Source organism: Zosterops lateralis, assembly GCF_965231275.1.
Source record: "Zosterops lateralis genome assembly, chromosome: 2".
Lineage (NCBI taxonomy): Eukaryota > Metazoa > Chordata > Aves > Passeriformes > Zosteropidae > Zosterops > Zosterops lateralis.
The window spans coordinates 70,333,818-70,405,329 of NC_139763.1; the positions used below are offsets into that span (position 1 = coordinate 70,333,818).

The 71,512-nt window shown below is 44.6% G+C and overlaps 2 protein-coding genes across 2 annotated transcripts; both read left to right on the forward strand.

The window, feature by feature from the left end:
* The first annotated feature begins 5,869 nt into the window (after positions 1-5,869).
* Positions 5,870-49,750, forward strand: FLT3 (fms related receptor tyrosine kinase 3). Its single transcript, XM_083884747.1, has 24 exons — positions 5,870-5,943; positions 19,079-19,197; positions 20,735-20,937; positions 21,717-21,832; positions 24,037-24,154; positions 26,624-26,760; positions 27,329-27,468; positions 27,550-27,703; positions 31,154-31,319; positions 35,269-35,375; positions 36,582-36,693; positions 38,171-38,349; positions 39,605-39,717; positions 39,816-39,948; positions 40,038-40,142; positions 41,805-41,915; positions 43,790-43,943; positions 44,289-44,419; positions 44,802-44,926; positions 45,262-45,384; positions 46,038-46,149; positions 46,233-46,332; positions 47,647-47,752; positions 48,424-49,750. Exons 1-24 carry the CDS (start codon positions 5,889-5,891, stop codon positions 48,550-48,552), a joined length of 3,048 nt encoding a protein of 1,015 aa, XP_083740873.1. The 5' UTR covers positions 5,870-5,888; the 3' UTR covers positions 48,553-49,750.
* Positions 49,751-57,818: 8,068 nt separating this feature from the next.
* CDX2 (caudal type homeobox 2) lies at positions 57,819-60,934 on the forward strand (the record flags this gene model as incomplete). The annotated part of the gene is made up of 3 exons (XM_083855819.1): positions 57,819-58,299; positions 60,281-60,426; positions 60,770-60,934. 3 exons carry the CDS (start codon positions 57,819-57,821, stop codon positions 60,932-60,934), a joined length of 792 nt encoding a protein of 263 aa, XP_083711945.1.
* Positions 60,935-71,512: the final 10,578 nt, after the last annotated feature.

The following is a 71,512-nucleotide window of genomic DNA, read 5'->3' on the forward strand; positions in this document are numbered from 1 at the left end:
TCAGTAGTCTATTTATCACCTCGTATTCCAGGAATCATGTCCCTTGGAAAACATCCCTTCCATCCCCAGAGGTCAGACCGAGTAGAAAAGTTGTATGTACATGTGAGGCGGTTTGAAAGGGAGGCACAAAAATGTTAGTAAGGGAGAAGAAAAATCTCAGCTTTCACCCAGAGTTTTCCCAAGATCTGTGGGTCTTTTGTCTGGAGCCTTTAGTATTGTGGATTTAATGGTATCAAATTATATTACAAGAGATGTGATGATATTCATAGGGTAATACCTTTTCTGGGTAAACTGGTTGAGCATGAAGCTTATTCTTCCAAGCAAGGACTTGAGATGCATAGCCACTCCCATCACTGAAGTGTATTCTCACCTGTGTGTTCAGCCTTGTGAATCTGCTTTTCCCACAGCTCTTTTGCTGATCTCTGCATATGTCTAATATTACATGTACACGGTGAGGAACAGCGACACAAATGGGCTTGTGTACGCACGACCCACATTTCTTTAATCTGCATGCTGTAGCTCAGGTTCAAAACATTCCCACTGGAGGTGGGAAGAGCTGAGGTAGTGGACTGGGCAGTAGTGGATGATCCTGCCAGCCTGAGTGTCCGGCTAGCAGTGAGGTGTGCAGTATGGCGTCAAGAATGTTGGCGTTCTTCCTCACCAAAGTCAGCCTAAGTTCTGTACCTGAGCCACTAAACAGCAAACCTGCTTGGAAATGTCCCTCATCTTTTCTACATTGTGTTGGCCAGCAGAGCAGAACCAATAATGGGAAGAGGCTCAAGGTGGCATGAGCCTCTTTTTGTGATTCTGGCAAGTTTTCACCTCTCCTGTCTCTTCATTTCTGTTCTATACGTACAAGAATGTGGGCTGAAAACTGACCAGCAGGAAGTGAGTGTCCGTATGGGAGCCTGACGTCTTCTCGTTGATCATGTGTTCCCTTCCAGATTCTGATTTTTGTTGCCTGTTCTTGCTGGTCAGCCAGAGTGCTGAGTGTCTGCTTCAGCTTGCTCCCCTGCTTCATGTAGTGCATGGAGATGTACTATGCATTCCTGCAAAGGAGTGATTGATGATTTTTTTTTTTTTTTTCCACAAAACTAGGTCTCTTGATCATTGCAGCTGGCACCTCTGTGGAGAATGTTGCTGTACTTTGCATGAAATTCAGGAAGCAAGAGGAAGGAGAAACAGATAGATACCCCTGGGTCTTGTCCCACTTTGTAGTTAAGTGATAACTGTGGTGAGCTTTTCAACCCAGAAAGGGGGAAATACTGCTGTATGCACACATGCAGCCATGGCTAAGTGACAGAGTTCTTATGAGCTGTGCCAGAAAGGCAGAACCAAACATTATGAGATGAAAAATCGAGGGGGGTGGGGGCATGGGGAAGTGGGGGGAGGGAATCCTTGGAAGGGAAACATCTGCCAAGAGCTCTTTTTTCCAGCCAAATCAGCTTGAAGGGCCAAGCAGCTCCCCCCTAACGTTTGAACCAATCTTGAGAAAGCCATGTTTGCTATTGAGAGTGACAGTTTCTCTTTGTGCCAACCCAGAATTAACATGTTTATTAAATCATGTGGAAACAAATCCTTAAGTGCAGGCTGGCATCAGATAATGCAAATGAATAACAATACTTTTTAAGGGAAAGAGTTACTGTAGCTGACTTTGTTTTTTAAGGTATAGGCAAGACAAGTTTTGTAGGTAGGAATCTTGTTTAACCAACCAAGTAGTTGAAAAAAGTAATGTGTGAACACTGGGTTTTTTTCCAACAGTACCGGTTGGGTCTATTAGAAGATACTATCTCTACTTACAGAACTGGCCTTAGTATTATTGAAACAGATCAAAGTAAATACTTCTAAAAAAAAGTTTTCACGTAATCTGAATTTAACTTCTAAAGTCTATCATTATAGTACTTAATCAAGGAAAAAAACAGGTATGATCAGGGTCCACAGTAATATTAGACAAGAATTTAGCATTTATGAATTTTTCATAATTGCTAATAATTCTTTTTTTTTTTTTCAAATACAGCCTGATACTTCAGCATATATACACCAGCTGCTGTCTGAAGTCAGAGGGAGATGGCCACTCTTGAGGACTTATTCCATAAAATTAGGAAGTTTTTTATCTGCCTTTGAAATATTTGAGAATTACTAATATGGCAGTCAGGATATTGGACTGCATGCACTGATCTGTTGTGGCAATACTCATGGTTCCCTAACTGAGCAGTTGTCTTTACTAACAGTATCTGGGAGAAACCAGGAGTTGCTCCCAGTCAGACTCCCATTCATGTGCAAAAAGTTCATTTCAACTCAGTTGAAGTTTTGAATTCAAATCAAGTTGCAAATCAGGAGTTGACCCTGAAGTGCTCTTCCTAACACCTACATCAATAATGTATGCTAACACTTATATTAATAATGTATGGGGGGGAGGTCTAGCCCTAAGCTAGAATTAGTATTAGTACGAGCACTAAAATGTAAGTCTAGTTTCACTGTGCTGGTAATCTGATCGTACAGTTTAGCTAGAGAATTTCTTACCATGTGGCTGTTCCCACTGGCATAGGTTTTATTTACTCGTTGCAGTGAAGGCCAACCAGGATGTCACATAAGCTGGATAAAATACTTGATAACAGAAACCACTTTCTCATGGTGGAAAAAAGCCCTGCTCACTCAAAGAATGCTTTACCATCATGTATATATGTGCATGATACGTTCATTGAACACTTTCTGACCCCCGTCCAGCATCTTTAGGAATAAGTTAATATGGCAGAATTTGTATTTTGGCTTAGTCCAGTAGATGTGAACTGTCCTACCTGGTGCCATCTTACACAGAAGCTTTTACACTTGAAACCTGACATATATATTGATATTTCTGATACAAGATCAGCTGAATCACCAACAACAGATTTTCATTATTAAACGGTAGTTTCTCCTTGTCTGAACCACAAAAAAGTAAAATATCTTCAATGGAATCCTAGCAGTTACCAGTGCTGAATGCATCAGGTGGAAGAGAAAACAAAGCATTAGGGTCACTTGCCAATTTTAAATCAAGGGACAAGTATCCACTTGCCTGGTAGATATGTAAGTATTTAGACAGGTCTTCGTCAGGCCACCCTACAGACAGTGAGCACTCAGTGGCTGGGATAGATGTCTGTTATTTTCAGAACAGAAATACAAACTGTCTACCCCTGTTTTCTGAGGGCGAAACCCTCATATATGTGTAGAGTTAAAAGGGGTACAGGAAAGTACAAAACATATCATCAATAAAGATGTTGAACCAATTTGGTCCCAAAACTGACCCCTCAGGAATGCCACTTGTCACTGCTCTCCACTTGGACATCAAGCCATTGACCACAATTCCTTGAGTGTAAACATCCAGCCAATTCCTTGTCCACCCATTGGTGCCTCTGTCAAATGCATGTCTCCCCAGTTTAGACACAAAGTTTTATGCAGGACAGTAGCAAATTCTTCGCATAAGTCCAGGTAAATGATGTCAGGGTCTCTTCCCTCACACACCAAAGCTGTAACCCCATCATAGAAGGCCGCCAGATTTGCCAGGTGCCATTTGCCCTTAGTGAAGTCATGTTGGCTGTCACCAGTCACCTCCGTATTTTCCATGTGCCTCCTCATAGTTTCTGGGGGATCTGCTCCATGATCTCAGCAGATACCAAGGCTGACTACACTGGTCTGTAGTTCCTTAGGTCTTCCTTTCTTACTAAAGATGATAAAGGATTGGGGTATCTGGTAAGGGATTGGAGGTGAAATGGCTGGGGCTGTTTAGCCTGTAGAAGAGAAGGCTTGGGGGGAATCTTACCAATGTGTATAAATATCTGGTGGGGGAGCCAGACTCATTTCTGTGGTATCCAGTGACAGGACCAGATGCAATGTGCACAAACTGAAACAGAGGAAGTTCACTCTGAATATCAGGAAACATTTTTGTTCTGTGAGATGGTTTAAGTGCTGAATAGATTGCCAGAAAAAGTTGTGAACTCTCCATCCCTGTTGGTATTTAAAACTTTACTGGATGTGCTCTGGGGCAGCCTGTGCTAGCTGATCATATTTTGAGTATAGCACTGGACCAAGAGATCTTCCAAGGTATCATTCCAAGGTATCATTCCAAGATATCATTCATGCTGGGGGACTGTGTACCAGTGCGGGCTGTGGAAAAAAAAAAAGGGGCAACCTGCCAGCCAAGAAAGCTTGTTGCCCAGCATGGTATTTTCCTGTTTGCATCAATTTCTTTAATGCCTGTGGAATCCTATGCTTCCCTTTCTCATTTTTGCATCCTTGCAAATATGTACCTCTAGTTTTCATATCATTTCAGCTCCTTCCTTTGCACTGCAAAACACACAAACTTGCGTTCAGCACCACAGTACAATGCTATTGACTCACTCAGTGTGTCTAAGGCAGTCTTGTGAGAGATCATGCATTCATATCCATGAACAATGCTGGCCTCTGTGCCCCATTGCCCCTGCAGTCACCTTCAGGATGTTTTCTGTGTCTTCTTTTAGCTGTGGTATGTCTGTCTAGTTCTGATTCATCTACATTTTTATTTTGACTTCCCTAATGCAGAAGATGTTTTATTATTGATACCAGGTATCAATTAAAAAAAAAAATCTGAATATCATCTATGAGATGTTTCTGAGAACACTTTACCAACACTGAGTTTATTTGCTTAGGGATTCTTTTTATCCGTGTTCTGAACAATTGCAGAATGAATGCTTAGCACTTGGCAAGTAAAAATAACAACTGAATGAATAATAAAATGTCATTTTATATATAAAATATAACAGCTGAGCAAATAATAGAAATTCCCCTGGTCTATCCTGGGGCATCATAGGGGAGATGCTCCAGCTTAATCCTTAGAACTGGATCCGCTTTCTGCCTGGTGGCTGTGATGCACAGCTGTGCAAGGTAGGGAGATCTGTCTGGCCCTCTGCAATGTCCTGTTCTGGACAAATCAGTGGGGCTTGCTCACACCAGCAAGTTCAGCTACACCTGGGCCAGTTCTGTCTCTTACACAGCAGTGACCTGGAGCCAATGAGGAGGCAGATCCTGAAGCACTATGCTCCAAGGAAGGTGGCAAGCAGGGACAGGCTGAGGGCCGAGGGACTCTGCCCCTACAGGCTCACGTCTGAGCCTGGAGGCCTTTATTTTTATTGCCTAGATAAGTAATCTGTAACAACTTCAGAACAGCTGTAGCTCACTTTGAACCTTCCTGCAAACAGTGCTGGTTCCCTGTTCCCTCTGGTATAAGCACAGCCCCATGCTGCAAGCTCACTCCCTGCCTGGGTGACAGCCCCCAGAATCTCAGAGATGACCTCAGAGGGTCCTCTCGTCACCAGCAGAGCAAGTGCTCAACAAGCATGGGAAACCTCCCTCAGCCCGCCACAACAGATGTGGCAGGGTATTCCCATGGTGTTGCACAAACTTCATTTGGAATTTTTTTTTTTTTTTTTTTGAGCTCTTCAGCTTGGCAAAACACTTGCTCTTCCCCTAATCAGGACTTGTAGAAATTATGCTTACTGCCAGTGCGTGAAAACAGAAATTGTAACTGCTTCAAAAATAAGAGTTGAAGTGAGACAGCAAAAAGTCTTCTGCACCAAATTTACATGATAATATATGTCTTTGTAAGTGTGAGCAAAGGACTGGATACTGAGCAGCTGAAGTGGAGGCAGCTGCTCAGCTTGGTGGAGGCATCCTCTGACAGAAGGAAGATGCTCCCCAACCCTCAGAGGCCCCCTCTTCTCCATGTCCCACAGCTGTTTCCTTGTGGCTCAGGTCTTGAGCCCTCTCTTTTAAAGAAGTGGTTTCACTGTGGGCAGTGACATGCACCCTTAAGGCAACCACCTGCAGGCTCAGTTTCACTTGTGGGGCCAGGGGACTGCAGGGCACCACCAGCCATGACAGCAAGCTGGCCCCACGGCTGCTCTGCTGGAAGGCCATTTCATCTCACAGGTGAGATCTTCTCATCACATTCCTCAGGCCCTTTTGTCTCCATTTCCCACTCGCTCACTGCATCCCTTCCCACCTTTCTTTTCTTTCTCCTTTGATTTCTTTTTCTCTTGAATCTTTTATTTTCTGTCTCACCTGTCTTGTCTCTTCTGGAGATGCTCTTCTTCCTCCCATCACTCTAATCTCTCCCAGCCCAGCCTGGCTTTTGCTCTTACTGCATCTGACACATTTTATGCTCAAGGCAAAAAGTGTTTAAATTACTGATCTTTCTTTTTTTTTTTTTTTTTTTTTTTTTTTTTTTTTTTGTTCTCTTTCTTCTAATGTAAATGTATTTCCTGCTGTTAATGCTAGCTTGACCTGAACACTTTAAATAATATACCTCAAATTTCCCACATAAATGAGCTGTGAATCAGATACCTTAGTAAAGTGAAATATAATGATGCATCATTGTCTTATCAGGTTTTGTTGCTGTTGTTTAATGATCTAAATAGAAGAAGGCATGATATTAATATATAGAAAGTATCTTTGTTTACTGTTAGAGTGAAGAGTTTTAGAATTTAAAGCTTGATTTCCTCTACTGAAAATCAGCCCAGCAATTAACTGTTTAGTAAAAAGGAAATAGCATTTGCTTCCATCTCAAATGCCTGAAACTGTTTTTCTCTAAAATTAATGGCTTGTTCCTATCAAAAATGATCTTGCTGATTCAAAATCCAGGACTAAGTGCATGTTTTTCTCCTGATTGATATAGTTCTGATGAATACCTGAGAAATTTTTTTCACAACCTGTGGTCCATTTTCAGCTCCATATACAGAGATAATAATATTTACTTCAAAGAGCAATTGTTAGATATTATTCATTCATGGTTGAAAGTCTACGTGAGCTATTTGAAGAGAAGGTGGAGTAAAAATGAAAATTAATATTTTATGATCTCATGCTGTGCATGACTGCTGATACTACTAAGCAAACTCTGTCAAAGAGGGATTTCTGTGTTTTCTTCTTGACTGAGCTTTGCTGCTTTTGCAGGCTGCATAACAAATTAAATAAAAATATTAGCATCTGGGATGTGATGGTGCCCAAAGGCCCCTGTCAGCACGGCTAAGAGACAGTTCTGCAGAGAGCAAAAGGTGTGAGAGCCCCAGGATGTGATTATCCTCTAGGAGGACTGGTGTTCTTTCTGTTGAGATATTATTTAGTCGAGGCAAGGTGTACAGGGAGGCAGAGTTTCTTCTCATAAGGCTGGCTATTATAGGGGGAAAAATGCAAATGATTTTGTACATACAAAACAGCTAGGATCTGAAGCAACGGAGTTGACAGCAAAAGTCCTGAGAACTGCTAGTTCCATATGTGTCTCTAACAGGTGACTCTTAAAAACAATTTTGATGTAAATAATGTTAAGCATTTAATGAATTATATATGCTTTCTTTAAAATGCCTGCGTTCCCTTTAAGAATCTGTTGTCTAGAGATAAGACTGAGTAATAAATTGTGCAGACAACAGATGGTATCTGTACAATGAACCAGTATCATCAGAAATGGCAACACTTAGCCAGCAAAGGAAAGCTAAAGTATAATAACACCTGGTGGAAAATCTCCACAATATCTTTAGACTTAAGAGCAGGTCAGTCTTAAAATTACAGGCTCAGGACTGCAGAAGTTTCAAGAAAGAACGAACATCTTGCCTCTGTTATTTGCTGGAATTAAAGTCTCCCCAGCAGCAAGAAATTTAATCCCAAGAACTTCAGGAAACAATATATACAATACAATATATATGTAAATACAGCTATATACATTAAAAGCACTATTCCAGTTTCTCACCTTATATTCTTCTGGTCATCCTAAACAAGAGTTTGTGGCTAAAGGGAATTTTATCTAGCATAAAATTAGCTTTCATTAGTGGATGAGGCAGGAGCATGGATGGCTTGGGAACAGAAGCAGTAGTAGTTTCATGTTTTACAAATTGGAGAATTTTGTGAAAAGAAACTTTCAGTGAGTGACCTTTCTCATCAGAGAAAGTTTTCAAATCACTCAGCAGGAGTGACAATCACTCCCGCTCCCTTTTTTTTTAATTGCACCCATTTCTTACTGAGAGATGTTCATGAAATCCAGTTTCAGGGCACCTGAGAGAAATGAAAATGTGAGAAACTGCCTAAGATCTCCTGATGGCTGGCAAATGAGAGTAAATTGTATATGAGCAAGGACTGCAAACTCAGATCCCAACAAGATCCAGATTAGATTATAGTATGTCTCACTGCACAAAAATTACAGGGCAATACCCTGTATTCCTTCATATTGAAAATTCCCTCACAGAGCATACAAGTGTCCATTACATTCCTATGGCAGAGATCCTGGGAAATATGAGATGAGCCAGCACACTTCTTTTGGAGGAGAACTCAGAAATGTGTGGGACCCAGCCACCTGCAGAATCTGTTCAACTCCCAGCAATACACTGTTTTCTCCCCAACAAAACAGCTGACAAACATTCCAGAGCAAGTTCAGGCACTGAGCCCTGCCACTGGCAGGAAGGTGAAATCAATGAGCACCCCAGGGGGAAGCAAGTTCGATCTTGTCTCTTTCCCAAAACATGCAAAAACTTGGGTGCAAGCTGGTTGTGAATGTTGGATAAGGCCAGTACATGGTCTGCTCATTCAGGGAAATTATTGGCCCCAGCAGACCATATATTCATGGTCATCCATCACCATATGTTTCATGGATCAGAAGATAAGATATCACTTCTGAAGATTCCTGAAAGTGAAATGACTGTGCAGGAAAACCGTTTTTTCCCAATGGAAGTAAAAGCAACTTAAAACTATGGCTGTTTTGTTTCTTTTGAGGTTTGGAGCCATTTGCTTTTCCCCTTCTTTTCTTCAGAAAATCCCTCTGGTTACCCATATTCCAAGCTACTGAGAAGCAGGAAGATGCCCAGAGTTCCAGGGCTGCCCCCACATCTGTGCCCAGTGTTGGGTGGGCGCTGCTGCTGTGGCTGCTCAGCAGAGGCAGCTTTGTCAGCAGAGCAGAGCTGTGGGCATCCTGTCCTGCATCAGCATCTGCTTCAGGAACCCCTCCTATAATGACCCCCAAAATAATATAGCATGGAGCACCTCTTCTTCACAGGCTTCTGAAAATGTATCTCTCAAAATATCAGAAACTTCATGAAACTCACGCTTCAGTTGAGAAGCTGGTTTAGATCCCTGGGTTGATTTAGGTTTTCTGAAAGTCTTCCTTTAAAACTGCTGAAAAAAATTAGCAGAGCAAATAGACAGAAAAGCTAGCTTATTGCCTGGATATTTAGGTCTGTTACTGTAGTAAGACAGTATTTACTCCTTTGGTGGTAGATAAAATACAAAGAGTTACAAAAAGTGATTTATTGTTACAACATGCTCTATAAGGAATATGCTGCATTTTACATTTATACTGCTGCTTTGGAATTGCAATTATTTTTAACCCTAACTTCATAATGAGACAAATAAGAACAACTAGTATTTATTTTGGTAATTTTTACCATATTTAGTTCCAAATAGCAGCTATGATTTTTTTCAAATACCTTAGGTATATTTTTGTCTTTTTTTATTTTGCAGCAAAATAAATTCTCACACACTCTTCTTCCTTCTGTCCATTCTTCCTCTATACATATCTCGGGCCTTCTGTGCTCCCTCCTCATTTCCTCTTCCAGAAAAATAAGGACAATATCTTCTAGTCGGTTATAGAAACCTGTTTTCATTTAAAAGGGAAGTTTTACCATACTAGGATGACAAGGAGTATCAGTTCTTTATCTACCATCTTCTGTTTTCATTTCTGTTTCAGGCAGATCTTTTTCTCCCTCTTGAATATGTGTGAGGACTCATAACTTTACCTTCAGATACTTAAGTTAAAGTAGGCTTTGCTTGCAAGAAGTTAATAATTTCACTAATGTCAGTAGAAGTGCTAGAGTGTGTTAGGTAATGAGACTGGAGTATTTAAACACAGAGCAGCTTAAAAAAAAAAAAAAAAAAAAAAAAGAAAAGAGTTAAAGCAAACTTACTTATGTCATTAGATGAGACGGATCTGTTTACCCTACTTCAGGGTTGTCTATCCAGCTTCTTAATAGCACAAACATGCCATTCCCATGAGCAAACATCCTCTAGAGAACAGTCAAGGATAAGGACAGCCCAATGCCACTTTCTGATTCATGGGAAGCCTTTGTGGTGGCATCACATCAGTGCTTCTTTGCCCACAAAATTATGCGGTTGTTCACACAATCACAGCAGGGTTGAGGAAGGAGGTCATTTGGTCCAACCCCACTGCTCAAGCAGAGCTGCCTAAAGCCAGCTGCTTAGGATCCTGTCCAGGTAGCATTTCTATACCTCTGAGGGTAGAGACCACCACCTCTCTGGGCAATGTGTGCCCATGTTTGGTCACCCCCATGGTGGGAAAGCCTGTGCTCCTTTCCTCTGTGCCACTGGGCACAACCAAGAAGAGACTGGCTCCATCCTCTTTGTGCTCCCTTCAGGTGTTTGTACCTCTGAGCCCTCTCTTCCCTGCACTGAACAGTCCCAGTTCTCTCAGCTTTCCTCATAGGAGAGATGTTCCTGTCCCATAATCATCTTTGTGGCACTCCACTGCACTTTCTCCGGTATGCCCATGTCTCTCTTACACTGAGGAACCCACAGCTTGGCACAAAACTCCAGGTGTGTCCTTGACAGTGCTGAGTAGAGGCAAAGGATCTCTGTCTGCTGGCAAAACACCTCCTAATGTGGCTGATTGTTCACCATGCTTAGTAGGGTGGAAAGGTAATGTGGGAGCTGAGAAGAAGCTCCCTTCCCTTGAGAGGACAGAAGATGTAGGCAAGAAGCAGAAGAAGAACCAGCCACAACATAGTCTCTTCCTCAGAGAGGTTGCCATGGTAGCTGAGGTTCACTGTATTTTCAGCCACTTTTTAGCCACTTCCCAAAAAAGGGTGTCCTCAGCAGCCCCAGTTATTCTTTGCCAACTGGATCACAAGTGGCTGGAATGGCCCAAAACGTGGCTAAAGCAGCAGGGATTTCAGTGAGCTCCCTGTGAGCACCATCCTGAGCAGTCAAACTAGGTTGTTACTCTTCCTGACTTAATGAATGCTGAAATCACAATGCTTATCACAAGGCGTGGTTTGGATATCAATCTGCAATAAATAATGTTAAGCATTATTTATTATTAAAGTCAATGGCAAAATTAATCAATAACATTGGCTATGTGATAGTATCATGTGAAAAATACACCTGCACTTCCTCTCGTGGTTAGCTAATTTTTGCTAAATAATGCACTGAATCTAACCTACCTGTAAGTAATCAGTAAAGAACGTGAGTATCTGCTGACTCAAAGCTACCTGTTTTTTGGGGTAAGTTTTGGTCTGGTTTTCCAACAGAGGAGTGTAAAATACATGTGATACCTTATTAGAAAACTTCAGCCATCTCAATTTTTCTTTGATAAAATCTCTATGTAATTTATAAGTTGTCTGCAATGAGCCATAGGCTGGGCTGCAGGCTGTCCTCCTCTAAGAAGGCAGGTATTAGCACTGAAAAGCATAATTTTATTCAAAAGATGAAGCTTGCTGAAATCTGTACTAAAATTTCTTAGGACATAACAAGACAGAGGAAAACTTGAAAGCAGGGACCAATTTGTTAGGTATTTATTTTTTTAAAAAAAAAGAAAAGCAAATTTCTTGCAGCTGTTTTCATCTGGGACCTGAAAATGGAGGGTTCATGAAAAGGTGAGGAAATTTTAAAACACAGAAAATGAATTTATGGAAAGAGTTTTCCCCATTGCTTCTGTCAGACTGTTGGAGTAGGTGGGTCTTGGTAGTAGTTTTCTGAGGCAGATTGAGGGAACATCTCAGTTTCTCATATGCTGAAGATCTTTTAGATTAAGGCATAGATTAAACTTGGGAGGACTAGGGAAGCAAACTTCTTAGGAGAGGCAGTGTGGTTTCACTACAGAAACTGATATAAAATGGATGTTATCAAACAGCAGAACCCTTTGCTGAGGCTTGCTGGATGCATAGGAATGGTTTACTCACTGTGACAACAAGTTCTAGTTTAATCTCTTCCGAAGAAACACTTTTGAGACCATTACAATAAAAAGGGGCACAACCTACATGAAAGTGTTCTTCTAAGAAAGAAGCTTTTACTGTATGAATTGTTCTTAGGAAAAGAAACCCCAAACTTTTTTCTATTTTTTTTTTTTCTGAAATCAGAAAATCATAGAATCACTTACATTGGAAAATACCTTAAGATCATCAAGTCCAAGCACTAATCCAGCACTGCCAAGTCCACCACTAAATCATGTCCCAGTGTGCCATATCTCCACATCTTTTTAAATACCACCAAGGACAGTGATGTGACCACTTCCCTGGGCAGCCTGTTCCAACACATGGCCAAACTTTCTTGAAGAAATTTTTCCTGATATCCAATCTAAACTTCCATTGGCGTAATTTGAGTCCCTTTCCTCTCGTCCTCTGATGTGTTACCCAGGAGAAGCGGCTGATCCCCTCTCTTTAAGAGAGAGCAATAAGGTCCTCCTTGAGCTTCTTTTCCTCCAGGCTAAACTCCCTCAGCCGCTCCCCATCACACCCGTGCTACAGACTGTTCCCGAACTTTTTGAAGTATTTTTATATTTTATACGAAGTATTCAATTTAAAAAAAAAAAAAAAAAACCCAAAAAAAAAAACAAACACACAAAAAAACAACCACAGAAAATGTTTGCTGGAGAATCCATGGGGAGAAAAAAAAAATTAATTTTTTTTTTTAAATCAGTCATCAGCGATTTAACTAACGCACAAAAGCATTTACAAGGAACTTCTGTGTCACGTTTCGTTCCCTAAGAATATAAAAAAGCAGGGCATCTCCTCTGCAATCACGCAGGAGCCAGAATTGGGCAAGTTAGGGGTCGACACTGCGCCTGTATCCCGACGGCGGTCCCGCAGGAGCGCCGGGATGTGCGGGGCCGTGAGGGGCCGTGAGGGGCCGTGTGGGGCCGTGAGGGGCCATGAGGGGCCGTGTGGGGTCATGAGGGGCCGTGAGGGGCCATGAGGGGCCGTATGAAGCCGTCCGGGGACGTGCGGGACTGTGTGGAGCCGTGTGGGGCCGTGCGGGGCTGTGCAGAGCCGTGCGGAACCATGAGGGGCTGTGCGGGGCCATGAGGGGCCGTATGAAGCCGCGCTGGGCTGTGCGAAGCCGTGCGGGGCTGTGCGGGGCCATGAGGGGCCATGAGGGGCCCTATGAAGCCGTGCGGGGCTGTGCGGGGCTGTGCGGGGCCACGAGGGGCCATGAGGGGCCCTATGAAGCCGTGCTGGGCCATGAGGGGCCGTGCAGGACCATGAGGGGCCATATGAAGCTGCGCTGAGCTGTGCGGGGCCATTACGGGGCCGTATGAAGCCGCGAGGGGCTGTGCGGGGCCATGAGAGGCCGTATGAAGCCGCGCTGGGCTGTGCGGGGCCGTGCGGGGCCATGAGGGGCTGTGCGGGGCCGTGCGGGGCCGTGAGGGGCCGTGCGGGGCCGTGAGGGGCCGTGCGGGGCCATGAGGGGCCGTCCGGGGCCGTGAGGGGCCGCAGCGCCCCCTGCTGTCCGCCCGTGTCCCGGTGGCGGTCGGCGCGGCCGCTGTGCCGGCACAAAGAGCGGCGGGTGCCAGCCCTGCACGGGCGGCAGGAATCCGAGAGGAGCCGGGGCGGCGGGGGAGGAGGCGGTGGTGGATTAAAGTGGAAAAGTATTCCTGGCGAAGGGCTGCGGGCCGTGGCAAACAAGACTGGCGGGTGACGGTGACATTCCAGAATGTTGTATGGTATCGGTGTTGGGCCCCATTATTAGTTTTTGTCTCGGTGCACAGACCCGAATTGAGCACTTCCTGAAACCACACCACCTCCCTTGCTCCACTCCTCTCGCTGCTGTCCTGCTCAGTGATTCAAGTCTAGAGATTCCTGTCCCCTCCCTCTAAACACTCCACATAAACCTATCACACTCTATAGGCTCCTCTTTCCATCCCAAATCTCAATGATGCTTGAAGAGGACTGTGAAAAATTAAATCATGTGACATTTATTGTAATTAAGTGGTAAGACCAGATAAATGACTGCTCCTGACCCAGACGTGCCCCAGCCAGTGTTACAACAGCTGGTCACAATTAGCATGAGCTGCAGCAGAGGCATCTTGTCACCCACCTTGCTTGTTCAACCTTGTTCTAACATGGTTATTATTCCAAAACATGGAACAACACCTCTGGCCCCATCCGTATGAGAACAAACTCCCAAGGTGCATGTTTTTCTGAGATGGAAGTTATTTAAACTGAAAGGATGGAGGTGCTGAGGAAGGAAGCTAATGAGGAAGGACAAAAGTTAAATTCGATGTGAGAGAAATGAGATGTGGTTAAAAGGTAGGAATTAAATAAAGATCAGGGTTTTTTACCTATCCTGGCTCCCTCTGATTTTTAGCATATTTTATTGAGTACAATTCTCACATCAGGATCCACCACTCTGGGGATCAAGAAAAAGGCTACCACATGCAAAAGTGGGGGTTTTAAAGAGTTAATGAATGAATATTAAGCTCATCCATGCCACTACTTTGAGGATTTTTTTTTCTGGCAAGTCATGACGGACATAACAAAAATTTTCCTGAAAGAAAGGGTCCATCTACCTCCCCTGATCACAAAGAAAATTTTGGAAAGTTGATCCAAAGAGTCACACCCAGAGGACGTAGTCAGAAGTCAAATAAGACCAAAATCACAGTTTGCTTTATGTAAATCTTCTGAGCTGTAGAGTGGAAGATTGTTGTGTGTCTGACTGCTGTGTAAAATATTAAGCACCCTCAGCTGAACACAAATACAAAATGCCTCCCACGGTATGAAGAGAAAGGTTTTAATCTTTCACAGTTCTCCAGTTCCCAAGCTATTGTTTTTCTGGTTAACTCAGACTTTCAGTACATCTTGGAGTGGTTTTCCCAGTCTTCCATAAGCTACTTTTGCCACCACCACCCCCCCCCTCCCCATTTGAGAATAAAATTTCTGAAGCAAGTTGCATTCATCTGATAGCTGAACTAGCTTAAACAGAGCTTCTTGTATTGGTGTGTCTCCAGTAGATTCAGGCCTTTCTTGGCAGCACCATAACATGTAATCTCCCTTTTTGCCTTTTACAGGCATTTCCCCAAGTATGTGCCAACACATCTTGATGTAGCCTTGGCTCTGTCTATGGCAACTAGATGTTTGTCTGACTGCAGTGAGAACAAGATTTCTCCTACTGCCTTTATTTTTGTATAACCCATAAAAAGATAATGAAGATGGAAAGCAGGCATAAACAAACATTGTTCAGAGGCAGCAATTTACTTTCATTTCAGCTTCACTCTAGTTCAGCAATAGACAATATGATTACACATGCTACATATTTGATATTCTTTACTCAGTGCTTTCAGTCTCTGCAGTTTTTAATTTGGGTTTTCAGGAGGATTACAGAAGCCTTGAACAGCCAGGTAGAAGCTGAAAGATCAAGACAGCAAATCAGAGAATTACCATTTTCCCAGTGTTTCTTTTCTTGATTTTACTTTTTCTGAAGGGTTCATTCATGCTCTGATTTTCTATTTTGTCCTACACAAGTCTTCAAGACCTACACAAATTTAGGCCACTCAATATCATGTAAATACTTCTTACTATCATATTACTCATTTGTTTCTCAGTGTAAAGCATCTGGAATCGTGTCAGCTTCAAAACATTCTTCCTTCCCTAAAAACCTTCACAGGAATAAAGGTACACCACAGCAGTGGCAAGCTGTTGCAGTTTACATGAAAAGGAGTCCCATTTCCACTCGCACATGAGGGTGTCAGGGTGCTCACTACTTCCAGCATAGTCCCACATACCATCCTTTACAGATGCAGTTCCAGCTCATCAGACACTTTGTTTGCATGTCTCACTCACAGTCTGGTTGCTACAGCTTGTCTAACTGTTAGTTGCAAATCTGCTCCCTGTTGGTGTTTAAATACACCCTTCCCTTTTCTGCTGTGGCCTTAGGAATCCCTCTAAGGAGGCAACATGAGCCAAGTGGAGTAATGCCATGTTGGTATACACTGGCTTACCTTGTACAATCAGAAGTTAAAATTATTCACAAATCAGAAAAAGCAAGGGAATGCTCAGCAAGACAACTGAGTTGAGCTTTTAAGATCATATTTTCAGGTGGTTTCTTCTGATGTGTTTTAGAGATCAGAGGACATAGGTGGTTTCCATCAGCTAAATCCCTGGCTGTGAGGCAGGTGAATGATCTCTGCTTTGAAAAGAGTGAAAGCAGAATCAGCCAACAAAACCAACAGGACTGAAGAAAGCTGAACAGAGAAGGACTTCATTAAAGGCTAGGGAGGAGGGAGGAAGCTAGAAACCTGAGTTGCACTGATGGACAGAACTTAGCATGCTCAGTGTAGATATCTAATGCATACATCCTTTCAGCTGGCACTCCCTGTCTCAAGAAGTGCTATTATTATTTTTATAGTCAATGGGTGGAGAAACATGTCTCCACAAAGAAATCGCGTTCATCTTTTTTGAGGATGAGATGTAGGGCTTTACTCAGACATCTGAAAATGCAGACCATTGCCTGTGCATGCTGTGGAAAGGTGGCAACCAAAATGAAGTGTATGTTGGGTGGCTGAAAGAGAAAGACTCATCCTCAATACACTTTGGCAAGGAGAAGAGGTTGTCAGAGTGCTGCCAGCTCAGAGCTCAGACAGTTTCAGAAGACACAAAAGGCAAGGAGGAGATGGCAACAATTCTTACTCGTTTCTTCCTACTTCCAGTTTTGCTTCTTCATTGTCTGCAGAAAGAGACTCATCACATTCATCCTTTAAGTACTTTGTGATATATTTATCTTTTTTTTCCTTCTTTCAACTCTGTGCCTAGCTTTATGTGCAACCGTCCCAGGAGCTGAGGGAAGAAAAAAAAAATAAAACAAAGCAAAAAAGCCAAGGCCTGAGGGCAGAAATATTTCAGGTTGCCAGGAGAAAAAATGTTATTTTATGATTCACTGCTTATTTGTACTGTTGACGGCTGGCTTTAGGGAATTAATGGAACTCAGACACGTTTCACCCAGCCAGTTGTACAGTCTTACTTCTGTTTGGTGTAGTGGTGGGTACATGGTTATTGTAGCTCCTCTAAGGCTAAAAGGTAACCTTTCAAGCTGCAGTCCCTGCAGAAAGGCTTTAGGAAGCATTCTGGAGAGATTATGCCTTTGAGGAATCAGAAACTTTCCCACTGTGCTCTTTACACAAAAGGATAAAGGACTTCTGCTACTTGGCGCATCCACTGGACGACCTCATCCAGTGCCTCAACATCCTCCCAGTGAGGAATTTCTTCCTAATATTTAGTCTAAACCTGTCCTCTTTCAGTTTAAACATTCCCCCTTGTGCTATCACTACATGCGCTTGTAAATCATTCCCCTTCAGCTCTCTTCAAGCCCCCTTCCCTTCAGGTGCCTGCAAGATGCTAAAAGGCCTCCCCAGAGCCTTCTCTTCTCCAGGCTAAACAGCCCCAAATCTCTCAGCTTGTCTCCATAGGAGAGGTCATCCTGACCTTTGATAGTCTTTGTGGCCCTCCTCTGGACATGTTCCAATGACTCCATGTCCTTCTGTACCCCAGAGCTGAACACAGCACTCCAGGTGGGGTCTCACAAGAGGAGAGTAGAGGAGCAGAATCCCCTTCCTTGACCTGCTGCCCAAACTGCTTTTGATGCAGCCCAGGATGAAGTTGGCTCTCTGTGTTGCAAGTGTACACTACCAGCTCATGCTGAGCTTCTCATCCACCAACACTCCTGAGTCCTTCTGCCCAGGACTGCTCTCAATCCACATTCCACTCAGCCTGTGTTGGTGCTTGAGATTGCCCTGACCCAGGTGCAGCACCCTGCACTTGGCCGAATTGAATATCATGAGGCTCCCACAGGCTCATCTCTCAAGCCAACCCAGATCCCTCTGAATGGCATCCCTTCTCTCCAGTGTATTGAGTGCAGCACACAGCTTGCTGTCGTCAGCAAACTTGCTGAGGGTGCACTTGATCCCACTGTCCATGTCATTGATAAAGATGTTAAACTGATTTGGTCCCAATTTCCACCCCTCAGGAATGCCACTCATCACTGCTCTCTGCTTGGACATCAAGCCATTGGCCATCCAGCCAATTCCTTATCCACCGATTGGTGCCTCTGTCAAGTGCATGTCTCTCCAGTTTAGACACAAAGTTTCATGCAAGACAGTGGCCAGTTATATGCACAAATCCAGGTAAATGATGTCAGTGTTTCTTCCCTCACACACCAAAGCTGTAACTCCATCATAGAAGGCCACCAGATTTGCCAGGTGCCATTTGCCCTTTAGTCATGTTGGCTGTCACCAGTCACCTCCTTATTTTCCATGTGCCTTCTCATAGTTTCCAGGAGGATCTGCTCCATAATCTTTACAGGTGCTGAGACTGCGTGTCCTGTAGTTCCCCAGGTCTTGTTTTTTCTTTCTCCCTTTGAAAAGAGGACTTATGTTTCCCCTTTTCAGTGGGAATTTCACAGGACTGACACAGCTTCTCAAATAAGATAGATAAGGGTTTACTCCCTTCCTCTGCCAGCTCCCTCAGGATTCTCAGATGCATCTTACCAGGTCCATTGGACTTGTTGACCTTCAGGTTCCTTAGGTGTTTCCAAACTTGACCTCCTACAGCAGATGGTTCTCCATTTTCTCAGTTCTTGATTTTGCCTTCTATGGGGAGGAAGGTGCATAATCATCCTCCATCTCACAGTGGGCAAACACCGACCTGTGCTGCAGGGTTTGGTGCTTTCCAACATAAGGATGCAAAAGAGAAGTGCAAGAGAGCATCTGTGTTTGATAATGTTATTTCTAAAGGAGCCTCTACAACATATAGTGGCTTTTGTCTTTAGACTTTCTCTGTGGTATTATGGGACATACAAAGTGTGATGTGCCTGTGCCTTTGAAAGATTCTCCAAAAAGAGTTTCCACTCAGCTTCAATACACGAATGCAGAGTTGGCAAATTCATACAGTATGTCTGCATATTCAGTTTGAATTTTTTTTTAAGATGTAATCTTTCTACAGCTTTGTTGTATTTTAACTAAAATTACTATCCCGTGGCAGAGATCTAGACTTTATTGCATATGATTTCTATTTCTGTTTTGCAGTTTTTGTTATGACAGCAGTTGCTTTCACTTCTACAATGACTCAAAATACATCTGAGATCACGTGTGGGTTTATCAGCCAGAAGGATGAAGGAGCACCAGAGACATCAGTATCTCCTAAGGTGATATAATAGAGAACAAGTTTTTATAAAATGTTCCTGCCCATTCCAGAAATACCTTCCCAGGATCTTACAACACCCTAAATCTTTAGAATGTGAGGACATCACAGTCAAAATCATCAGGGTTATGCCAAATATGGCTACAGAAGGTTAGACAGATATATCTCTGAAAATTCGTACTTTGAAACTGTGAATAGTTAAGTACCAGTTTTCTCTAAAACTGGCTTTTAAATCAACATTTTGATGTTGTCTTATGTTGCTTGAATACATCAGCATTTGAATATTGATGAATACATCAGCAGTTGAACATTGCTGGATGTGGCTGGCAACATATCAGTGTAAATATATATATGAAAATATGTGCCCTTAAGAGGAGACTGCCAAGGCCATGGTGTGTGTGCATAGCTGCTGGGACTGACAGGGAAGCTGTACTGCCCTCTATTTCCACCACCAAAGCCCATAAATCCCTGCCAGGTCCAAAGCTAGACAATGAATCAAATAGAATTTTATTTTCTTCTGAGTCAAAATGGTAGAAAGCCAGGTGGAACTGACATGTAACCAAATTATAAATCAGCAGAGACCTGCGGTTAAAATATTTCCTGAGAATTCTTGTTTCTAGGGAGTCTTATGACATCTTTTTCATTCCTGAACAAATAAATCAATAATTCAAGTAACAAATGAAGGTATAGCAGCCAAAGCTGTGCTGTCCTTGTATCTGACAAGGCAGAATATGGCTGTTATTTCTAGATACTTCTCAGGTCAAGAGAAAGGAAAATTAAGAGAGGTGTGAGAAGAATCAAACAAACAAGCAAAATGGGGATGCAATGAATTCTGTCCTTTCATAAACTTACATTGGATAAAATTCATCCAACAAAGCAATGGAGACATTTAGGGCTCCTCTTTAGATAGAGCTACTTACTTGCCACCTTTTGCTGCAGCTAATCTTAGAGACTCATCTCTTGGTGGCTTTCAGAATGACTGTGGAAGATTCTGTTTCTGCTTGCAATTCCCCTTTGGCTGTACACAGGGGTGAGGAAATGAAAAATATGACAGCATCCAGCCCAAATATTCCTTACCCAGTAAAGCCCCCAAGGAGTTGAGGAGCAGTCTAGCCAGATGATGAAGTGATAAGCAGTGAGGTGCTAAAATAAACCCAACATTCCGACCCTGCCCTTGCATCCAAGTTGCGAACAGAGAGGTTTTATTATAGTTCTGTAACTATAGGACTGTTCAGCTCTATAGTTCTTCTCCCTGTGGTTCTAAACAAAATGAAACAAAATGAAGAATAACCTGTATCACTAACTGAAATTATCATGGCTCTGGCTAAGATTGTTCTGTCTGTCTAGAAAACAGAATTGACTGATTCAACAGGAACCCTATAGAGTTTCCTCATGCAATAGAATTTAGCATATTTATTAATAGGTTGGATGGTAGAAATGAAAAAACAAGCATTCTTTAAGAATATTTGAATGCAAAAAAAAAAAAGCATAAAAAGCTAACTGCTAATAAGTACCTAACAGTCTGTCCTCCTGCATTGCAGGTTTCTAATATTTTTGAAGATCTGGGGTGTTACTTGAATTCTCAGGAAACAGAGAACATCTACCAAACAATTAAGAATGTGGAAGTCAATGTATTTGAAAATATTGAATTAAGAATAACAATGAACATTTCAAATATCATTTCATGCTTTTGGTTCTTTAAAAAGAGCAAAGCCTGTAAACTTTCTGTGGACTCAAGGAATAGGTAAGTCAGGGGATGTATTGGATCAAAGATTGTTTAAGAGATCTTTTCTTTTAGAATGCAAATTGAATGTTTTCTGTGACTGTGACTGTGTTTGATTTCATGTTATGCATTATGTTTTTCAATCTCTTAATCCTTAACTGTTGTCACCCAGCAGCTCATTACTGATTGTAATTTAGATCAACGTACATATATGAGTCTTAAAACCAAAACATTTTTTAAAAAATCTTGTTTTTTGAATTTGTATAGCATCATGCATAGGGGTCTCCAGGCCCTCTGATGTTGATGGATTTGAGCTTTGCAATGTTCATGAGGAAAAATTATGATTTTATAGTAAAAGAAACAGAGTCAGGAAGAATTGTGTGACTTTTAGGATCACAGTGCAGATCAAGAACAGCAACAGCATTCTAACTCTCACAGCCAAACCTGGGCTGGAACCCGAGACTGCATGATTGCCTCCTCATGCAAAACTTTTATAATGAGACTTTAGGTAAAGCATTTGGCTGTGGAGCTCCTGACCTGCATCAAGCTCAGGAAGGCCATCCTTCCCAATGCTCAGCATTAAGCATGTGGTACTGTGGCTGTAAGTTCCTGTGTGCTCTTTGTGTAGAAAGACACACAAAGGAAGTATTTCAGGTTGAAGGGCACTATCTAAATAATGAATACCAGTGTCTTTGAAGGGTTTTTGTAAGCACTAAAGACCTAACATTTAATTGTGTGTGCTGCATATTACCTTCTTCATATTAGCGTGACAATTACAAACTTTACTTTCTGTTTTACAGATATATTACATCTTTGGCTTTTTCCCAAATAAAAGAAGGAGAAGCTGGAAAATACACCCTCTTGGTCATGAGTAAAACTGGCAATTACACAGTGGTTGTGCCTGTTCTCATCCGAAGTAAGTATATCTACATGAAAGGGGTCATTCCATCAATAGTTCAAGGGCGGAGGCTCAAGTTCAGTCAAAGCAATGAAGCTTTCATGTGCTGCACTTCAAGCACCTTCCTAGATTAGCATAGCACTTTGAGCCGTCTTCGGAGGCTGAAGTCAAAACCACAAGCTGTGTGAGAGTCAGCTTTCTCCAGTCAATAAACCATGCAAATGAGCAAATAAAGATGTAAATGTGCAGAAGCTTTCTTCTCCCCTGTGAAAAATTCCCCTCTGTGTCAAGGACAAATTGATGGTGGCTTTTTTTTTGCGCTTTCAAGGTTCATGGGCTAGATTTGTTTGCTTTCATTTTAACCTGTTTATTGTTGGTGTTGCTAGCTGAGTTGTAATCTGGACCAGATCGGGATGTCCCTTTTATACTCTGGTCACACTTTGACCTGCTGCCACTTTTCCACTTGTGCTGCTGCTGGGTCTCTCACTTCTCTCACTGCTTTTCCTTTTACAGTTCTGTGGGTAGGAGGAAGTACACTGAGGAAAGGGGAAAGAAAAGGTCCCTGTTCTAAGTGCCAGCTTTGACTTGTTCATTGTCTTTTAAAGCAAAACTTACCACTTGTGCAGCTGCTCAACACAAGCATGCCCAAGAAGCTGAGGTTTTAGCTGCTGTTAAATGCTCATGACAGCACCTGTGAGGTAAACTTTTTGAAAGGCTCCCAGTGGGAGTGGATTTGATTTTCTCAAGGCTCACACAAGAGACATCTCTGATGCAAAGGCAACAGCTGCAACAGAGAGCCAGCTTCTGTTTGTAACTAGAGGTGTCCAAAAACATCTCCAAAAAACTCATAAAGACACATGGTGACAGGATTTTTTAACAGAAAAGAAAGATTATATTATTTTGTTTTGAAAGGGACAAACTTAAAGATAAAATTTAAAACTGCATAAAGGAATTTCAAAGGCAAAACCTCAATCCAAACAGTTAAAAGACTACCGAACCTTTCCAAGTTTAACAAGCACTATTACTTACCTTGATTTTATTAAACTGTGACTAATCAACATTTGGTTTTCCCTCTTTATTTGTTTTTAAAGTATTTATTCTGTTTAACTTTTTTTTCCTCCCTCTGGTGTCAGAAAAGTCATCTCCAATCTCTCCTTGTTTAATTTGAAAGCTTACTGCATGCCTCAATTATAATTTTAACAGCTTCATTGAGGGAACAAGGTATTAAACTTTTCATTAAGAATTGCCATCTCTATATCAATTAGGCTTTAGAGGTAAAAACTGTTACTACATGTGCAAGCAAGAATCGTTTGAAACAATGTCGGTAAAGGACTTTTCCATATCAATTGCTTGGATTGCTTTCTCTTTGCTCCTGTGAATTTAATGTCATAATTATATCTCTTACAAAATCCTTCAGGCTAGGTGTGAATCCTTCAATTTGGATGTGAATCTCTGTAGGTAAAAAAATGCCTCTTAGGCCTATCCTATAAGATATAAATGAGGAGAGAAATTACAAAGCCATGAGTATTACTTTCACCTTAGTGCATCACCTTGCCCACAATAGAAGAAGGACTGAGGAAAATGTCAGTTTTACATGTGGCAGCTGCAATTTCATTGCAAGATGGCTTAAAACTGGACTCAGTGCTTTTCATTTTGAGTCAAACCTTTAGCAGTTTTAATACCTTAAATTTTTTGTTCCTAGTCCAGGTCTGTGCGTGGGAATTGTCTAGGGATCATTTCCCTCTGGGTTACAGATGCAAGGTAGAGAAGTTTGCTGGTTATCAGAAGTCATTATCACCCCTTCTGTCTCCATCATGTGAGATCTGACTGAGCAAACCCCATTTTCAGTACAGATTTTGTAGTTTTAACAGATACTCCACCAAAGGACGGGCTTAGGATGTGATTTCAAAATCACAGGTGCTCCTGCCCAGTGAAAGGAATAGCAACCACAGCAAATTAACACCTTTTAGTATCAGTCTCAGGACTATCCCCTGGCGTATAGAGGCAGGCCTTTGGTACAGGGAAGCTGTGTATTTAGCAATCAAAGCTGAAAAGCTCATGAGACTAACCCACAACATATCTAGGGCTTAATCATTTTCTGCTCCCTCAGTGTTGAAACTCCTGAAACAAATCACAGCTCTGTATCTTTATGTACTACAAAATGAGCAAAACAGTTTCAAAATTATTTCAGCTTTCTTAAACATTTGCATGATTTTTATCAGAAAAACCAGCCAAACCCTATTTCAGGAAAGGGGAAAAATCAGATTCTATCAAGTGCATATCTGAGAGCTACCCCCAGGCCTCTGTGGAATGGATATTCTGCAAAACACCCGAAAAGAGGTATGTGTATGTTTATATGCATGTTGAAACTAAGTTTGCCATCTTCTGAAGAAAAAGAGACAAGGTGAGGAGAAATGACCTCAAGATATGCTGGGGGACGATTAGATTGTATATCAGGAAAAGTTTATTCAGTTATAGGGTTACTAAGCACTGTAACAGGCTGCCAAAGGAAGTAATTGAATCACCATCCCTGGAAGTGTTCAAAAAACATGTAATGTGGCACTTGGAGACCTGGTTTAGCTGTGAACATGGCAGAGTTCAGTTGATGGTTGGACTCAATAATCTTAGAGGTCTTCTCCAGCCTTAATGATTCTATGATTCTACACTGCTTGGTGGGCCTACTGAGCTGGGGAGATAACTGAAGAAGAGCTTTTGATTCAGAATTTTTGGAGATGGGCTCTGCTGGTTGGCACACCCACATGCTTGTTGAAAACCTACATCCACATGATCCACTTTTGGAGTGCTGCAACACATTTTTCCTAGAAATTTTGACTATTGTGCTCTTTTGGAAATTGTCAGCTCTTGGCTTTAGAAATATTATTCCAGATTCACAGTTTGATGCCACAAGAGCAAATCAAAGGCATCTTGTTTCCATCTAGCTTTTCAAATTGTTTTTAAATTTGAATCTTACAATCATAGAACACTTTGGATTGGAAAGGACCTTTAAAGCTCATCTTTAAAGTCTAAGTGCACGGCAATACACAGGTATATCTTCAATGAGATCAGGTTCCTCAGAGCCTTGACCTTGAATGTTTCCAAGCATGCCACCTCTCTGGCAACCTGTGTCAGTGTTTCTCCATCCTCATGATAAAAAATCCCATATTCCTTATGTCTAGTCTAGATTTACTTTCTTTTAGTTTGGAACTATCACCCCTTGTCCTATTGTAACAGGCCCTGCTAAAAAATTTATCCTGATCTCACTGATAAACCCTCTTTAACTACTGGGAGACAGCTGAAGGTCTTCCCAGAGCCTTCACTTCTCCAGGCAGACCAAACCCAGCTGTCTCCATCAGAGAGGTGCTCCAGCCCTCTGAACTTCTTTTGGCCTCCTCTGGACTCTCTGCAATATGGTCACATCCTTCTTACGTTGAAGGCCCCAGAACTGGATGCAATCCTCTAGGTGGGGGTCTCATGAGAGTGTAGCAGGGGGCAGAATCATCTCCCTTCACATGCTGGCCACTCTTCTATTGATGCAGCTCAGAACACAATTGTTTTTTGGGCTGCAAGTGCACATAGCTGAACCATGCCCAACTTTTCATCTGCCAGTTCTTCCAAGTCCTTCTCAACTGGGCTGCCCAAGTTCTGTTCATTCCCCAACCTGGACTGACACCAGGGATTGCCCTGACACAGGTGCAGCACCTTGTGCCTGGCTTTGTTGCACTTCATGAGTTTCCCATAGGCCCACCTCTTGGGTTTTTCCAGGTCCCCCTGGATGCCATCCCATCCCCCATGTGTGGCAAGTGTACCACACAGCTTGGTGCCATCTCTAAGCTTCCCACTGTCTATGTCATTGATGAAGATATTAGTACTGGTCCCAGTACAGAGCCCTGAGGGACATTCCTTGTCTCTGAGGGCCAGCTGGACACCAAGACATTGGCCACTACTCTCTGAATGCAACCATCCAACCAGTCTTATTCACCACACAGTCCACCCATCAAATCTGTATCTCTCCAATTTAGAGAGAAGGATCCTGGGGGGGAGCATGTCCACAGCTTTACAGAAATCCAGACAGATGGCATCTGTTGCCATTCCCTTGTCTACTGACATTGTCACTCCATCACAGAAGACCACTAGGCTGATCAGGCAGGATTGCCCTTGGTGAAGCCATGCCGACTGTTTCAAATCACATCCCTGTGCCTTAGCAGAACTTCTAGGAAGCTCTGTTCTGTGACCTTCCCAGAGGTAAGGCTGACAGGTTGGCAGTCCCCATGGTCTTCCTTTCCTTCTTTAAAATTATGAAGTGTTTCCTTTTTTCCAGTCACTGGGAGCTTCACTAGGTGCATTAGAGCCAAGAAGACAAGGGATCATGATTTTCTGAGCTAAATAATATTTCCCATTCTATTAATATATGAAGTTTATTAACAGGGCAACAATGCCATTCTCTACAGCATGGAAGTTCAGGGTCTGGATCTCATAATGGCTGCTGGATTTGCAGCACCTCCCACAACAAGGAAATCAGAGATGTGGTGTGAAAGCTCAACCTCTGATTTTGCTCTTGTCTGGGTTTGATCACGTCATTACCTGTCTAAGAACCAGTCTGAGCATATTCAGGTCATTTCAGCCCACATTTCTGCCTAGACTGTGACTTTTTTTTTCTTATCTTCACCTTTCCTAGTTCCTTTTTATTCAATGTATGAGATCCAGTTTTCCCACTATTGTTTGCATATTCTCATGGTTTGGAGATTTATCAGATTTATTTTCTTGAGGTTAACCAAATGAGTCAATGAATAATTATGCTTGTAATTGCAGTTGCCCTTATAAAAAGCATGAAGAAACTGGAGAAATAGATGGCATACAGATGGTGCAACATGAATTATTTCAAACTTACATATGGTGCTGTGCGGTTAATATCCTGGGCAGAGAATGCACCAGCCTCTTTACAATAGGTAACTTCCCTCTAAGGTTTACTTGCATGTAAGCTCAATCCTGCTGCTGAAGTTAGTTGCACTACCCATCTGAGTATGATTCCTGGTCTAAGCTACTTGTTTGTAACCACTGGAATAAAGCTAACAGTGAATATGATTGCTCTATCACATGTTTAAAACCTAATTCCAATAGCTCTTTGTGGTCTCTGTAAAAAGCTTCTTGCCTTTCTGCTTTGGCTATAGTTGTATTGACTTTTTGTTCATGCTTTTAGGACTGTGTGCATGGAAAAGCTCTCCAAAGTGTTCTCAAACATATATATTTGTATATAATTATTAACTAATATATGCACTCAGGTACCTGAGCTAAGATCTATGCTGCACTGTGCCCTAAAGGTGTCTTGTGAATCATGACAAAATTTGTTTTGACACATCTAAATCCATGAAGGTTACTAATTTCGTGATTATGGTAATTATCGTTACAATGTAAAAATTAGTATCTATACAGCATTAGCAGAAAAAATGTTGATCTAACTGAGCATTTTCCAGGCAAAGTGATGGTTGTTTCAATGTCTATGTTTTGGTTTTGTAGATTTAAATGAAAGACAAGCAGCACCTTTACCTGAACTACTCCTTAAGGTGGGGGAACCATTGCTGATCAGATGCAGAGCTGTTCACCGTAATTATAAATTCAGAATACAACTATCTTTTGAAAACAGAGAAGTTGAGCAGGTAAAAAGACAGGGCATATTTTAAAATTGGTTGTATTGGGCATTGTCAACTGATTAACTCTGAATCTCTGTTGAAAACCAGGGTAACTACTTTGAAGGATTAGAATATCAAGAAGACTCCTCAGCAATTCGGATCCAGAATGTGTTTGCTTTAGCAGCAGAAAGAAAAAACAGTGGACATTACACCTGTTCTTCTACTGCTCATCCGAATCAAACTGCCTTGATCACAGTTCTAGGTAATTCCCAGGTGTTAATTTTGTCTCTCAGTTGTTTTGTTTTGTTTTCAATGTGTCTGTTCTTGCAGGTATGCAGTGTGTGTTTATAGTTACCTTGCTAAGGAAAAAGTCTGTTTGCACTTACAAGCAATCCAGGAGAGCCAAGAGATTAATCTGAACTGAGTCATTCTGGTACCTGAATACAATTAACCTTTTCTTTATATTGTTTTACAAATAATTCCCTTTAAAAGACAGTGCTTTTAGAAGGGAAATGAAATGGTACTGTTTAGAGATGCAGTCTGTGTGATTGTTTCAATGGGTTCTCCTAGAAACACCGGCTGGGATTCATCTCATACGTTGGGGACTCTCAGCCAGCATGCCACAGAGCTGAAATTTTTAAAATGAAATTTCATTCTACTTAAGCAACATGCTGACTTGAAAGCCAGAGGTGTTGAATTAAGTTGAGGGCAACCTCAATTGCGAACTTTGTTTCTCAGATGGAAAAAATATACAAATAGGCCTAGAAATAAGGCATAAAAAGGAAATCTGTAGGTAGGACCACACTGCTGGAGTAGGTACGGGGTATAATTTAATGACTGTGTGCCTGGAGTTGGAGCCTCTAGCCCTGAAAACAAGGCTCTCTGAAGCAGTCACCATATGTTTGACCTTAGATGTAGTTGCTCTCAGGGTTTATGAGACTTAGGCTAGGAATGTTAGGAAGTGAAAATACTTACCCCAGTCTCTTCAGAAATTACTTTCCGAGTGTGATATCCTCTTTTCAGCTTCTGCCTACCAGCAGGAAGTTCTCTTGTCACTTACAATAACTGAGTACGATACCTGTGCATTTGTTCTACGCACATCTCCTTGGTAAACAGGAACATGGGGGTGAGGGTGTACTGTAGAGGTAGGGCAAGATCCTCTTTTTTATCAGTAGCTGAGCATAGGTCAGAAACAGTGTCTTCTTGATCTAGATCTGTGAACTATCAGGTGTGTGAGCATTGATGACAGTTAGAGAGAATATTTAAGTCAATACAACCTGGAAGGCTGTATTTCTGAGCAGGGTATTTTTTTCACTGCAATGCACCAACCTATATTGATTGTCTGTGCACTCCTTAGTACCCCTTTATGCCAACAAAACTTCTGAGGGTTCATTGTTTTTGCTGATGAAAAAATCTATTTGTTTAATTCCATGGTGGATTAAAGTGCATGATGTTGTCATACCAAGCCAACAGCTGTGCTTCTCTCTCCAAGGTCCTATAGGAATATCCTGTGCTTCTGATCCATCCCAGCGTTTAGCCTAATGTGTTAATGACAATCACTGTGGGTGTGAAATTATGCTAACAATGCAGATACCATTTCAACAGTGTTACAGATTTCACTCAGTTGCCCATGTCTTAGGGTAGCAGTTTCTGAAACCATCAGTGTCCCACCTTTAAACCATTACTGTGCAAGATTCACCACCTGTAGCTTCACTGGGAGTCTTCATGATGTAACTCATCCAAGAGAAAACTGATTTGGTTATCGCACAATCCATTGCCTGAGGAGCCTGGCCACCATAGCTATATGGATGGGTGTTCTTCAAATCTCTAATAATGCCTTGCAGCCAGACAGCTTTGATTTGCTCTTTGGTAATTGATACCTCACCAATTTATCCCATCTTATGTTACCATCAGGTCAGGCAGGCTGGTTAGGCCACTTCAAACCACAGCAGAGATCGTGCCAACAACTGCAGCTTGCAAGGCTCTTTGTTATTGCAGGCCTTATTGTAGTTTCCACCAGTTTTAAATAAAGAATTTTTAGCACTACACAATCTTAAGAAATATGTAAGTTATTTTACAGCACATTATATTAAAAGCAAAAAATAAAGAAATATGAGGAACACAGAGCCTTGTTCAATCTCAAGAGTTTCATCTCACCTCTTTGGCATTGCTAAGTCTAAATAGTCAAAAATACACTTAAGCCTGCCAAAATTTATAAACCAAGCAATAGTTTGCCATTTTCTTTCTCCTCCAATAAAGGAACTACATTTTTTTTCTCAATTGTTTTCCAGAGAAATGGCATACACTTCTCCAAGGTCCTTACATGCTCTCTGTAGAAAGCCTTTATTCTTGACTGGTTGTGTTATTAACAGTACATTCAGATGATATTCTGTCTGGAAGGATGAGGACCAAAAGACAAAGGCTCCATGCATAAAATTAATAAACTTTTAATATCAAAAAATAGGAATAGTTTCTTGTTTTGAAATATTGAAACGTTTGTGGTTTTTATGGGATTTTCCAGGTATTAAGTAGGCTAAGACAGATAAAGCATGCCAAGTAGAATATAGGGTTACAATCAGAAGAAAAACACTCAAACAAAGAAAACAGGTCCAGCAATATTTTTATGGCATGATTTTTCACCATGTAGCTGATTAAACCCCACCACAAGCTTTCCAGAGGTTGTACAGTCCTTGGTGATATCCAAACCAAACAGGACATGGCTCTGAGAAACCTCATCTAGCTGGACTTGCTCTGGGCAGGAGTTTGACTACATATCGCTTCCAATTTAAATGGTTCTGTGATCTTTCCAAAGCTGATCCTAACACCACTGGTGTCTTTAGGACAGCCTCCCTCTACACATGTCTGCTGTTCAGTCCCTTTGGGTAGGATTAATTTCAAGCCATGAGACATCTAGCCCTAACAATGACTTTGGTTCCTTCATCAGTCAGTGCCAAGAAACAGTACTTCCAGAAGCAGTTCAGTACATCTTTGTTATCTTCTGCTTAGGAAGGGATACATCTGAATATGCCTTTTTCATTCCACTGAGTTTATGAGAGGTCCAAACAAGTAACTTAGGTGAATCACAGAACTTTTGACATCTCCACTAGGTGAAACAAATCCCACCCTAGCAGGGCAAATACCAGCAGCACATGGTTCATGGACCTCTTCAAAACACTTTTCCATGTTGATATCGTCTTGCATTAAATAAGTTTAATTTTAATAGAGAAACACAGGAGTAGCTACAGGACTCATTTGCAAAATCTTCAGCTTATTTCAGGAAAGGAGAAAGAATATTGTCAGCATCTAATTATGATAGTAGTGCCACCTGGTTCTGTTCCTATGAAGGAAAGCCAGGAATTGCAGCTGTTAACAACTGAAATACACACCTAAACCAAACCAAATAAATAATGGCATCATTGGCCCTGTGACTCTCTAGGGTAGATTGAAGAGAAATGTCAGACTATTTTGGAAGTACTCTGGTCTGACCAAATATGCAACTTCATTAGACTCAAATCATCTGTCTGCAACTGAACACAGTAACAATATTTAATATTATTTTGAAGCATTATCGTATTTTGATTAAGAGGATGTCTTTTGTGATGTGACAGGATTTTTGCTTGTGATAACCCAAATGAAAAATATAGAGATGTTAAAATGACTTCCCTAAAGTCCAGCCTTTCTAATACATCTTTTCTTCCATTTTTTATTCCAGAAAAGGGATTTATAAATATAACTGATTCTAAAGAAGATTTTGAAATTGGTGAGGAAGAGTTTTGCTTTGAAGTTAACTTTACGGCATATCCTCCAGTTAGATGCATGTGGCTATTTTCCAAAAAAACATTTCCATGTATACAAAGTTACAATGTGGATGGACACAGGTATTTGTATATTTTGTAATAATTAAATATAATAATGCTTCCTCTTTATATCTCATTTGGATGGTTTACTGTCAATGTTTTATACTCTCTTTGTGTTTTTAAAATATGAATGGGCCACATGGTGAGACTGGGTTAACAAAGGGTGCTCAAACATAATTTTGGCTTTCAACAACAGTTCACAGATAACTTGTTGAATCACTTTATTCTCTGTTTATAATAAACTCTTTGCTAAGTTATGCATCCAGCAACCCTTTGGTTTATAAGCATTTTTCCATTCCCCTTCTCTCTAACGTAATTTCTGAGCTAGAGATCTGTTGCTGTTTTCATTCTGTATCACAAGTTCTGCATGTTCCCATTTTGTCATCCTGTTGTTGATGATGTTCCCAGTGTCTTTCAAACAGCTCAGACCAAGTCCAGGGTGCTGTAGTTCCCAGGCCTCTGCTGGGTCTGCTGGCCTGTGCCTGTGTCACAGAAACATGCTGTTCTGCTTGTTACCCAGGTCATGGATTCTTCCGCTGCTGCAGCAAAACATGTTTTCAATAAACCTGCTAGTTATCTACCTTTTCTGTTATTTCCTACAATGGACTTCTGGCATGAATCCTGTTTAAAGCTAATGTTTTCTCCATTCCCTAGACTCTCTAATTTCTTGATAACATTATCTAATTTCCTTCAGGGTTTCTTTCAGAGTAGTCCCATGGCTTTGCAGGTAGCAGCTTTTACTCACCTCAATGAAAGTAAAGCCAAGCTGCTCTTTTCAAGTTTTTACATTAAAAGTGAGTAGGCTGTTGGCAGGAGCTAATGTAACTGCTCTGATTTCTTCTCATGCTCTTAAAACCTCTGTCATCATCTGCATAAATCTGTGTCAAAGCCTTGATTACACTTTTTATGATTTCTTTCCATAATATTTTGGTACCTTTGATTTTACTCGTTCTCTTGTTATCTTTGCAATAGGCTGGCCTTTTCATTTGCATCAGATGGTGTATTTGAGTCATACCTCAGTGAAGTTCAGAGATAGCTCAGTTCAGGTTAGCAAATTGTCATCTCCTGGCAGTGGCCACAGGAACTCTGTCCCTGCTGATAAAGTGAGGGCTGTCAGCAAACTTTGATAGCGCTGGGTGGGTGTTGGTGACTAATCTGCAATGCCTGACATGGGCTTGGCAGAACTGTGCTTTGTGACAAGACTGATTTTGGAAATGAGGTCTCAGGGGACAGCCACGAGCATTTGCTCATCCTTGTCCAATAGGCACCTCCTTCCAGCTGATAACACGGAGTTGATTTGCTTTGCAGCTGATACAGACCTCTCCTCACTGCTTGCACCAGCAGGACTCAGTTTTGCTTGGATGATTGGCAGTGGGTGTAAATTCGACCCAGATAAGAATTAGGTGCTACAGACTGTGCCAACAATAATAATATTGAGGACTTTTGAAATAGTTTAGGCAGCTGTAATTAGTCAGAAAGGTGCAAGTGCTGGCCTGGGATTTATGAGTCACTTCAGAGCCATGGCAGCAAAGAAGCAGCAGTTGCTGAGTGCTGATCACCACCTGCCGGATGAGGGAAAGGCCAGCTTGTGTCCGTGGAGCCGTGTGTCCAGGCTGCCTCAGCCACAGCCATGGCCACAGCCACCAAGCACTGCTGGGGCCTGGTGGCTGCTTCAAACAGATAACTCAGTCATTTTTCTGACAGTGCTGTTGGACTAATAGGATTTTTTATGTTTATTTTGGGTAGTTATTCTTTGCATTTATTTGCATCCTGTTTATTTTATGGAAAAACAAAATAGAAGGGAAAACACGTGAATTTGGTGATTATTTCACCTGACAAGTACATTCTTTTGTACAGACATTCCTCACAATGATCCAGTTTTGGCTGAATACAAGCATTGGATAGACATATCTCACCTGAGGACAAAGAGTAGGGGTACATATTTCATTCAGTTTGAAGCATCCAGAAGCAGCAAGGGGTAGGAGGGTCAGGAGATTCTGCCCGCAAGCTGTAGCCTCGCAGATTTCAAAGTGATTTTAAAGCAGAAAGTTTTTCAAAGCAACACAAAAAAAATCATCACATATCTAAGCACATTGTGAGTCTCACTTTTCATATTCTGGCTGATTTCTGTGTAATCCTGTCTCCCAGCACTTCTACTTTTTTTCCTTTCATGTCCTTTTTCATTTCCTATTTTTATTTTTCTTAATTTCTGCCAGTTTCTTGTAAAGTTATTCTTTCAGATTAAAGATCATATTAAATTTTAATAATTAGCTCTGTAGTTTTCTTTAGTTTTTCATTTCAAAACCCAGTGATCCATCTCTCCTGTCACTACACTTACAACATATTTTCAGACATTCCCTCTGAATTGCCATTTTCTATTTGTTTTTGTGGGCTCTCAGCTTCAACATACTGCTAATTTTCACTTCCCCCCTAAGAGCTAATGACTTCATACACAAAATGTCCTCTGTTAAATTTATAATACTCAGCTCACATCCTCTTATTTTTTCAGGTATCAAAGATAGTGTTTTAATTTTTTTTTCTGATAATTTCATTATGATATAATCCTTCCAACCTGGGATTTCAAAAGCAACTAATTATTTTTGGCTTGGTCCTTTTTTTCCCTGTCTTCAGTATCTTTTTTGAGGCAGTTTAAAAGGATTCTGACTTTAAAAAACCCATGAGTTCAGAGACATCATAAGGGCCATTTCAGATTAAGACATTCAAAAGTCAATAACTATATGAAAGGTTGGCCTTAGTCAAAGGACATAATTGCCAGTGGCTTCAAGGCGAGTTTTCCTGGTTTAGAATTTCAAGGTGATACTTGGTGCCTTTGTATGTATCTTGCTTAAGGAGAAATACTCCAATTTTAGTTCTCTAGATTGTTCTCATTACTGCTTTCTCCTATTTTGCGTATTACTGATATGGGCTGTCTGGGTTTTTTCCTTCTCTCTTCAAATTCTCTGATGTTCCTGCTTGCCTTTTTCAGTAAAACAGAGTTGGCGACCTACAACATGGTTACCACTGAGTTGTCAGCAAAAACATCTATCTCCAAATTATCAGCAACTACACCTAAGAGAGATTTTCTTAGGTTGTTCTTCTAATGCTGATGAACTGCATTATCTGCTATTCAAAAACTGTCCTGACAACAGTAACCTAGTTCAAAACACAGAAATAGGATACCATGACTGTAAAATGGCATATTCCCTTCTCCCTGCCTCATCCCATGTCCCATACACCAGTGACTCAACAGGATAGTCAGGAGTGAATCTTTAAGTCTCTGCAGCTCTCCATGTTAGTTTCTGCCCAGAGAGTGTTTAGAGCCACTCCTGGCCATCTCCATTGCAGGGGACAAGCTGTCTCTTGCATGGTTTGGGTCTTGGTTTTCTGCCATCCACTGGCTCAAAGACCATAGGGATTAGTAGAAGGCTGGTCTTCATCCTGCGGAACTACCTTGAGGGTTGGTGCTTCATCTCATTGACAATGAACTTAGGATGATGATCCCATTCCTGAGTCTATGTGAGATCTTTCCATTTGGAGATGTTTGTCCCTTATGCTCCTCTATGTCATTGTTGTTTCATAACACAATCTATCACATCAGCAAGAAACTCTCATCAAAGTTCCTTGGAGAGAAGAAAGTTTGATCCTTTGCTGGTCTTAGCAGATGTGCCTGGGTGTGTCTTGTCTTCCAATGAATTAGTAACAAAATCACAGCTTAACAGCCTGCGTGCACTCCAGGAACAGTGAGATAAAAAAAATGAAGAATTAAATCAATACTGCAGGGAAAAAAATCCCTTCTCACCAGCACAGTTAGATTCTGGGATTTATAGTATCTAAGCAAAAATAATTTTCTTTGTATTCTTCATGAGAAGATGCAGAATTGCTTCAAAGCTATAAATGAGTCTTGACTGCATTTGAAATATTTTTCAAGTCAATGTTTTGTTCTTTTCCCTTTTTTGACTTTGTTCCACAGCATTTCATCAAAGTTCTGCAACCATCAGCACCAGTCTGGGATATATGTATTTTATGCTGAAAATGATGATACAGTTGTAACAAAAAATTTCACTCTGTATGTGAGACGTAAGTAACAAAACTATTGCTGAAAATTTGGCAAAGTCTGGGATTTTGACACTGGTATAAATGGAGTTATTACAGTTTTCTTTAATGCTTTAATTCCCTATTTCATTTCCATAGATTTATTATTAAAAATGGAGGATCAAAAGGCAAAAATAGGATTCTCTTCACACTGCATCACACTGCTGAAATCCAGGCACTGGGTCAGAGAAAGACACTGGATGCTCGTGGGTTGTTCTTGTGTGAGTTAGGGATGGACAACAGACAAAGGAGGAGAAAGTTATTATTATTTTTTTTCTTCCCTTTAGTCTATCATAAATAGAATATGAGGAATCAGTTGCATACTGAGAAAATTAATGCTTCTTAATAAAATTACAAGCCTAGGAACTCAGTAAAATACAGTAACTCCATTCTATCTCTACAAAGCTGGAACATATGTGGCTGCTGCAGAAACCACATGAGATATAGAGTTGGTAGGAAACCCTCATCCCCATTAGGAATTAGCTTTCTATGCCATGTTTATGATTTTATTTTCCCTGATGGCATTTATGAGTTAATGTAGTTAGTGTGGAGACCCTGTGGCATGTAACTTGTATGTTTGAGCTGCAGTGCCTCATACACCCCTGCCCACAATTCACACACATGCACAGTCTTGACCAGTGGTCTCAGATATCTCAGTTCTGCCACAGGACTGCAGCATGTCTCCCTTGCTCCAGGTCTGGGGACTTTATTTGTGATATATTATTTATACAAGGATCTTCTGTGCACATTTTGTATGCATTGGACATGCAGAACCTCAGTACCAGGGCCAGCTGCTTAGTCAAAGTCAGAAAAGTAGAAGTCAAGACTTCTAATTTTGGCTCTGCCATTGTTTTGGTCTGACTGTGCCCATACAGAGAAGTGTCTGCTCCCCTTGCCTTGCCACCCTGCCATCCACAAAACCAAGGAAGGTTACACCCAGCTCTCACTGTGACATGCAGTTTTTTATTTTGAAAACAGAAGCAGACCTTGGTCTCAGCAGATATAGATAGCATTGCCACATAAGTGTACAGGGTTTTGTCACTTGAAGTGGTGACAGAAATTGTCTTACAGAATCATGGAATTGATTAGGCTAAAAAAGATCTTTGAGATCACAGAAGCCAACCATTAACCCAGCATTCCCAAAATAGACCACTAAGCCAAGTCTTTAAGCTGTGCGTTGTCTTATTGCAGGAAAGCCTGAAATTAGGATGCAGCCATTGTTCAAGCAGATCTCATGTGTTGCTGAAGGTTACCCTGCCTCATCCTGGGTGTGGAGGAACTGTCTTGAACTGAACTCATCCAAGTAAATAACTTTCTTTCTTTTTACTCATTGCAAAGATTATCTGAGCTATTCTTGATTAAATGAAGACCAGCCTGTAATAAACGAAATGTACAATGCACACTTAACTGGTTGCCCTACTCCAGGGGATCACCAAAATTAGGGGAAGTTTTCCTAGTTTTTTATTGCCATCAAATGAAGCCTATGAAGATGTATACCTCGGGCTCTTTACACCAAAATAGACCCCACTGGGTTTATATCAACAGTTAGGTGATAACAAAGTCCAATCTAAGTTTTTCTCTTAGCCTATCAAAGTTATAGGGATTCAGGGAATGCATTGGTTAGTACAGGCTTGATTATCTGGTTAAGCTTTTGTTAAAAGACCTGCTATGGTGACCTGTTACCAAAACCACTAAAGACAGTGAGAGTGTTCCAGTAAAGTTAGTGAGAGTATTTCCAGTAAAGTTAGTGTCTCCATTTCCTCTATTTATTAAGGGCAATGAGTCAGGCTCTAAAATTTAAAAAAATGTTGGAACAGCTTTGACCTGGTTTGTGAACTCGGCAGTTTTTATTTTACATATGCCAAGAAACTAATAATCCCATGGTACAGAAGAATATTAAGTCAAATTTTCCTTTTGTAAGACTGTGGATAAACTATAAAGTATTTCTTTTAGCTAGACATAAAAAAATACCCAGACAATTTTCTTATCCATACCTCTTAAAAGGCTTCCTTATATCAATCTGTTTGTGCAGAAATGGAGGTGGAAAAAAACCCATGCAGCTAGTGGGTTTAAAATACTCCTTAAATCTTATTTCTGGAATAAAAATGCTGTGACATATCTTTTCTGAGGAACTTCCAAATGTAGAAGCTAGTGCTATGAGTAGAGCTGAATAAATTTAATTTATTTCTTATCTCCTCATTTATTTATGTGAAGAGTAAATTAGACAGTAAGTTGATGAATGATAGAAAAGCTAGAAGCCAAAATTATCTATGTGAACCTCCTTTCCCTCAAGTGTTAAGTTTCCTCTCTCTACATATCAGGCCTTAAATAAGTCATTAATTGTCTCCATCTGGATGGACGGAGGTTCTCCATCATGAACGAGAGAAACTTCATGGGTGAAATGACATACCTTCAGGGAAAGGAGTTAGAACTTTTACTCTAGGTTCATATAGCATTTATAGTTTTAGCAGTGGCTCATTTGCAGCTACTTAATGGTTTGAATGTTTGAGGCAAATATGAAACCAGTGGGAATAGATGAGGTACGGGGGAGTTGTGTCAGTTGTGAAATCAATGGAGGTTCCAGAGTTCAGGGGGTGCAAGTACCCTGCCAAGGCAGTGGTGGAGAGTGGGAGAAATCTCACTATCACTGACAAAACCCAAGCCCCTTCCCTTCTCCTCTTCCAACACAGATAAAAGATATGTTTTGAAACTTCCCACCTTCTCCCCTGGCAAATGTCACTGTGAGCTAAAAATCAAAACTGGTCTTCTTCCTTTTTCAGCTGCACAGAGGAAATCACAGAGGGGATTCAGAACTTCTTGCCAGAGAGGAGATCCCTGGGGTCGTGGATTTCAAGCAGTACTTTATATGTAAAAGAGACAGCAACAACCTTCTCAGTGGAGTGCTGTGCAAACAATTCAGCTGGTTCAGCCTGTGAGAAGAGTTTCATTAACCTGTCAGGTACCAAAAGCCAGCGTTTTAGCACAGGTTTTCTCTACTAAAGCTGGCATGGTAGAACATTCAATACTTTTTATCGGGCTAAATGGCTGACCATGCAATGCCATTGCAGGTAAAGCACAAGCTCTGTACGTACACGGTATCAGAAATGGTGGGTGAATGGGAGACAGAATTCTCTTTTCTCTCAGCCCAAAGCAGAGGCCTTCCTCATTAAAATAAACAGAAACAAATAGGAAGTGCAGGATGGAGCCATGGCAATGTTTGAGGCTGATTTCTTATTTTACCTTGGTCATCCCTACATGAAATCTGAAAGAATCATCTTTGGCAAGAGCTAAAGGCACTTTGGTAGCTGGTGGCATGTGCTTTCTCTTGCTACTTTCCTGTAGGTCCTTGTGATGCTGCTAGAAATACCCATGGGAGCTCTCCTCACCCCATGGAGGTCACTGCACACCCAAACAAGATCATGGCTGAGCCAACAGCTCCACTGAAGGGTCAATCCCTGCCTGGAAAGCAGGAGTACTTGGAAAGAGACCACCTTAAACTGCTGTAGGCAGGTGACAGAAGGTTAAGTCCTGGTTAAGTAGTCTCTCTTCTTGTCGAGGGAATGACAGATTATTTTCTCATTGAACCAGAAAGTCAGTAAGATTATTTGTGCTTTGTACTTGTAACACCATATCTATTCCATACAGAAAAATATTTCAGTTAAAGGGAGCATGCTGTTGCACCAGGAATTGTTTTGAAACAGCCAGGTATTTGCAATACAGGGATTTCCTTTGTCATAATAAACAAGCAGTTTGATGCTTTTGACTACAGTGGACAGAAGCTGTGACCACTGCCAAAGTTTGAGCATTCATGTTGAAATTAGAATTAAAAGTAATAATAATACTTATGCTTTTAGAAACAACCAAAATATGAGGGTAGGTCTCATGTTTGCATGCTCATCTACCAATCAACACCTTATTCCTGTTTATGCTCACAATGTTAAATCCAAGGATCACAGCAACACCTCTGTGCACTTAGGTTTATGAACAGATTTAGCATTTTTTTAAATAAATATGAAAACAGATGTCAGAATTACCCAGAACTTAATGCCTACTGCCCATCTTGCTTTGCATGTGGCTGCATCTCGCTCCCCATGCAGAGGAGGCTTGGGTGTGAGAGGGCTGCAGGCTGCCAGAACTGACCATGGCTTCTCCTTGCATTTTTAGCTGTACGTGAAACCTCTGTTTCAGTGGGTAGTAATATGTGTCTTTTAAAGTTGCAGGAGCTGTTTCTTCCCCCCTGGACAATGCTGCATTCTATGCCGCTGTTGGATTTTTTATCCTCTTGATCGCTTTTGTGTTTCTATTCATTTTTCTTAAATACAAAAAGGTAAAAGCAAACATAAATATCTGACCATCCTTCTTTTGTTCCTACTAGGCTGTTTCTCCTCTCAGGCTTATTTCATTGTGTGTTTTTTTCTTCCAAAGCAATTCAAATATGAAAGCCAGTGGAGAATGATACAGATGATAGGGCCATCAGATAATGAATACATCTACATCGACTTCAGAGAATTTGAATATGATATAAAATGGGAATTTCCCAGGGAAAATCTGGAATTTGGTGAGCAATCCATAAGGTAAATCCCAATACTGGAGCAGTAGTCTGTGCTGTACCAGCAGCAAATAATATTGGCATTTTGTGTCTTGTAGGACAGGTCCTTGGTTCTGGGGCCTTTGGGAAAGTAGTGAATGCAACAGCTTATGGAATTAACAATGCAGGAGATTCAGTCCAGGTTGCAGTCAAAATGCTAAAAGGTATGACAAACTCTGGTGCCTCCAACAAGCAGTGATGTATTCTACTATTTCCAAAGTAGAAGAGGCATTAGAAATCTCCCTTATATAGATGTACACCTTGTATGTGTTACACCTCATATGGGTGTAACTAACTTTCAGCAGTTACGTCTCACAAATGCTTGGCTTCAAAATCCTTTCAAAATGCTTTCAGAACCCTGTTTCAGTCTGGAAAGGTATTGCTGAAGTGCCCTCATCACATAGCAAGTTGCACACACACTACAGGAGGTCTGTGTTGTGTGGGGAAGTATGGAACCTCTAAAGAGGAGAAATGCAAATCCCCACTGCAGATTAGCCTACTGCTTATATTGGTGACTATGACGTCTGATGTAAGGCCCCTTTCTCTTGTTGTGCTGTCCAGCTGTGGCAGGCCCTTTGCCTGCTGTGTCTGAGCAGGCTCATTTCCAAAACTTTCAGCACAATTTCCTGTAGTTTTGGGTTTTTTTTCTTTTGATGATGACACAAAACAGTTTCTTTCCATCCCTCCTTATGAATAAGGCTACTAAACCTCAAATACTCCTTTCTGTTATGGTCTGGCCTCTCTCCGAGTTGCCTTGACTCCTCATAAAAGCAGTGACCAGGAGCAAGCCTCCCTGGCAGCAAGCAGAGGAGGGCTGCCTCACTGTGTCCCAACTAATCACAACCCTGTTCACAGAATGTTGGAGTAGTTTCCACTGGAAAAGATCTCTAGGATCACTGAGTCCCACTGTTAGTCGTCACTGTCAAGTCCACCTCTACACCATGTCCCTCAGTGACACATCCACAAGTCTTTTAAACATATTCAGGGATGGTCACTCAAACACTTCCGTGGGCAGCCTGTTCCAGTGCTTGACAACCCTTTGCTTGACATTTTCAGAATAGCCAATCTAATCCTCCCCTGGCACAAACTGAAGTTCTTTCCTCTCATCCTTTGACTTATTACTAGGGAAAAGAGACTGGTATCCACCTCACCCAGCTTTTGATATATATCGGAATAATCTTCATGCTGATACCAACATCCTGCCCACCTGTGTGCCCACACAGCCCCTTCCTGCTGGCACTGCCATTCAGGTTTTCATCCCCCATTTCCACACATGCATCAGTTTTATGCTTCCTTGGTCCACTCCTTTGTGGTTGTCTTTGTGGAAGCTCAACTTGATCATTTTGGTTCACATTCCCAATTCACTGAAATGGTGGGCACCAAACATTCACTGGAAAACGAGACTAAAGCTATTACTGAAGCACAGTGTGGCCTTCTCAGGTGTTGGATTGCAGCTGGTTGTGTGCCATATGGCTGCCATTTTTTTCTCTTAACATTTCTCTGCAACAAGCTTGACTGCCATTTTTTCTGTTCTTTGGAACACTTTAATATATTACTGTCATTCCTTGCCAGCCCAAGAATGACAAATGTTGACATTTAATGACTGCTTTCCCAAGCTTTCAAATGATCCACACTCACACACAGATTTAGATTCCACCTTTGACTGAATCTTTTTATACTTTGGAAAGGCTTTTTTAGGATGTTCCCAAATGTACTGTCAGTCCAATGAATTTGAAATGAAGATTCGCATGTGACGAAGCATCACAACCATTTAAATTTTCATTTCTTTGCTGGAGCTTGCCACATCTGTGTTATTACTTTTACAGAAAAACCTGATGCTTCAGAAAAAGATGCTCTAATGTCTGAGCTGAAAATGATGACTCACATTGGGAGCCATGAAAATATTGTGAACCTACTAGGAGCTTGTACTGTATCAGGTAAATTGAAATTGCGGAAAAGTTCCAGTTAAAACCACCAGAACAATGAAGATTAATTTTACTGTTCTGCACTGGCCCAAAATAAGATGAAGATGAACTGAAAGCAAATTTAAGGCCATGCATGAGTACAGAAAAGGGTAGTTTCTGATTATACTGGCAGGAAGTGATATAACAGTCCCTCTGTAGAATAGGATTTCCTGTTAGGGTAGTGATGGCACTGGTATGAACCAGTTTATTAAGTGAAAAGGAAAACTTATCTGGTGTCAGGGACTTTTGTATAATAATGATTATGTTCACATAGGAAATTATAGATTTTTTTTTTTAAATTAATGTGGCTCACCAATGGATGGACAAAAAGCTGAAAGATAGACAAGGAAACAAAAGAAAATGAAAAATAACAGGGGTAGGAGGGATACAAAAAAAAAGAAATGAGATAAATAAATAATGGAAAGAGGGACAACCTTTTTAAAGGACCAAATCTAAAAACAAAACTGAAGAATGAAAAAAATAAGCAAAAGTGGGCTAAGATGAAAGTAGCAAGATTTTATTACTGAATAATTATTGTGCAACTCGCATCATCACTGAGGTAATTTACACAGCTTTTCTTGTCCCAAGAACTGCTTCTCTGGCCAGTCCAATGGTGAACAAGAGTGGGTAAAGAGAGGCTAAAGAACAGATCAGCTTAGGGAAATGCCAGGATTTCACCCAGTGTAGGTCTGTATCATGAACTGTAACACCTGATGCCGAAAAGCTTGACGGATTTTCCATCAGAGTCACTTATTTAGTCAGAAAGACCAAGCAGAACAGTTAACTTTTGTTTCCTTAGTTTACATCAGCAATACTGTCAGGCACAGACCTGTGAGAGGTAAGAGGACAGCAGAGAAATAGATTGTTCTTTGTGGCTTTAGCTGATTTAAAACTATACAGACTGCCACTGCCTTCTGGAACAGTGGGCAGGATGTGATGGTGTAGGCAGGAGAGCTGCAGGGAATACCTGCTTAGTCTGGTAGGGTAGGGCAGGAACACTTACAGCCTTATCCAAGTGCCATTTTCAGAAGCACTTACCTGGTTCTCAAGACTTTCTCATCCATCCTCTGAGAGACTTTACAGCTTTTTCTAGCATGCCCTGCCTTGCTTGACAGTGGCCTTCTGACAAATGTCCACAGATTCATGGTCAGTCTTTCTGGGTCAGAAGTGGTGGTGGCAGTGTGAGGTTTTTCAGGGTGATGTGTGACCACTCTGAGCTCCTGCTGGCTGGTTGTGGTTTTTATCCAAGCCTGTCTGGGTCAGGAATTGGATGTATTTTTCCTTTCTTGAGAAAGTGGCCTGACCAGTGCTCTATTCAGACACCTCCCCTTTCAAGGGGTATCCCTTGTTTAGGTCCCCTCAGCAAGTACGCTTGGGTTTCAGGAAAAAAAAAAAATAGGGATATTTCCAGAGCATGAAGTTTGCACAGATAGATTGAAGGATTTATGTCAAATGATACAAATTCACACCATCCAGATAATTATCAGGGGTCATCTTTTCTTTGAACTCTGAATGGTTTAGTATATTTAGAAAAAATTTTGCGTCTTTATAGCCTGTACTGTCCTCTCCATTGCCATTGGGATGGGCAAGGATTTTTGTGTTTCTGTAGGGATTTGCAATACAGTTTGAGAGATGCACCACAAGGATGAAGTTACACAGACTTTCCAAGGGACATTGTAGTCAGTAAACAAGTTCTCATCACATGCCCATCAGTACAGCTTATCTACCTGGGAATGGAAGATGCTTGGGATGTTTTAATACAGATTAATCCTGAGAGAAAATGAAGCAGCATTGATGGGGAGGGTGATATAAATAGCAGCAGGCATTTACATTTCCAACTATTTCAGGACCAATCTACTTGATATTTGAATACTGTTGCTATGGTGACCTTCTGAACTACTTAAGGAGCAAGAGAGAAAAGTTTCACTGGACACTGACAGATATTTTTAAACAGCAAAACTTCAGCTTTTACCACAATATCCATCAGGACCAAAACTCTAGGTAAAGAATTTAGTAACAGTTTGATACTTTTAAAAACTGCTATTGTCTTTTAAGCTGCATTCTCACCTGTGCTGTACACTGGTGAAATTATTGAATTCCTGAGAATGTGCCTTCACATGCTTTAATAAGCAATGCCTTGGGAGGAACTGAGATTTGATACTCCTAATCAAGATTGCAGAAGACAGACAATCTTTTGTTTCTCTTACCAGTTTTGAGAAGAGTCATGTCTGTGTCCAACTTTTGGGTAGCAGTAACTGTTCATGTTTTTCACTGCAAAAGAGTTTGTATGTAGAATATTATGTGATACACTGTGTGAAACTTTTGACAATGTGTCGCCTGCTCCAGGACAGGGACTCAACTGAAGTACAGTGTGAACACAAATCTCTGCAGAGAGGATGAGCTTGAAACCACACAAGGAAGTCAAAACATAAACATGACACTGGGATCAAATGGGATTGTGCTGTTTTCGGAGGAAGGTAAGAGATTAATTGGTTACATTTTCAGTAATGCTGTTATTATTGTATTTATTGTGTTATTGATGTGACTAGACTAGATTCCATGACAAAAGAGGCCTCTTTCAATCATACGTTTCTCTTCAGTCCTGGCAGGAATTTTGCTGGAGGAGGATTCAGCAATACTTAAGATCAGAGGCTTATGTTTCTGATCAAGCTATACATAGTATTTGAGTATGAAAATACTCGTCTTTATTTTGTATCTGAGTGAAGGATAAAAAAGATGGACACTCCTTGTGATGCTTTTCTTGGTAGGAGCATGTGAAAATCCTTACAACAGTCAATGGAATTAATCAGAGAGTGAGGAAGTCCATGGAAAACTCAAACTTTTGATTATTTTGTACAGATAAAATTAAGGATGCAAGCACAGAGGTGGATGAAGAAGAGGATTTTAATGTGCTCACTTTTGAAGACCTTCTTTGCTTCTCTTACCAAGTTGCCAAAGGAATGGAATTTCTTGAGTCCAAATCGGTATGGTGAAGGGTAGCAAATTTTTCAGATAGAAAAGATGCTAAAAATAGGTCACTTTATAAAAGGCAGGTTGGAGAACAGAGCCACTCAGTGGCAAGCTTGAATTATACCTCCTTATCCAGCTTAACAGCAAAGACTGGGTTGCGGGTTTAGGCAGCACCCTGAGCAGGAAGCAACTGCAAGGCACATTTGTGCCTGCTCTGGCCCTGTCTCCTTGCCACCAGCAGCCAGGGAGTGTCCACCTTGGCAGGGGAAGGAGGTGCCAGCTCAGAGAGCAGGGAATTGTCCACCTCTGATACCAAATGTGGAGCATTAATCCTTCCTTTCCTTCTAAGTGCATTCATAGAGACCTCGCTGCCAGGAACATACTGGTGACCCATGGGAAAGTGGTGAAAATATGTGACTTTGGCCTTGCCAGAGATGTAATGAATGACTCCAACTACATCATCAGGGGCAATGTAAGTTCATGAGGGCTCTCTGGTTTTCATACCATTGTAAGAATTATAAGGAACTAAGAAAGAAAAGGTTAAAAATTTTTAATTCCTTGTTAGCTTTGTGCAGATCTGTATGGGCAATGCAGAAATCTCAGTTTTTCCTGCCCTGGGAAAAAGTAATTTTTAGATTATAATTAAATTAATCAAGGTGGTTGTGTAAATGAGATGGTACCCATGCTCTTTCTAAAGCACCCGTTGATGGAAGAACTGAGACTTGTTTACTGTTGTGGGCAATAACAGTGTAGGACAACAGCATATGTGTGGGGGTGTACCAGATCCTCTGGCATTGTGAAGAAATTCAGTGTGGACATCTCCAGCTGGGCCACTGAATGCTTGAAGTCAGAGGAAGGAAGGTGGCTCTTCCAGGACTAAGCTCATCTCTTCCTTAAATAGTCATCTAAAATGGATGAGATCAATTGGGTCTTTAGAAGTGTCAATTTCTTTCTGCAATGGGAATGTCCAGGGACTGCCGACAGAGACAGCTTTGCACACAGCAAACATGAATCGATCATGCTGGCAGTGAGAAGCACAGTGAGTCACCTGGAGAGCCTGTGTCACAGCCCGTGTCACAGCCTGTGTCACAGCATGACCTGGCCTCCATCCCCCTGTCTGCACAGGCTCGATTGCCAGTCAAATGGATGGCTCCTGAAAGCTTATTTGAGAGGACATACACGATGAAGAGTGATGTCTGGTCGTATGGAATACTGCTGTGGGAAATATTCTCTTTGGGTATGTTTGACAATGGGACAAAAGAGCTGTGTTTGGTGTTGGCAGCTTCTGAATTAACATATATTCTCCAATAAATTCCACAGGTGTAAATCCTTACCCTGGTATTCAGGTTGACACAAATTTCTACAAATTAATACAAAGTGGATTTAAAATGGACCAGCCGTATTATGCTACAAAAGATGTGTAAGTGTATTTCCAAGTGATGCACAGCATGAGAATTTATACTTACTAGGTCACAGTTTGAATGACCTTTTATTTATTGTACACTATAACTTATCCAAAATCAGTTGCAAAATTTCAGATCTTCCTCTAAATCTTACAAAGGCTGCCTGATCCTGCAGCTTTTGTTATAAAGCAGAAGTGATCAACACTACAGGTTATGTGTATTTGACAAGACTAATTTATTATATAGATTTAGTAGTGTCTTCTTTCCCCAGGGAACTTCTTATTCTCAGATCACAGGTTTTTTCCCCCATTTTTTTTCCTTTTGCTTTTTCTCTTTTTTCTTTTCTTTCCTTTTATTTTTTTCCCAAAAAAGCTTTGTTTTCCCATATTGACTAAATTTTTGGTGCGTTCTTTCCTAAACTTTATTTTTTAATTCAGCTTAACCAGGTTTATTTCAGGTCCAGGTGGCTAAGGATCCTCTTAGATAAAAACTCTGCTAAGGAAGAGTTGGAGGGAAGCTGATTCTGTGCTCTCAGCACATTATTTTCAGCCTGTGCCTCTCTGCCTGGGTGGACCCTGCCTAGAGGTGGATCCCAGGGAATAAGAGAAGGACAGAGAATTATGAGGTCTGGAACGTGGAGGAAAGGGAAGCCTTTGGGTTGGCTGAGCTCTTCTGGAGGTGTTTCACAGATGCTCTGGGGACAGAGTGCCTTGCTATGACACTGGACTGTTCTTATCCTCACCTCATAAAGGCCATAGTGGCATTAAAAGTACAGGGGAATCTGACAGATTAACCCAGGAAAGATTGCTATGGGGGGTTTAAATATCAGGGAGACTATTTTTCCAGTAACTTTGCAAGGGAGTTTAGCAGTCAGGTGCTGCACTGCTGCCTGATGAAGCTGCAGTATTTGTAAGGTGGCGTTTAAATTTCAGAAAGGTTTTTGTGATGCCAAATTCCATTAAAAGGCTTGCTATGAAAAGTTTACTTAAGGCTACATAATCCACAAGGAGCAGGTTTAGCTCCAGTGACAGACAGGCATTGTCTTCCTAGCATTTTTTCTATGGAAGCTGGAAAACAAACATCATGCCATTATGTGTCATACCACAACAAAGGTTTTACTAAGGACTCTGATGAAGTCACTGTAAGATCATTTCACCCTTTATCCTTATCTTTCTGCTTCTTTTCCTCTGATGCAACACTGTAATTCTGGCCTCTTTCTATAAAATCATTCTGATCCCCCTGATTCCCCATTCAAGTCCTGCAACTCCATGCGGTCACTTACAGAGTCCAAAAGCTAACACGTTTTCTGTGCCATGTCTTTTCTTCTGCAGCTATTCCATAATGCAGTCCTGTTGGGCTCTTGACTCCAGGAAGAGACCCTCTTTTTCTTACCTGGTTTCTTCTCTGGCCTGTCAGCTGGCTGAGGCAGAAGGAGCAGTAAGTAAACACAGTAAGATGAATATGTGAACAGTGTCTGGGTTTGGGTTTCAGTTTTTTGGGAGGTTTATGTGTAGCTCCACAGATCACAATGAGCTGAGACAGGCTACTGCTTTCTATTGAAGTACACAACTCTATTATGGATACATTGCCCATGGATCCATATAAGAGTTTGGGGCATATTTTTCTGCCATCAAAAAGTACCCTGACCTTCCTGATGAGGATTTTCTTCCTCCTACTGCTTGCACTGGGACTCTGGAAAGCTGAAATCTCTCAGCCTGTCCTGAGGGAATGGGCTTCCCTTGTGTAGCAGCCAGTGCAGTCAGCTTTGGTGATGCTGATAACTGCCACAGGAGGAGAGCTGAGCATGGGCCAGGGGCCTCATGAGGGATCATCATGCCATGTCCTCACAGATAGAATGTTGTATGTCATTCTCAAAGGTCAAAATAATAAAGATGATCTGAGGAAGTCCTGTTCTATCCATACCAGATATTTATCGCCTCTTTAGGAAGGATAAACAATTCCTTTCCAAACTACCAGTTCTTACTTGGATATCCACTCTGGACTAGACACACTATTTCTCAGTGCCTGCTTCATGGCGAGAAGAGCAGTTTTCCAAATACAATATATAATAACAGAAGATACATTTCATTTCCTCTTCCCAATTCTAGGTTTACCATAATATGAAGAAAAACAATGCTACACGCCACTCCAGCATCAAAACTAAACCTCGTGTAAGCAGGGATGAGGAATCTTTGTTGTCCCCAGTTGTGCTCCAGCATGAAGACCCTCAGGTTTAAAAATAATCTGGCTTGTGGATTTGGTCTCAATATTGTCATAAACTCCATGTGGGATAAGTGTTTTATATCAGCTCTAAGAAAAGAAATTATTACCAACTGCTGCACTGTTTGTATTTCTTGTGGGTCAGTCCATATTGGTGTGACATTTTGAGAAGGTGGTGTAATTCATTTGTTTGAATTCAGCAAACACATCTATAGCAAGACAGGTTTTTTTGCTGCCTCTCTCCAACTGAATATATCTTTTCCTGGTGTTATGTAAATAGTGCCCAATCAATGTATTGAATTCATACTGTTCTTGCCACATTGCAAGCAAACATGAGAGAAACCACACTTTTTTAGTCAGTGTTTACAAGCATTGACTATGCAACTAAAGAGAGCTGATGTGATTTCCCAGAAGCGCTATTCACATCTTGATCTCCAGATGTCAGGGAGTGTTGGGGAAAAAAAATAAAAAATTGGAGTCACCAATTTTAGATGTCCAAATTTTACAGCTCCATCAGTCTTGTTTTACAAGCAGCTCTTAATTTGATTGAGTGCAACTGTCTTACCCTGGGCATCTCGATGACTGTGAAGTAGCTGATGGGTGTTCAGTTCAGGTGAGCTCATTTTATCAAGATTTGGTTCCTCATGTGGCCTCTACTCAGCCAGGCTACATTCTGCTGATGAGAGTTGGGCACTCACAGTGAGGGATTCCTTTCTACCTAAAATAACCCTCTAAAGTAACCAGGAGGAGTGATATTTGGAGATAACCTTCTACCCCCCTGGTCTGGAAAATCCGGGTGACAGTCTCCAGCTGGAAGTCTCAGCTGAGTTACAGCTAATTGCATTAATGGGGCTTTGTGTGTTTTAATAGCAAATTAAAAATTGTTTAATTTTGAAGAAATTATGTTCTGTAATTTAGGCATGTACTATCATCACTCCAAATCCACAGAATTCAGCCTGGGTGTATGAACACTGTTACACTAAAATGAAAGTCTGTTTAACTTTCTCATAGACTTCTAGGACAATACCCAGAGGCTTGATCTGTTTTCAGTGTAGTTAAAAACACAGCTATTTTCATTATAAGGTTTAGGAATTTCTAAATGTGACTTTCCTCATGACTAATAGGATGTATTTGTCTATATCACAATGGATTAAGATGTGAATATTTTGGTTAATAGTTTTTTCCTCTTTTACATTTTACAAGGTGCTAACTTCAGTTAGGATTTTTCAGAGGCATGTCTTATAAATTAATAACTATTTGGATAGAATATGCTATCACAGAAATTGAGCTGCTCTTTACTAACACTGTCTGAAAGTAATGTTGTAATACACTGATTATGATTTGTATATTTTTGTTGATGTTGTTAATAATTACCAATGAATCATCATTTTTTAAATCAGATACAAACTACTGAAGAGCAGTTTGGAGCTATTTAGACAGAAATAAATTTTAACATTGCATTCTGTGGAAAATGTATATTACTTTTAACATCCCCATGAGAGTTTGAAAGTGTTCATCTGCAAGATGTCACTGTTCAGCACTGTCAGTACACAGCCTGCTGTGTCTGGATAGTGGGAGTTGAGCATCTTGTACAGAGAGTTTTCAGCCTTCAAATTTAGAGGAACCTAATGCTGAACTGGTCACTTCCAAGCCTGGCTGGCCCTAGAAACTAAGCAGATGTGAACTTGGCTCAAAGAGGAGCAGAGGGGAATCCCATGTACTTAAAAACATGCCAGGAGTTGTGCCACATGTTTATCCACAAGACTTGAAAAGAACTGGATGCAGATCATCTGACCCCATCATGCCTTCTGAGCTGAGACTTGGCAATATAAAGGCAAATAGAGAACGTGGAGCAAGTACAACTTCTCATGATTCACCCATGAAAAGCAGCTCAGGCAACACAGCACTCCGTGAGGAAGAGCAATCAGGAGGAAAACCCTCCTGTAAGAGCTGAATGTGTGGGAAGTTGTGCATCTGTTTTTCCACAAAGAAGAGATGGATGGAGCAAAGCTACAGAAGGTATTGAGTGAAAAATAATTTCTTTTAGGACTTTTTCTTTCCAGGATGCTTCCAACACTACTTAGCAAAGTGGTGGTCCATCCCTGAGGCTTGTGCAGAGACACAGACAGTGCTATTTAGAGAACAGTCTCGTGATTCTTGAAGGGAAATGCTCACCTTTCTCTCATTAGACCCCTAATCTGTGCATCCAGGAGCACGTTGTCAGGAGAAAGTGATGAATTCCTCCTGCAGTGAATGGAGAGAGTCAAGCTTGTTTGAAGACCTCCAGCTGAGATACCTTTAGTCTAAGGTGGATGCCTTAAGTTAGGCACAGACTGACAAAGATTCAGTAATCATTAATCCGGGAAGAAGAGCAATAGAAGGGTTGAGGTCAATTAAAAGCACTGAAGGACAAAGGGCATTTAAGCTCCCCCTTGTAACAGTAAAAGAAATAAGAAGAAAGATAATTTGCCAACCCACGCTGAAAGACAGGACGGCGCTGGGGAATCTGCCGGAATTTTCTTTCCCCTCTGCCTGCAAGAGCGCGGGCGGGAGCCGGCAGCCTTGTCCTGGGGCGCGGTCCCCGCGGGATGCGCGGGATGCCCCGTCCCGCCGCAGCCGGCACTAGGTGGAGCTCCGGGACCGCGGATGGGCCGGACCGCCCCGACGGGCGCTCGCTGCGCGGGGAACAAGGAGCGGCGCCCAGCACCGCCGTGTCTGCAGCACAGCTACAGGAGACACGGGGAGCAGGGCTCAGGGTGTCGGTCAAGAGGACTCCACAGCCAAAACCTCGTAGCGCTGATGGGACAAACCCAGTACCAGTACAAACCACTCCGCCCAACCCCCACCCTCCCCGCCTCCGAGCCTTTTCCCAAACAACCGCGTCCCTGTGTCACAGGCAGCGGGGACCAAAAAGGTAAGAGACCCTTCTCTGTCCCGATCGAGAGAAACTGCAGGTTTTCCAACACGTCATGTTTTGGGGTTTGGGATACCCGGGATGGGCTCTGGGGGTCCCTCTGAGAGCAGCTGGGACTAACCATGGGTTAAGCCAGAAGAGAAGAGCAGAAGTGATCCTGTCATGGATGCTTTCATGACAGTGCCTTTCAGTCCACGTGTTCATGGAGGACACTGTGAAAGGCGATGAAGAAATCCAAGGATATAGCTGCTCCAGAGCTATCTGCAGACAGGTTATATTTTCAGAGTCAAAACTTCTGCTGGAAATTATTTCAGGGGCAAAAAAATCAAAGTGTACTGAAGATGAGTGGATCCCATGGAGCTGGATACACCCAATCTCAGCCCCCTTCTTTCAGACACAGAATTAGATCAAGTGCTCAGTGGTTTGGGGCCCAGCCTTCCCATTCTGCCACCTTCCATCCTGCATCAATGGCTAATTAATTAGACCATGCAAAAAACTCCAGATTTTAAAAAAGGCACAAAAAGACCCTCCAGATCTGTGGTTGAGAAGGACTCAAATGGCTTCAGAAAGGGCTGGAACCTGAGCCCAGCTCCTTCTCACCCTTGATGAGCATCCCAGCACTAGGGAATGGCCCAGCAGGAGTCCTTCCAGACAGGTTGTCTGAGGCCTGAGCTAGATTCATGCTTCCTGAAATGCTTTGTAATGAGATAAATAATGCAGATGCTTAGGGCAGGGATCCTGCCTTATAAATCACTGACAGATTAAAATTTATGTGTTTAAGGCTGTTCCAGAAAACTGATAGAGTAACACTCCTAGAAGAAGTGTGGGTGCCCTGGGGCACAATCTGGTTCAGATCTCATCTGAAAAGGAATTCTGAAGACCTGTTTGCGGAGAGTGATGAAAAAGTGGTGGTGCTCCTGTGGTCACTTCCACAGAGGGACATAAAGACTGGCGTGGGATCCAGTGGGTTCATTTAAACACTGCTTAGCCGGGATGAAAACAGACAGGAGATCCTGACAGTGACCCACTCCTGCTGCCATGTATTGCCTACACCTGCTCAGGGTCCTTTGCACCACAGCCAAGCTTTGACCCTTAGTTTTGGCTCCCCAGAGAAGCCTCTTTCCAGGTGCACTAGAGTTCCTCTCCCTCCATGCTCTATGCATCTTCTGGCTGAAGAAAATCCAGAAGTTGCTTCTAATGATAGCTCTTCAGTCCCACCAGTGCTGTGACTGCCCCATCTTCAGAGGAGGCTTGGAGGCTTCAGATCATAAAAAGAGAGAGATGCCTTGCTCTAGTTTCCAACATATTTCTCTTGGAGAAGTAACTACGTGATGTGTACTGGGTTCTCCTTTGGAAAAGCCTCCTGTGTGTAGGGCTGTCCTGGGTGAGGAGGGACTGTGAAGCTAAACTGAGGCAGGGCAGGGCTGGTCCCTGGGAGCTGAGTCATGGAGGAGAGCCTGTGGGAGGGGAGTGTGGGCCACAGCTGGGAAGCTGGTTCTGGGTCAGCCTGGCCCTACCCTCAGCTGCTTTGGGGACTTCTTTTCAGATGAGAAACAAAATGCAGTGAGTTTCCTTTTCCCTCTCAGGAACTGGAATAAAATAGCTGGGAGCAAATATGAGATGGTGGAGAGCAGTCAGGTACCAATTTCTCCTTGGATCCAAAAGGACTAAGGTTTTGGGTGGGAGGGTAAAGTTTGCCTGGGGAGAATTGTGAGTTGTCTTCTGCCTTCCTACAGCCCCATGATAAAGAAAGGTCCCATGTGGGAGCACTGACCTGCTCCCTGCCAGGCCAAAGAAGTGCTTGGCATTTCTCTGCTTTGGATTCCCACATTCTCTAGCATAAAATATTATCCACAAAGGGCCATTGCCCTTCAGAGATGTGTGCAATTATGGTCTTGCAAACAACGCCCTGTGCCTCTGCTCACTGAATGGGGTCTGTAGGATTGGGCTGCCACGGAACACAAGGCTGAGAGAGACGGTTTAGGGCAGTCACCCCATAGTCTTGCCATGGAAGGGCCTGGAGCAGAGCCAACAGTGGGGAAAATCGGCAAGACATGCATGTGTTGTGGGGCAACACACTCGAGGGGCATGCCTCACCTCCCTGCTACAGTTTCAGAGCTGGGAAATGTAGAAAATTAATCAGTGAGGGCATCAGCCTTCAGACTGCCCTGCTGCGGCCTTCTTCCTCTGTGACACTTAAAAAAATACAATAAAGTAAGGTAAAGTCAAGAAGAAAAGTAATAAAATAAAACGAAATCCAACCAAGGCTATTTCTTTGGCCAGCAGAGCTGTGCCAGCCACTGGATCTGGGAGGCTGAGGTCACCCTCACCAACCTCTGGCTGCAGAAGCCTCTGGTGTATCATACGACTTTTTTTCCCTTCTTCTCTGTTTACGTTCCTGTTTCCTAAAGGGGAGCTGGGCCATGTGAACTGAGGCCTGGCAGCACCTGTGCAAAGAGGCAGGGCTGGCTGGGGGCGCAGGGCCAGCCCGGGGCAGTATCTGTGCCCTGGCCAGGCACAAGGTGCCACCTCCCCTCCCTGTCCGCTTTCTTCCCAGCAACGCAAATCCGCTCGGGAGCGAGCGCTCAGCATCTAACCCCCTCCCAGAGGCATGTGCTTAAACAAGACGAGTATCAACCCCACGATAAAAGTATTGGGTTATTCTGCAAGGTAATCTACATCAAAGCCTCGGGGGCTGCCGGCTTGAAAAGATCCAAGATGTTTTCTAAGTCCTTATCATGTCTGTGCTTAGGGGGAGTCATAAATTCCACAGGTCGGACTAACTAACACACGATTCCTCCTTCTCTTCTCTCTCCATGGCCGCCAAAGGCCTTTCAATCTGGCTTTTTTTTTTTTTTTTTTTTCTTCCAAACAACGCTCTGGCTCCGTGTCGTTAAGGTGGAGGAAGATGGCAAGATCCCCCCCTGCATCCCACCGCGAGAGTCTTGTAAATCACAGATAAAAGAAATTATTTAAACCAAAAAAATAGTAGAAATAAAGACGGCGAATCCTCATCCCTACAGGACTGGGAGCAGTCTGTGGAGGAGGGATCGAGGGTGCTGCACAGCACTTGGCCCTTCCTGGGGCTCATGGAGCTTATGGGCCGGGAGTCCTGGGGCTGTGCTGGTCCATTCATTATCCCCAGTCCGCAGAGTCCCGAGGCGATGATGGGCAGCGGCCCCGGCAGCGGCACCAGCGGCACCAGCGGCACCTGCCCCCGGCACTTCCCCCAGCCCTGCCTCTGCCCCGGCTCCACCCGCAATAGCGCCGTAAAATATTATTTCAGATGGAGCAGTAAGGGCGAGGCTGGAGGAGGAAGGCGGGGAGCCCTGGGTGGAACAGCCCCACGGGGGAATATCGAGCTCAGCGTGGAGGGGCGGGAGAAGATGTTTCCCTGAGAACGGTGTCCCCCATCAGCCCCATCAGGCACTTGTCAGCTTTGAGAGGGGTTGGGTGGCAGTTCCCCGCTCAGGATCTAACGAAATAGAAAAAAATACCCGAGTGTGGGGGTCTGGTCCCGGGGTCTCTACTACCCCCCCGGATGTGCAGCTCTGCCCCGGAGCTGGCCGGAAAACCCGAGACGAAAGCGGAGAGGGAGCGGGCAGAACCGAGGGGAGAAAAGGGGTAAAACCTGGCCCAGAGATATGTCCTCTCTCCCCAGCCTCCTTGAGAAGCCCCGATAGCTGGATAAGGCCGGAGGGGGCACAAATCCTGTGCCAGTCACAAGGAAAAGAAGCCCGAAGGGCCGCAAAGGCATCTAAGAGTGTGATCGGGATGCCTCTTATTTTAATACAAGAGTGTCCCGGGACAGCGTGTCCCCAGTCCCAGGAACTGCGGTGAGTCCCGCCCGGGGAGCGGAGGATGCTGCATTGATCCCTGTGAAAGCGGGACCCGTCCCCATCCTCCCCCCGACCTCGATCAGGGCACTGCTGGGGGGACCCAAGTCCTCCCCGTGCTCGGGGGACAACAGGAATCACTGTCACAATGGCAAAGCAGCGGAGCAGCGCCCTGGCTGCCATTCCGGGTAGTCGTGGAGCTGCCCTGGAGCCTTATCCTGTTCCTTCACCGGAACCCCGACATTCCCATCCGATCCCCCGGCCTTACCAGCTCGGGCCGGCGTCGGCTTTCATCCCAAAAAGCTGCCAGCGGTTCACTGGTGCAGCCTTAGACACTGAACCGGGCTGTTTCGGGGCTGGCAAGGGCTGTAATGTGGTTTATTACAATATGTCCAGAGTTTTGGCGTTTTAATGGCCCCTTTCTCCGTTTATGGCATCATCAAATTCACATCTGCATAGATCGGCTCTGCCGGTGCTTATCGGGACAGGCGATTACACCGAAGGGACACAGCGTTTCCTTTCCACTGTGACATTTCAGTCTCCTGTTCGGACAGCGCTGGGAGCCCCAGGCCCGCTCCCCTCTCCTCGTTACCGCCGGGGCGGGGGCAAAGTGCCACGGTGGGAAGAGGCAAGAGAGAAAGGAATTCTCTCCGGAGAAAGTGTCTGGCGGGCATCTCTGCATCCCTGCTGTTGTGCTGGAACAAGTGACAGGGTGGGGATACCCTGCCCCTGGCACCCGGGACACCCACAGTCGTCTGTGGCCCCTTCCCAAGGAGAGCTGCTCCATCCCTTTCTAACTGAGCGTCCCGGTGTCCCGGGGACACTGACACAGGATCCCTTGGGACATTTTGAGAGAGATCACTGAATTACCCACACTGGCTTTAGAGCACGGCTCCGCGATAGCCCAGCACCAAAGGGACGATAGAATAGGGGGAAGGAGAGGGAGATTTTCGGGGGAAAATCTGTCTTTGCGGAGCTGAAATCCACCCTCAAGCTGCAAGACGCTCCGTCTCAGCAACACTCCTCGGGGTGCAGAACAGCCACCAGCGTGGAGGGAAAAACACCCTTAGGACACGACCACGGGGGTGTCCGATATAATACCCGGGACACGGGGGCCGGGGGGGCCCCGGTAGGACCGTCTGGGGGCCCCGGTAGGACCGTCTGGGGGCCCCGGTAGGACGGAGCCGCAGCCGCCCCAGTGGCCCGGGAAAGGCGGTGGGAATGGCTGGGACGGTGCCGGCGAAAAGCGCTGGGAAAACGGGGGAACCATCCCGTCACCATCCATTTTTTTTTTCTCGGCGGGTGAAAGGTTTTCCTGGCTGTGTCATGGGAAAAGATGCGAATATGCAAACGTCGTCTGGCATTGTCCCCGCTCAGGGTGAAAAGTTAAAGCATAAAAGCGGCGGGGGGAAGCTGAGAGGGGGTCGCCTCTTCAAAGGGGACTGGCTGGGCTGGGGGAGCCGCCCTTCCAGAGCCAGCATTTCCACAGGGTTTCCAAGGAGCTGGGGAGGGAAGAAGTGACTGTGGCTGGCGGGACAAGCCCTCGGGTTCCCCTGGGCCCGGCCGCGCTCCAGCCAGGGAATAGAATAGCCCCATGGGGTGACAGGCTCCGGGAGGAGGTTGATGGTCCCTCCTTGAGGAGAAGCATCCCCTGCCTCGCTCCCAAGGCTCCCCCAAGGCCTCGCTCCGGCGGTGGCTCTGGGGGCAGAGGGTGTTTTAGACGAGGGCAGCCCCAGTCCTGGTCCTTTCCCGGACCCGCTGGGCGCGCCCCACTCGCAGCTCTGCAGGCACACAGGGAGGAGGGAGACAGCGCCCTTGGAGGGGGGGATTGCTCCTCTTACCTCGCTTTCAGTGCCCGGCACCAAGCGGGACCGAGTGGAAGCGTTTTGCAAAAAGCAGTAGGCCGTCGCGATGGGGTTTGTGGCTCAAAACAACCGCGACAAAACGGCTTTGTGGATTTTTAATCAAAACTCCCTCCTCTTCCGCCCCTTCCCCCCAACCCCCCCAAAGCCAAAGCACAGAGGAGAGCTGGCTAAAGCTGCCCGCAGATCGGCCGTGATACACGGCTCCCATATTCCCACCCTCGCCCTTAGATCTCTCCCTCTGTCTTTTGCAAGTCTCTTGATTTCATCCTTTGAACCTGCGATTGGAGGTTAAAGTGCACCAGGTTGCAATGGAAGGAGGAAGCTCTTAAACAATAAAGGCTTGAATATTTAGCTGTGATCAGGTCGCTGCCCTCTCCTTATCTTTTTAAATGCAAATCGTCTTTTAGGGGTAGTAGCTATATACCCAGCGCCTCTCCACGTCACCTGCCTTTGGTGCGTCTGGGCCATTACTAATAGAGCCTTGTAAACAATCGTTAATCATGTAAGGCCCGCCGGCCATTGGGTCGGGAGCGGAGCGCGGAGGAGCGCGGAGCGCAGCGCGGGGCCGCGGCCCCTCCGCCTGCCCCCTCCCCGCCCCGGCCGGCCCGGCCCAGGAGAGCCAGAGCCCCGAGCAGCATGCGGAGAGCCGCCGCCGGGGCCCCGCCAGCATGTACGTGAGCTACCTCCTGGAGAAGGACGGGCCCATGTACCCGGGCCCGGTGCGCCACTCGGGGGGGCTCAACCTGGCGGCGCAGAACTTCGTGGGCGCCCCGCAGTACGCGGACTACGGCGGCTACCATGTGAACCTCGACGGCGCGCAGTCCCCCGGGCCGGCCTGGCCCGCGCCCTACGCCGCCCCGCTCCGCGACGACTGGGCCGCCTACGGCCAGGGGGCTCCTCCGGCCGTGCACGGCGGCCTCAACGGGGGCTCCCCCGGCGCGCCCGTGGCCTACAGCCCCGCCGAGTACCACCCGCACCACCACCCGCACCACCCCGGGCCGCCGCCCGCCGGGCCCGCTCCGCACTGCCCGCCCGGGGCCCTGCAGCCCCTCAGCGCCGCCGCCCCCGAGCCGCTCTCCCCCGGCGGGCAGCGCCGCGGCCTCTGCGAGTGGATGAGGAAACCGGCGCAGCCCCCGCTCAGCAGCCAGGGTAAGTGCGGGCCAGCCCGGCTAAAGCCTGTGTTCGGGAGAGCTCCCCGGAGCAGCCCGCCCCAGGGTCTGTCCCCGGGAGAAGGGCGGGAGCGGCGGGATGGAGCTCTGCCCGTGGGCAGCACTGCCGGTGCCCCGGCGCGCCCCGGCGGGGCAGGGAATGGCCAGCAGCCCGGGGAAACGCTCGCTCTGCTCCCACCGCTCCGCTCTCCTGCTTATAGCCACTTAGAAGATTTTTATAACCAATTATAGTCATATAAATCATCGGCCGGTGTCGCTCCGCATTTGTTTCTGAGTCACTGGGCGCCTGCCCTTTATTAAGGTCTCGGTGCGGCCGGGCCTCCCGAGAGACAGCGGCGGACACTGCGGGCCGGGCCGGGCCGGGCCGGGCCGTGCGAGGGCGTGCCCTGCCGGGCCGGGCCGGGCCGCGCTCCCTTGGGATGTTAATACCCCCAGAGACCCTCGCTTCATTCCCACTCTGCATCTGCCAGGGCTCATGCGTGTCCCGCGCTTTGATATACGCCTTCCATGGCTGCTAGCTCTTCTTTTCCCTCTCTGGTTTTTTTTTTTTTTTCTGGTTTTTTTTTTCCTTATATATATATATATATATATTTCTATATTTTTTTAATTTTTAAATTATCTGTATATAATGCCAAAAAAAAAAAAAGAAAAAAGGAAAAAAAGAAAAAGATGACGACTTTGGCAGTAAATAATGACTTCTGGCATTCCCCTCTCATCCCCCGCCTTGCGTGGCCAGCAGCAGGGCCGGGGGGGTATCCCATTCCCGGATCCGCCCGTGGCCGGGGGAAAAGCCCCGGTGCCCACCGCCGGCACCGCCACCTCCCGGGTGCCATGGAGCTCTCCCAGCCCCACCGCGCTTCCCACAGCAGCTTCCCACAGTTTGGGCTTGTGCGGTAGCGGCCGGTCCCTTGTCCCCATTCAAATTCTGCCTTTGGAGCCAGTGTTTATGTTAATGCGCGGAGCTGGGGGGATGAAAGCGCCTGCCGCCATTTGTTCAGTAGTGGTAATTCAAACAGAATGTGCCTGTCATTAAGGCTTTGAGAAGGGGTTTTCTTTGATAAGATCTCCTTGTCCCGCATTGTTTGGGATTGTGTTCGCTATTCACCGGCTCTGGGGAGTTTTCTCTGATCAGGCTTGTATCTTTACAGGGTGCTTTTGTTGTGGTTTGCAGAGAGTTTACCTGAACAAAGTCAGCCTGCTGGCCATTAAACACCTTGGGGGCAGAGAGTCCCCGCCTCGGCTCCCTGGGGAACGGGAGGGCCGGGGACACAACCAGTTAAACAAGAAAGCCTCGGGAAAAGGCGCTCACCCATGCGCTCTCTCTCACCGGCCGCTCGCTGCAGTCGCCTTCCGATCCCCTCGGGGTTTCGGTGTTTGCTTCGCTTTGGGGGGTTTTGTTTGTTTGTTTGTTGGCTTGGGTTGGGCTTTTTCGACCTCTGAAGCTGCATCCCACACTTCCAGGCTTCCCAAGGAATCCCTGTAGCCCCAATGCCGTAACCAAACAAGGGGGAGCGGGGCCGCTTCACGAGTGTTCCCCGCCGCCGCTCTCGATCTAGGGCCGCCTTTAGATCGCTGTTTCTCGTTTAGAAACGAAATCATCGTGCCCTGAACGGGCCTTTTACTTCTTTCCCTTTTCCTCTTCCTCTGTAACAAGTTTGTTGCCGCAAGGGAAGGCGAAACAAACCCAAAAGCCGAGGAGCGCACAATAAAGGGGTTCCTGTGCGAGGCAGGGAGCGCGCTGGGGCTGGGGCTGGGTGCCCGCCTGGCACTGGTGTCCCCTGTCCCCCAGGAATTGGGGAACGTCCCCTCGCCTCAGCAGAGCCCAAGGCAGGGGAGGCGAGCAGCAAGCCCGGGAGGGGGGATAGGGCTGCTCCTGATCGCTCTGCATGGCAGAGAGGATTGCTGCGCTCAGCTCTGCCCTTCGCCTTTGACTTTCTCAAGCCTGGCTTTGTGCTCCGCAGTGAAAACCAGGACGAAAGACAAGTACCGCGTGGTGTACACCGACCACCAGCGGCTGGAGCTGGAGAAGGAGTTTCACTACAGCCGCTACATCACCATCAGGAGAAAAGCGGAGCTGGCCTCCAACCTGGGGCTGTCGGAGAGGCAGGTCTGTCCCTAAAGTGGCGCTCCTGATGCGCGGGCCGGGGCAGGGATGCGCGGGACAGAGCAGGGATGCGCGGGAAGGGGCAGGGATGCGCGGGAAGGGGCAGGGATGAGCAGGATGGAGCAGGGATGCGCGGACGGGACAGGGATGCGCGGGATGGAGCAGGGATGTGCGGGACGGGACAGGGATGTGCGGGACGGGGCAGGGATGCGCGGGACAGGGCAGGGATGCGCGGGACGGGGCTGCGCGGGGGCAGAACGCGCTGCGCTCTCGGTGAGAGCCCCTGAGAGGCAAATACATCCCCTGCGAACTGTCCCCCCTGACTTCCCTGTCCCTCTCCCGGCAGGTAAAGATCTGGTTCCAGAACAGGCGGGCGAAGGAGAGGAAGATCAACAAGAAGAAGCTGCAGCAGGCGCAGCCCGGCGGCGCGGAGCCCCTCAGCCCCAGCGGCTCCCTGCAGGGCCCCGCGGCGGGGGCGGCCCCCGGGCTGGGCCCCGGCGCCCCGCAGTGACCGCGGCCGGGGACAGCGGGAGGAGCAGCGGATCGGACCGGGCCGGGCCAGGCCGGGCCGGGGGCGCGGTGGGAGCGGCCCCCCCGATGCACTCACTGCACCGCCCCGCGGGGCCGGCCCTGTGTACAGGTGTACAGTCTATGTGTCTCGTCGTCCGGGGGAAGCGTGTGCATCGCTTTATTAATATTATTATTATTATCTTCGGGTGCTTTTTTTACCCTGGAATTTGTTAGGAAAAAAAAAAAAAAGTGGGGGCGCTGCCTGCCAGTCAACCCCCGGTATATCTCAGGGATCGGTCCAAAAGACCTTTGCAATGTTGTTGGGCTAATGATGAATTTTAGCAGGAAAAAAAAAAAATTAAAGCACATGGTTTTTTTATTTTATTTTTTATTTTATTTTATTTTCTTCTTGCAACCATGAATATGCAAAATGTTCATTCTGCCCTGAGGGTCAGAGTAGACGAGATAAGGCACTGTTTAAACGTTCAGAAGTGAATTGCTTAATGTTAGACACTTGTAAAAGAGCCCATAAATCCAGTGCAGATAGTCATCCATCCAGATTTATTAGCTGCAGTGCAGAGAAATTGAAAGAATTTCGTCTCTTTCTGGAAAAGGTGTCCTGTCATGCTGAAGTGAGGAGCCTTGTTTGCATGTGCAATGTTCCTTTGGTTAAACTATGTGCTGTTTCTCACATTCTTACAATTTCTGTCTTGGTTGGGGGGGTGGGTGGGGGAGTGCTGTTTCACTTGCTTTTCCAAAGTTCCCTTGATTTTATCAGCCTTATGTAGGCTTCATCACAGCTCCATCAGAGGCAGAAATCCTTGGAAGAGCCCTGTGCTATATCAGAGCCTACTTTGCACAAACTGTGGCCCACTTCCACATGCTGGCTAGATGGAGAGGACCAGGGGAGAGAGGCTAAATGACTCACTTAGGCAGAGATGAAAACAAGAAAAGTCCAGGTGATTTAGCCAAATCAGCCTGGCTGTTTGCCACATGTATTTCTTACTTGGGGATGGGAGAAGTCCAGCTGCGAAGTGAGGCCAGGCTGGAGCAGCCACGCCGCAGGCAGCGCCCTTGGCTGGGTGTGGAGCCAGCTCATGTTGGCCTGGGCCCAGCAGGGCTGATGGGAGCACTGTCCAGCCCCAAACACGTTATGGGGATTATTGACTTCCCCAGGATTTAGCCCCATGCTGTCCAGCTTTGGCCATCAAATTTTCTTAAGTTATTCCGTTTGCCTTCTTTGGGGCACTTTGGTTTTTTTCCTTGTTGAAGCTTTTTTGAATCGTTTTGCTAAAAGCCAAAGCCAAATTCTAGCAGCATATACAGAACTGCATGGGGAGAATGATCTGGTCAGGAACTGACACTATGGACAAGGCAGCCCTCTCTGCCTAAGGGAACTCGGGGAAACGGAAGGCACCAGCCCCAAAGCCCCAAAGCCCCAAAGCCTCTGCACTGTATTTTGTCTGCATGTAGCTCCACGCCTTGCAGGGCCAGGGGCTGGCAGCCCACGAGGAGACATGTGGCCATGCAAACCTGATCCAGGGCTCCTGTGCCTGGGAGAAGACTGTGGTGGGAGGCAGCAGCTCCAGTGCAAGGAACCTGCTTGATTTTCTGCTGCAGCTGTGGTCTCTGAAGTGGGCCTGGCCAGGAAACACGGCTGCAGCCCCAAAGCAGTAATGCTCCTTGTGCATGGGCTTGACACAGAGCACGTCCTGCTGGGTCCAATGTCCATGGTTTGCTCTTGATCAGAGAGAGGCAGGAGCCAGATTCATCCCTCTGTGACTCCAGAAGGTCCTTGGATCATTCTGGAGGAGCTGCTGGGGATAACCAAAGCTGAGCAGTGCCCAAACCAGCGCCCAAACCCCAAAGAGGGTCTTGGCTCTGCAGCAGCAGCCCTAAACCAGCGCAGAGCAGCTGCACAGGGGCTCTCCGAGCTGGAAGGGCTTTGCAGGCACGGTGTCCCACTCCTCCCTCTGGCTGTCCCCGGGCACGAGGGCTGTGGGTGGCAGCAGCCCCGGGCGGGGCCGGCCCTTGGAGGATGTGCCCCCGCAGCATTGATCCCGGGCCGGCTGCTGCCGGAGCCGCTGCGCGTTGCTGCGATACGCCTGTCAATAAACCCTGTTTGGATTGTGGAGCAGAGCGCAAGGTTTGTTTGTTTAGTGGTTACAGGTTCAAAAGTCGGCATTGTCCCACTGCAAATGAGCACAAGTTTTTCCTCCCTAAGGAAAGGCTGGCTGCACTGAGTGGGAGAGAGAGATATCGGTGGGCCCTTTTATTTGCTTCCAGGAATAATTAATGGCAGTGAGAAAAAAAAGATGACCACGGAGTTATGAAAGACCATCAATAAGTAAATTAATCACAAAGGATCTGAGGGTTTAAGAGGTGCTGCTTGCTGTGGTTTTGTTGGCACTGCCCCATGCCCGTGGGGCTGCGGTGACACGGGACTGGCACAATCCAGGACTCCTTACTGCAGTGGTGGCACCAGCCCAGACATGGCAACATTTGGGACAGTCCCTGTAATCTTTCAGTAGTGTGCTCCTTGGATTGGGTTTTTTTAATGCTGAAAGTGTGAAAATTTCTTTCTTGCCTGTAGGACTTTTGAGAAGGACAATTGCCCTCATTGAGGTGAACTGTTTGATGTTCATGGAAGTTTTTTTCCCCAAAAAGTTCATTAGAGATATACAAACAAACCTGACATGTTTTAAATATCCCCACTCCAGATCCCTTACTCCCTGCTAGCAAGCATTCATTTTCTGAGCTCTCCGCAAATTCTTGACTCTGGCAACACAGAACTCAGATTTCTGAGTGTAAGAAGCAAGTAACCAAGCAAATCATATCCACTTCAATTTCAAATGTCCCCTCTCCCATCCCCAAGCAAGCAAACCATCAAGCTTCCATCTTCCTTTATATTCCTCATGCACCATGAAGGAGCTTAAAAAGGAACAAACTAGGCATCCTGTTTATTTGAGTGGATATTTACAGGCACCTGGATCAGTCCACAGCTGAACTATGACATTGAACCAGAAGCTCTGTTTGTCAGAGGTGAGCTGGGTGTGGTGACCCCCCCAAGCAACCCATGAGTGTTTTCAATTCTCACAGAGCTCCATGCAGTCCTGCAGCAGCAAGTGGGGCTCAACAGGCCAGAGCTGCTGCACCTTGCTTTCCTGACAGGGGCTGGAGCAGGAGTCCATGAAAAGAAAAACACAGGAAATCAGAAGGTTTGGCCCCAAAGTTACAAGATGGAAGACACCTGCTCTCCCTCTCTTGTCAGATTTTCCTGCTCCTATCACTCTAGAATAACAAACCAACTGGTATTCTTTCTCTTGGATTAACTCTTAGGCAAATACCAGTTCCTCAAGAAAGCTCTTTGAATTTGGGTCAAGGGATGACATCATAGGAAGAACAGTAAGCTCCTTAGAGGACTTGGATGGCATCTAGAGCAAATGTCTGTTTTCTCTGATCCAAAGTATCTTTAAGGGGCACTTAATGTGTCCTCAGTCTGGTGGCTGAGCACTCTGGATCTGCAGAATGAAGACAGGAATCTTTTATTTTAAAAAAAATTTAAATTAAAATCTTACATTAGGAGTAAGCAACAACTTCAGACATATTCTCCATCTAGCATTTTTCCCACATAAGTGACCTCTGTCCAAGCTGTTTCCATCTGTGGATGAAGCAGTGGCTAGAAGCACATATCCCACATAGCCATCTAACAGAGGGCCCATCCTTCAGGAACTGAGGTGGGTTTTGCTATGGCTGACTGAAATCATGGCTCCAGAGGACTGTGTGAGGTTTCTCCTTGCTACTCCATCAGCAGCTGGCATGGAAAATGCAGTCATAGAGCTTACAATTCTGTTGACACAGCTCCACTGTGTCATAGGCAAAATTCATGACCAAATCCTTTCCCTCGGTCCCACACAAGTCATGGAGTTGTGTGCTGAAGTTTAGAGCAGCTAGAGCTGAGAGCAAACCTTGAACTGGTGCCAGAGAAGCAGCACTGGAGGCAGTCCAGGAAGCAAACAGCTTGTAAATGGTAACAAAAGTGAGCAGGACACAAGTCTGCTGAGGGCAGTGCAGCTGCACCAGTAGCTCAGCAAGAGAGCGATGCCACCTTGGAGTGAGAGCTCACGGCATGCCTGGCCTGGTGCAGCAGGGTACAGGTGCTAAGGAATCTCCCCAGCAAAACAGCTCTGGTTACTGTCAGAAAGCCATGGCAGGGAAGTGTCAGAAACTTCTGGGGACAGATGGGAACAAACCCTCCCAGAAGCCTTAGCAGTCCTCTGGGCTTTGCTCCAGAACAGCTCTTTGATAGAGCAGGATGTTCCCATTCTCCTTGCTGAGGAGGAAGGGCTGTTTCCTTCTCACCTGCATGTTTGGCCGTGCTGTGACTCAGGTGAACACAGTTTCTTCTAATTAACGTCTCAGCTTCTGCAGTGCCCTCAGTTCCATTCTCAGTTTTTGGCACTTTCAGAAGTCAAACTTACTCTCCTTTGAAGAGGGCAACAGAGAGTCACTTGCAAAAAACAGGAAAAATTTGAGCTATTCACAAAAACAAACAGTTTGTTGCCAGGAGATTGGAATTAGAGCCTTGGGAATCCCTTTCAAGCCCTGTATTTCTAAATTGAGGTATCATCTGTTTTGGGATGACACCCACTGCATCCCCCTGCTTCAAAGTATGTACAGGAAAACAGAGAATAAAAACTCATGGATGATTGTCATTACATGTTCTCACAATTGTCTAGATCCAAATCTGTGGCATTCATTAGATTCCAGACCAGTTAACCACTGGTAAATAACATGAATAATTTTCTCATTGCTTCTAATTTCTTCTAATTAAAACACTAACTAAGCTAAATTAATATCTAATGCAACCTGTATAATAGATGATCTATTTAATGTAATATCTAACCTATTGGTCCAGGTGAGTGCTTTGATTCAACTTTTCAAACTAAAGAAAGTTCATCATTACCTTTCTTAAGTGTGCTCCATAGAAATATATAATAGTGTGGGTTGGAAGGGACCCTCAAAACTTACCTAGGTCTTCTGCCCTGCAATGAGCAGGGACATCTTCAAATGGATCAGGTTGCTCAGAGCCATGACCAACCTGACCTTGAATGTTTGCAGGGATGGGGCATCCAATCCCTCTCTGGACAATCAATGCCCTTCATGCCTTCTCTGGGAAACATGTTTCAGTGTTTCACCAGTCTCATTGAAAAAATTTCTTTCCTATATCTAGTCTAAATCCAGCCCCCTCTATTTTAAACTTCTGCCAGCTCATTTCCAACCTACATATCCCAAGCACTTGAGCTGGAGTGAAGAAAATTAGAAAGATGCCAAAGGTAACATCTGTCCCTCGGCGCCCCTGCACCCAGCTGCAACAGGCAGGGCTGGGGGGAAAACCACTGCTTTTAGTGTTATTCCAAAAGAAGAGAAGAAGCCAAACAGAACACATGGAACTTCTCTGCTTTCAGCATTCTTCTTCCCTTAGTCACCCAGGTATTTCTGGGCAGCTGTCGCAAGTGCGTGCAGTTTTGCTTTTGAGTCAGATCCTGTTCTCCTGACATGTCCTGCTGCCTTCCACAGAGTTACAGCCTGTCCTGCAGATAACTTGCCTAGACCCAAAGACCTTTGTGAGAGAAAAGCTGCCTTATCTCCTGCATTCTTTTGAAAGGGATGCTCCTCACTGCTCTGTCCCTTCCTCTGCTGGCATTCAAGACGAACTTTCAGCCCTGGAAACTGAGATTGCTTGTGGTCTAATTTTCCCATGCCATGGTGTGACCATGCAAACAGAAAGATCATGTAGGGCTACAAGACTTGCTTGGTCTCTTCCCTCCCTGCGTATCAAGAGTTAGGGCTTTCAACAAAGGCTTGCTTGTAATTAAGAGAACATCCTGATGCAGAACTCAAACAGAAACCAGGTGCATGATTCAGGGCACTCCACAATCAGGTAGGTCTCAAGATTTTTAAGATCACAACTCTGCTTTTAGGCAACTTGAGTGCAGTATGGGCAAGACATGGACACGGAGAGGCCTTCTGAGCCTCCAAAGGCATTTAAACTCCTGAATCAAGCAAGAGACAAGAGGTGTAATTATCCAAGCTTTTTCTTCCTTTTTCCACAGTTTGAAAATGAGCCAATTCTTCTCATGGAGATTGTTGGAAGTCATATAAAGAGCTGTGCAACAGTTAACTACTGAGGTCTCTTTAAAGATAACTCGAGCTTCTGATTATATTTTAGGGAAATTCCAGTCCTCACCTGATCTAGAGATTTTTTTTTTTGTTATTTGTAAAATTTCAGGTGAGATGGAATTTAGATTGGTGAGAAGAGCTTCCTATCCATAATACCAAAGAATAGTTTTTCCAGTTTAAAACACAAATGTGCTACTTTAAGAATAATCAAACCACTCATTTTTCATATATATTAAGTGCATAAGTGTATGTTGTTTTTCTGGATGATATGCTCATATTTTAGATCTTCTTTCCTCCCCATCAAGAAGCTCCCATGCATCTATAGAGGCGGAGATAGAGCTGACCATGGAGATCTGAAAAGGGGTCTCTGAAAACATCTTACGCAACTATTCCCAGGAATGCAGTGACTCAGAAGAAAAAGCGACTTTCTCTTATCAGGAGCTTGTTTCTTCCTCGAGGACTTCAATCCAGAAACATGATCCTTTTTCTGTTCCCAGTAACTGACATCCTGCTCTCCCAAGGCCAGAGCAACACTTTGGACCTACTCTTTCGTTTTCAGTCACTCCCTCACCAATCTCCTATTGTGGCTCCAAAGGTGTTTTCCATCCTCAGAGGCTCGGTCTGTGCTCGGCTCCTGCCGGTAAAACGTGCCCTTTGTTATCTCTTTGCCTGTGGGCACACGTTCCTGGATTGGAGCAGGAAAACACCGACACTGGCCCAAGGAAAGCAGCTGCTCCAGTGGGGGCAGATGGGGCTGGCATGGCGAGGGGCTGGCACTCCACCAGAGCCTGGGGGGATTCAGCCTTCTCCTATGTACATCCCTACTCAGGAATACTACCATGGACACCTGGAAACCTGCCTCCTTCCCTCTTGGTGTAGGAAAGGGCTCCTGTATGGTCGGTGGGCCGGGAGCTGCTGTCACACAAATACCCTGGTGCCAACACCTTGTGCAAAAGACAGCAAAACTGAAGGGCAGCACGAGAAACAAAATAAGGAATTTTCCCGTCTCAGAGATAAGGAGATTACTCCTGCCGTGGTAAGGGAAAGTGTTGGAGCTGCAGTGCCAAGTGCTCCTGGAGGCCGGGGGGTGCCTGGTGTGCTCCCTGCAGAGAGGGGGCCCAGGCTCAGCCACTGCAGCAGCACTGCCTGTGCCCCATCAGGTCCCTGTGGTCTGGGATGTGCCCTGAGGTCCAGAGCAAAGGCAGAGCCTGCTGAGAGGGATACAGGTAAATTCATCACAGCAGCTCACAGAGCCCACGAAAAACATGGAAGGAAGGAGTGAGAGCCCAGCAGCCACTGCTCCTTTCCAGGCAGGTTCCTCGCCATGCCACTCCCTTCCCTGTCCACACAACCTGCTCAACTCACTGGTCCCTTCCCAACAGTCCGGGAGAAAGCAGGGGCTGGTATGAAGTGTTAGAAGCACAGTCAGCACAAAAATATGATTCGTTCTGAAGGAATCAGCAGTGTGTTTTTACCTGAACTTAAATGTTTAACCTCATTCAATCTGCTTTTTCGTTGTGAACATCACACTCTACACGGGAAGGGAAGGGAAGGGAAGGGAAGGGAAGGGAAGGGAAGGGAAGGGAAGGGAAGGGAAGGGAAGGGAAGGGAAGGGAAGGGAAGGGAAGGGAAGGGAAGGGAAGGGAAGGGAAGGGAAGGGAAGGGAAGGGAAGGGAAGGGAAGGGAAGGGAAGGGAAGGGAAGGGAAGGGAAGGGAAGGGAAGGGAAGGGAAGGGAAGGGAAGGGAAGAGGAGGAAGGAAGGAAGGAAGGGCTGCAGTGTCGCGGCACGGCCGGCAGGTGGCGGTGTGGCGGCTCCGCTGGGATGCGGAATGCGTTTCCCCTCCAAACCGTGTCCCTGTCCAGCTGACCCCACAACAGGAGTCTGGCACATCCCTTCTCCTCTCCCTGGTCTTGTGCCACCACGGATCGATATAGAGTTTGAAATGGCTCAGCACCATTTCCCACCAGGCAGCACAGCAGCATCAACACAGTTCCACTTGTCTTTCTCCCTCTGCAGTGTTTTTTCTTTTCTTCTGATAGTTGTTGCTATTACAATAGAAGACATCGGCCAGTGCTGCCATGTAAAACACGACCTCACAGAGCAGAACCTGCCAATTGCTGTGGCACCTGCCAATTGCAGAGAGCCCTGGTGGCACTAAAGAAAGCCTTTACATGTCCTACATAAGCCATGTTTGAATCGCTGAATAAATCCCTCCTCCTCACTTTTTGAATCCACAGTTCTCCACACTCATCACACCCCTGATATCCTCTTTAACAGCTGCTGTTCAAGAATTTAGTCCAAACCCCATTCAAATCAGTCCCATTGGCTGCAGTTAGCTTTGGACCATGGCCTAGATCTCCTTTACTGGCTCTTGGCTTAATGCCTCTTCCAAGCTCTCAGTCGGAACAGTCTTTGCCTCTTTGAAGGCTCCTTTTCATCAAATTTCCCTTAGTCCCCCTTCGTTCAGGATGTCTCTCTACACTTAGTAAGTGATGGCTCCAGAAAGCATATTGGGATGTAGCAGAGGCCATCTAAGAAATGGCAGAAGATGGAGAGATTCCTGGCAAAGAGGAATATCTTCTGGAGTGGCAGCAGTGAAATTAGGGTGGCCAACAGCCAAGATGTGTCAGGCTGCAAAAGGAAACTCAAGCAAGGCAAGGAAACTCTTCTAGTGGCTATGCTGCACCCACGGCCCCATGGGCACCTCTCCTCTGCCTCCCTGCCTGCTTCTTTTGGGCCACCAGATCCTGCAGAAGCTCCTGCCTTGTGTCAAAGGTAGTGCAGGTGCAGGTGTGCAGGTGAGCTGTTTCCAAAATGAAAGATATTTCGTTTCATTTTTTTCAGGATGATGAGTATTTTGTTGGATTGATGAGTTGATCCAGCTGCTTCTGTTTGCTGCAGAAACAGGAGGCAGAGAGGGAGCACTAGGATTTTGGGTTAATGTGACATGCCACTGCACCCTCAGACTGGGGTGTGACAACTTTCTGGCTCTTGCCCATCCATTGCTGCTCTCCAGTTCTGCCCTTGCCTGATGGTTCCTCCATCTGTACCATTGCTTTCTGCCCCATGTTTCATTCCATGTAGGCCTGAAGAAGGGAGAAGGCTTGAAAGCAAATTGTTCCTCTTCTCCTCTCTGCCACTTTTCTGGCTCCCAGCTACAATTCCTTCCCTATGGCATGGGGGGAATCACTGTCTCTTTAGCTGCTGGATGTTTTTCAGTTGCTGCTGCACCTTCCTCCATCATCCACTGTATGCCCCAAGACCAGGCATGGTGCCAGGCTGGTGTTGCAGAGCATGCAGTGATAACACCACACCTCCCTTGATCTGACTTGCCCACCTCCATGCAGACACGGCCTGCAGGTGTCACCTTGTCTCTTCCTAGGTCCTGAGGCCAACCTGTAAAAGCCCTGTGTCTCCTGAGCCTCCCTCCCCACACTCCCCCCAGTGTTTATAGGGCTACAACCAGTGAAGAATGAAGCCCTGACCTATCTAGGACCACATCTGGAGGAGAAGCATGGACACAAAGACTTTCCAACAAGCTATCACTAGTCCCAGCCCTCTGTAACCCAGTGGCTGGGACACCACAGTGAAGGTGGGATATTCCAGATCTTCCATGAGCAGTGCTGCTGTGTGGCTTACCTCACTCCACAGCTGAGAGGATGGGATAAAAGGAGGCATAGGGGCAAATGGGACTTTGCTGGAGCAGGACATAAATCTGCCATCCTAAGTGGATTTTTATCTCCAAATGTGTGCAGATTTTCTGACAATTTCCAGTGCTTGCTTCTAAATGAATTTGGATTATTTTTCACAGGAACTGTGAGGCAGCTCTGTAAGATTTTTTGCCAAGAAAGAGCTCCACTTACAGCCCTGAGCAAGCAGGACTCTAAGCACCTGATTTGTCATAACCAGGGACAGCTGGAACAAACCCTGCATTTAACTGAATAAACACTACTGCAGAGCAACTGCATTAAATGGAAATATCTGCCAGAATCACACCACTTTCCTTTAGTCTATGGACCAGGAGGAATGTGGAGACAAGTGAGAAAACTCCATCACATCACAAGGGGGAATTAAGCTTCTACAAGGAAGGTGCAAGCTGCAATTAACAGCTAAGTAAAACACACAAAGCACCTGGTTTCTGTATCATGACTTTTCCCTAGAAGCCAAATGGCATTCCCAGCTAATGACCTCATAGGTGTCATAATCCTGCTGCTGTTGAGGTCTTGGCATTACATCAGTTACCTTTTTCTTCACCCTTCTCCATTAATGCCTCCCTCTGGCTTCTCCCCATAACAAACCAACGGCTTCAGCCTTCATTTGCCTCTCTTCTGACCCCTCCAGCTTTCAGTGCCACTCATCCTTCTGGCTGTCCACCCACTGGCAGTGTTGCCTTCC

Bases quoted from the DNA above. Each gene is read 5' to 3' on its own strand.
- FLT3 (XM_083884747.1), top strand. From the start codon at position 5,889: ATGACAGCAAGCTGGCCCCACGGCTGCTCTGCTGGAAGGCCATTTCAT. The intron at 19,198-20,734 runs GTGATATAATAG...CCTGCATTGCAG, and splicing joins AGACATCAGTATCTCCTAAG to GTTTCTAATATTTTTGAAGA. The intron at 26,761-27,328 runs GTAACTTCCCTC...TTGGTTTTGTAG, and splicing joins CACCAGCCTCTTTACAATAG to ATTTAAATGAAAGACAAGCA.